The sequence below is a fragment of the Triticum aestivum genome, chromosome 5B (genome assembly GCF_018294505.1).
Source record: "Triticum aestivum cultivar Chinese Spring chromosome 5B, IWGSC CS RefSeq v2.1, whole genome shotgun sequence".
NCBI classification, from domain to species: domain Eukaryota; kingdom Viridiplantae; phylum Streptophyta; class Magnoliopsida; order Poales; family Poaceae; genus Triticum; species Triticum aestivum.
In genome coordinates, this window is record NC_057807.1 from 21,231,242 (window position 1) to 21,303,330 (window position 72,089).

General features: G+C 44.0%; 1 protein-coding gene across 1 annotated transcript; it reads right to left on the bottom strand.

Moving 5' to 3' along the window:
• Positions 1-36,107: 36,107 nt before the first annotated feature.
• Positions 36,108-37,371, bottom strand: LOC123115492 (uncharacterized). Its single transcript, XM_044536640.1, has 4 exons — positions 37,027-37,371; positions 36,705-36,798; positions 36,539-36,564; positions 36,108-36,396 (listed from the first exon to the last, which is right to left on the bottom strand). Exons 1-4 carry the CDS (start codon positions 37,364-37,366, stop codon positions 36,245-36,247), a joined length of 612 nt encoding a protein of 203 aa, XP_044392575.1. The 5' UTR covers positions 37,367-37,371; the 3' UTR covers positions 36,108-36,244.
• Positions 37,372-72,089: the final 34,718 nt, after the last annotated feature.

Sequence of the window (72,089 nt, forward strand, 5' to 3'; positions counted from 1 at the left end):
ATGGACCGTTTGGACTCACTTGATTTTGAATCACTTGAGACATGCAAATCATACCACATGGGCAAGATGACTGAAAGCCTCGTTTTTAGTAAAATGGAACAAGAAAGCAACTTGTTGGAAGTAATACATTTTGATGTGTGCATTCCAATGAGTGCTGAGGCACGCAGTGGATATAGTTATGTTCTTACTTCACGGATGATTTGAGTAGATATAGAGTACATTTACTTGATGAAACACAAGTCTGAATTATTGAATGGTTCAAGTAATTTCAGAGTGAAGTTGAAGGTCATCGTGACAAGAGGATAAAATGTCTATGATATGATCATATAGATGAGTATCTGAGTTACAAGCTTTGGCACGGAATTAAGACATTGTGGAAATTGTTTCACAATTAATACCGCCTGGAACACCACAGTGTGATGGTGTGTCCGAACATCATAGTTGCACCCTATTGGATATATATGGTGCGTACCATGATGTATCTTATCAAATTAAAACTATCGTTCATGGGTTAGGCATTAGAGACAACCGCACTCACTTTAATAGGGCACCACGTTATTCCATTGAGACGATACCGTTTGAACTATGGTTTGGAGAAACCTAAGTTGTCGTTTATTAAAAGTTTGGGGCTGCGACGCTTATGTGAAAAAGTTTCAGGTTGATAAGCTCGAACCCAAAGCGGATAAAATGCATCTTCATAGGACACCCAAAACAGTTGGGTATACCTCCTAATTCAGATCCGGAAGCAATAGGGATTGTTTCTAGAAACGGGTCCTTTCTCGAGGAAAAGTTTCTCTCGAAAGAATTGAGTGGGAGGATGGTGGAGACTTGATGAGGTTATTGAACCATCACTTCAACCAATGTGTAGCAGGGCACAGGAAGTTGTTCCTGTGGCACCTACACCAATTGAAATGGAAGCCTATGATAGTGATCATGAAGCTTCGGATCATGTCACTACTGTACCTCGTAGGGTGACAAGGATGCGTACTACTTCAGAGTGGTATAGTAATCCTGTCTTGAAGGTCATGTTGCTAGACAACAATGAACCTACGAGCTATGGAGAAGCAATGGTGGGCCCATATTCCAACAAATGGTTAGAAGCCAATAAAATCCGTGAAAGGATCCATGACTTTGGAAGAAATACTTGATGGTCGTAAGGCCGTTGGGTACAGATGGATTTTAAAAGGAAGACAGACAATGATGGTAAGAATCACCATTAAGAAAGCTCGACTTGTCGTTAAGATGTTTTCCGACAAGTTCAAGGAGTTGACTACGGTGAGGCTTTCTCACTCGTAGCGATGCTAAGAGTCTATTGGAAATGGATTAGCAGTTACTGCATTATTTATGAAATCTTGCAGATAGAATGTCAAAACATTGTTTCCTTGACAGTTTTCTTGAGGAAAGGTTGTATGTGATACAACCAGAAGGTTTTGACAATCCTGAAGAATGCTAACAAATATGCAAAACTCTAGCAATCCTTCTAAGGACTAGAGTAAGCATCTTGGAGTTGGAATGTACGCTTTGATGAGATGATCAAAGATTTTGGGTTTATACAAAAGTTTATGAGAAACTTGTATTTCCAAAGAAGCGAGTGGGGGTGCTATAGAATTTCTGATGAGTATATGTTGTTGACATATTGTTGATCAGAAATGATGTAGAATTTCTAGAAAGCATATGGGGTTATTTGAAAAGTGTTTTTCAATGGAGAACTTGAATTAAGCTACTTGAACATTGAGCATCAAGATCTATGAGGATAGATCAAAAACGCGAAATGGTACTTTCAAATGAGAACATACCTTGACATGATCTTGAAGGTGTTCAAGATGGATCAGTCAAAGAAGGAGTTCTTGCCTGAGATGTAAGGTATGAAGTTAAGATTTAAAGCTCGACCACGGCAGAATAGAGAAAGGATGAAGGTCGTCCCCTACGCTTCAGACGTAGGCTCTATAGTATGCTATGCTGTGTACCGCACCGGAAGTGTGCCTAGCCATGGGTCAGTCAAGGGGTACAAGAATGATCCAGGAATGGATCATTGGACAGCGGTCAAAATTGTCCTTGGAGTAAATAAGGACATATTTCTTGATAATGGAGGTGATAAAGAGCTCGGCGTAAAGGGTTACGTCGATGCAAGCTTTAACACCTATCCGAGTGACTCTGAGTAGCAAACCGGATACGTATAGTGGAGCAACCATTTGGAATAGCTCCAAGTGGAGTGTGGAAGCAGCATTTACAATATGACCTATAGATTTGCGAAGTACATACGGATCTGAATGTTCCAGACCCGATGACTAAAACCTCTCTTACAAGCAAAACATGATCAAACCCCAGAACTCATTGAGTCTTAATCACATGATGATGTCAACTGGTTTAGTGACACTAGTAAACTCTTTGGATGTTGGTCACATGGCGATGTGACCTGTGAGTGTTAATCAGATGGCGATGTGAACTAGATTATTGACTCTAGTGCAAGTGGGAGACTGTTGGAAATATGCCCTAGAGGCAATAGTAAATTAGTTATTATTATATTTCCTTGTTCATGATAATCGTTTATTATCCATGCTATAATTGTATTGATAGGAAACTCAGATACATGTGTGGGTACATAGACAACACCATGTCCCTAGTAAGCCTCTAGTTGACTAGCTCGTTGATCAATAGATGGTTACGGTTTCCTGACCATGGACATTGGATGTCGTTGATAACGGGATCACATCATTAGCAGAATGATGTGATGGACAAGACCCAATCCTAAGCCTAGCACAAAGATCGTGTAGTTCGTATGCTAAAGCTTTTCTAATGTCAAGTATCATTTCCTTAGACCATGAGATTGTGCAACTCCTGGATACCGTAGGAATGCTTTGGGTGTACCAAACGACACAACATAACTGGGTGGCTATAAAGGTGCACTACAGGTATCTCTGAAAGTGTCTGTTGGGTTGGCATGAATCGAGACTGGGATTTGTCACTCCGTGTAAACGAAGAGGTATCTCTGGGCCCACTCGGTAGGACATCATCATAATGTGCACAATGTGACCAAGGGGTTGATCACGGGATGATGTGTTACGGAACGAGTAAAGAGACTTGCCGGTAACGAGATTGAACAAGGTATCGGGATACCGACGATCGAATCTCGGGCAAGTACAATACCGTGAGACAAAGGGAATTGTATACGGGATCAATGGAGTCCTTGACATCGTGGTTCATCCGATGATATCATCGTGGAACATGTGGGAGCCAACAAGGGTATCCAGATCTCGCTATTGGTTATTGACAGGAGAGCGTCTCGGTCATGTCTGCATGGTTCCCGAACCCGTAGGGTCTACACACTTAAGGTTCGATGATGCTAGGGTTATAAAGGAAGTTTGTATGTGGTTACCGAATGTTGTTCGGAGTCCCGGATGAGATCCCGGACAACACGAGGAGTTACAGAATGGTCCGGAGGTAAAGATTTATATATGGGAAGTCCTGTTTTGGTCACCGGAAAAGTATCTATTTAATAAGAGAAACATCAAAAGTTTTCCAAGATTCAACCACTAGCTAGGAATGGTCAAGCCCGCTGTTTTGGCCGCATTTTGAAACAGGCATACAAAATAAAAAAAATAATTGGAAAACCTTCGCATTGTGTCATTATATGTGACCAAGTTTCCAGGAAAAATAATAAACTTGTAATATGGAAATTATTTTAAAAAAGTGTTCTAAAAAATGAGCTATCATGCGTGAAGATTCATGGCTTTCAAGCCAAATGATCAATCTTATGGCCACATTCACGGCATAGTTTGTTCAAATGATCTCATATTGTGCACAAGGGTGCATCTTGGAATGCCAAACAATGTTGATTTGGGGAGTTTTCACTTTCATTGCAGAAAAGAGCCATTTTCCATTTTTCGAGTGCCCCAAGTGAGGTTTTTTTGTGAAGGACCTACCAAATAATTCTTGAAAAATTGGACCAAATCATTTTTCTAAAATACTAGGACATATTTAATGCACAATTGACCAAATGGTTGGGTGTAAAAAGTTTTGGTCCACCTCTGGTGAAAAAGACAAATTCCCGCCGATTCAGTTAGAAGCGGGTCAAACTTGAACTGCAGCTGCCTCATAGTTTGCTCTTTATTTTTTCCAAAAATCATTTCTAGGTACATAAGTATCTATTTAATAAGAGAAACATCAAAACTTTTCCAAGATTGAACCACTAGGTAGGAACGGTCAAGCCCGCCGTTTTGACCCCATTTTGAAACGGGCATAAAAAAATCAAAAAAAATCAAAAAAATGGAAAACCTTCGCATTGTCTCATTATATGTGACCAAGTTTCCAGGAAAAATAATAAACTTGTAATACGGAAATTATTTTAAAAAAGTGTTCTAAAAAATGAGCTATCATGCGTGAAGATTCATGGCTTTCAAGCCAAATGATCAATCTTATGGCCACATTCATGGCATAGTTTGTTCAAATAATATCATATTGTGCACAAGGGTGCATCTTGGAATGGAAAACAATGTTTCCTAAGGAAGTTTTCATTTCCTTTGCATGGAAAATTCATTTTCCATTTTCTGAGTGCCTGAAATGAGTTTCTTTGTGAAGGACCTACCATATATTTGTTGCAAAATTGGACCTAATCAATTTTATAAAATACTAGGCCATATATAATGCACAATTGACAAAATTTTTGGGTGTCAAAAGTTTTGATCCACCTCTGATGAAAAAGACAAATTCCCGCCGATTCAGCAGGAAGCGGGTCAAATTTGAAGTGCAGCTGCCTCATAGTTTGCTATTTATTTTTTCCAAAAATCATTTCTAGTTACATAACTACCTATTTAATCATAAATACATGGTTTGGTGGTGATACGTCGAGGTTTGGACGGTGGCCGAGGGCTCCAACTCTAAAGCGCGTAAACTAGCATGCCCGCCGCGTGGTCACCGCGTGACCGTGGCGTTGCTATGTGTTCTGGGTGGCCTAGGCATGTCTAGTGGGTTGGGCACTCCCCAGGTAGGTGCTAGGAAGAAAATCACAACATAAGATTTTCACGAGGAGATCGATCGATGCTCAAACATGAATAAGCAGCCAATTGTTTGATTAGCGGTACGGGTAATGCATGTGGCTAATGTGCGTGAGCTTTGGCTGAGGATGATCAGTTCCTAAGAAGACCATCTTCACATATTTTCAGCTCAAAAGGAGGACCCTAGGTGGTACTTGCTTTGCAAAGTACCACACTGGACATAAATATGAATGTTGAAGCTGGGCACAAAATATTGAATGGATTGAGTTGGCATTTGCTGGAGGATGGTTATTTGGGCAGAGGAAATCACTGTAGAAAATGGATACCATTTGGACATGCCAAAGTGGTACTTCCTTCACAAAGTGCTGCTCTTGAACAGAATAGGAAAATGAATATTGTTGAGTTATTTTTGAACCAGGCAAGGAATATTTTTGACATATTTGATGAAGATATGATCGAAAGAATTTATGAGAATTTTTTGGGAATTTTTGGAATAACAGAAATATAGGTTGCTTCATAACCTAGGGCAAAAATTGACACATGGACATGACACATAGGCAAAACTGATGAGATGGCGCCTAGTCATCACAACCCAACACAATCTACAAGGCTATGACCATCTATATTGGTCGTTAACAACTACAAATAAGGCAGCGGACCTGCACTATTTGCTTTGTGACCATTTCGTGTAAGGAAATTACGACCTTTCTGACCAAAATGGTCGCAATGGTTTAGGGTTTGGAGCCCCCCGAACAGCTTTTGACCAATTGGTCTCAAATGGTCATAGATCTATGACCAATTCTTCCAGGGTCACTGACAGAAGGTCACTAGTTGACATATTTCTTGTAGTGGGTAAAGTGAAGAAGAAGGGGAACTTCAAGAAGAACGACAAACAAGTTGCTGCTCAAGAGAAGAAACCCAAATCTGGACCTAAGCCTGAGACTGAGTGCTTCTACTGCAAGTAGACTGGTCACTGGAAGCGGAACTACCCCAAGTATTTGGCGGATAAGAAGGATGGCAAGGTGAACAAAGGTATATGTGATATACTTGTTATTGATGTGTACCTTACTAATGCTCGCAGTAGCACCTGGGTATTTGATACTGGTTCTGTTGCTAATATTTGCAACTCGAAACAGGGACTACGGATTAAGCGAAGATTGGCTAAGGACGAGGTGACGATGCGCGTGGGAAATGGTTCCAAAGTCGATGTGATCGCGGTCAGCACGCTACCTCTACATCTACCTTCGGGATTAGTTTTAGACCTGAATAATTGTTATTTGGTGCCAGCGTTGAGCATGAACATTATATTTGGATCTTGTTTGATGCGAGACGGTTATTCATTTAAATCAGAGAATAATGGTTGTTCTATTTATATGAGTAATATCTTTTATGGTCATGCACCCTCGAAGAGTGGTCTATTTTTATTAAATCTCGATAGTAGTGATACACATATTCGTAATGTTGAAGCCAAAAGATGGAGAGTTGGTAATCATAGTGCAACTTATTTGTGGCACTGCCGTTTGGGTCATATTGGTGTAAAACGCATGAAGAAACTCCATACTGATGGACTTCTGGAATCACTTGATTATGAATCACTTGGTACTTGCGAACCGTGCCTCATGGGCAAGATGACTAAAACGCCGTTCTCCAGAACTATTGAGCGAGCAACAGATTTGTTGGAAATCATACATACTGATGTATGTGGACCAATGAACATTGAGGCTCGCGGCGGGTATCGTTATTTTCTCACCTTCATAGATGATTTAAGCAGATATGGGTATATCTACTTAATGAAACACAAGTCTGAAACATTTGAAAATTTCAAAGAATTTCATAGTAAAGTGGAAAATCATCGTAACAAGAAAATAAAGTTTCTACGATTATGAGTTTGGTTTACATTTGAAACAATGCGGAATAGTTTCGCAACTCATGCCACCCGGAACACCACAACGTAATGGTGTGTCCGAATGTTGTAATCGTACTTTACTAGATATGGTGCGATCTATGATGTCTCTTACTGATTTACTGCTATCGTTTTGGGGTTATGCTTTAGAGAGGACCGCATTCACGTTAAATAGGGCACCATCAAAATCCGTTGAGACGACGACTTATGAACTATGGTTTGGCAAGAAACCAAAGTTGTCGTTTCTTAAAGTTTGGGGCTGCAATGCTTATGTGAAGAAACTTCAACCAGATAAGCTCGAACCCAAATCGGAGAAATGTGTCTTCATAGGATACCCAAAAGAGACTACTGGGTACACCTTCTATCATAGATCTGAAGGCAAGACTTCTGTTGCTAAATTCGGATCCTTTCTAGAGATGGAGTTTCTTTTGAAAGAAGTGAGTGGGAGGAAAGTAGAACTTGATGAGGTAATTGTACCTGCTCCCTTATTGGAAAATAGTTCATCACAGAAACCGGTTCCTGTGATGACTACACCAATTAGTGAGGAAGCTAATGATATTGATCATGAAACTTTGGATCAAGTTACTACCAAACCTCGTATACGTAGGTCAACCAGAGTAAGATCCGCTTCAGAGTGATACGGTAATCCTATTCTGGAAGTCATGTTACTTGACCATGGCGAACCTACGAACTATGAGGAAGCGATGATGAGCCCAGATTCCGCAAAATGGCTTGAGGCCATGAAATCTGAGATGGGATCCATGTATGAGAACAAAGTATGAACTTTGGTTGACTTGCCCGATGATCGGCAAGCCATCGAGAATAAATAGATCTTCAAGAAGAAGACTGACGCTGATGGTAATATAACTGTCTACAAAGCTTGACTTGTTGTGAAAGGTTTTTGACAAGTTCAAGGAGTTGACTATGATGAGAGTTTCTCACCCGTAGCGATGCTTAAGTCTGTCTCAATCATGTTAGCAATTGCCGCATTTTATGATTATGAAATATGGAAAATGGATGTCAAAACTGCATTCCTGAATGGATTTCTGGAAGAAGAATTGTATATGATGCAACCAAAATGTTTTGTCAATCCAAAAGGTGCTAACAAAGTGTGCAAGCTCCAGCGATCCATTTATGGACTGGTGCAAGCCTCTCAGAGTTGGAATAAACGCTTTGATAGTGTGATCAAAGCATATGGTTTTATACAGACTTTTGGAGAAGCCTGTATTTACAAGAAAGTGAGTGGGAGCTCTGTAGCATTTCTGATATTATATGTAGACGACATATTGTTAATTGGAAATGATATAGAATTTCTGGATAGCATAAAAGGATACTTGAATAAAAGTTTTTCAATGAAAGACCTCGATGAAGCTGCTTACATATTAGGCATCAAGATCTATAGATATAGATCAAGACGCTTAATTGGACTTTCACAAAGCACATGCCTTGATAAAGTTTTGAAAAATTTCAAAATGGATCAAGCAAAGAAAGGGTTCTTGCCTGTATTACAAGGTGTGAAGTTGAGTCAGACTCAATGTCCGATCACAACAGATGATAGAGAGAAAATGAAAGGTGTTCCATATGCTTCAGCCATAGGCTCTATCATGTATGCAATGCTGTGTACCAGACTTGATGTATGCATAGCAATAAGTTTAGCAGGGAGGTACCAAAGTAATACAGGAGTGGATCACTAGACAGCGGTCAAGAATATCCTGAAATACCTACGAGATACCGCTAACATCAACACCACAAAAATACAGAACAATGAACATTTGAAGAAGCTGCTCCTAACTAGGTTGCACGCAAGATTCCTGTTCCCCGGTCGGAATGACGATATCGATCCATGGGATGATGATGCCATGAAAAATATCAACAACAAAGCCCTAGGGAAGTTCAGCAACGCATTGAGCGCTTGGAAAAGTAGGGTGAAAAAGGCGATTCAAGTAGACCATTAAACCTACGCCGAGATTGTTGCAGACAATCCGAAAATTATGATAGAGGACTTTGAAAAGTTCAAGGAGACTTGCAATGAAGAAGCTGCCAAGGCCAGGTCGGAGAGAGGCAAGCAGCTGCGGGCAAAGAACATGGGGAATCGCCGTCTTGGAAGTCGTGGTTACACGGGAAAGAGGCCCGTGTGGGCTAAGGAGGACGCAGAACATGAACGTCAGGGGATCCCAGACCCATTGGCTGAGTTCACCGACCAACAGGAGCACGACTTCATCAGGGCCCGATTCTCGTGGGACCCCAAGAAAAAGATTTTTTTTCACCGACAGGCCGACTAGGAAATTCATGAGAATACTGGTAATTATCCTTTTACCATATTACATATTAGGTTCTGATTAATGAAGTCTACTAGATTCTAGTCACATTCGTAAATGATTCATGATCCATTTTGCAGAGAGAGCAACACAAGCTTGCGGTCGAGAGCGACTCGTCGACTCAGTCATCGGCGAAGTACAAGTGGGACACTCCTTCCAACCGTGCCATGAACATAATGATGGGACACCCTCCCGGCCAGCGGCCGCAATATGGACGTGTGCATGATGCCGGGGATGGCGCCACGTGAAAGTACTATTATAGCGAGGACCCCGAGGCCAAAAGACAGACAAAGAAGTTCAGTCAAGTGACTATCGACGAGAAGGTGGCGCTGGTGATGGAGAAAGCAAAAGCTGAGACCAAAGCTAAGATAATGGCTGCCTGTAGACATGCTATGGCGGCTGCCTTTACAAGCTTGATTCCAACTGTGTTCACATGAGCGCAACAAAACCCAAACGCGCCACCAAGTGATTTTCCCATGCCCAGCTTTACCGGGAGCAACTCAATGAACACCGGACCCATACCCGTACCTAGTATGGCACCCGCACCCGCACCTCCTCCAGCACCCGCTCCTGCACCCAGCTATCACAGCAGCCCTAGCTCCGTCTCTGGCTTGAACGTCGGGCCGTAGACATTGGTTGAGCTCGAAGCCCTCACAGTAAATATGTGCCGTGTGTGTGTGTGTGTGTGTGTGTGTGCATCTCTGACAGGTATACAGATCAACGATGGCGAGGAAGTGGTATCCCGTGTATGTAGGGCATGTTCCGGGTGTGTATGATGAGTGGCCAGAGTGTCAGGCCTAGGTCTTTGGCTTCTCCGGTGGAAGTCAGAAAGGGTTTGGTAGCAGAGCGGAGGCCGAAGCTAGTTACTTGAGATGCATGGCACAACAGGGGATTCAGAACCAGCGCCGTTGCAAAAACTACTACATAATACCGCTTTTGATCATCGTGATCGCTCTTATCTCGTATGTCATAGTTTAGGTAGATGATGAAACATGTGTCTACGGTGACAATGTAAGAGACATGTGATTGTTGGGGAACGTAGTAATAATTCAAAACTTTCCTACGTGTCACCAAGATCAATCTAGGAGATACTAGCAATGAGAGAGAGAGAGGGAGTGCATCTTCATACCCTTGAAGATTGCTAAGTGGAAGCGTTACTAGAACGTCGTTGATGGAGTCGTACTCGCGGCGATTCAAATCGCGGAAGAACCGATCTAGCACCAAACGGACGGCGCCTCCGCGTTCAACACACGTACAGCCGAGGACGTCTCCTCCTTCTTGATCCAGCAAGGGGAGTGGAGAAGTTGAGGGAGAGCTCCGGCAGCACGACGGCATGGTGGTGGAGCTTGTGGTATTCCTGCAGGGCTTCGCCAAGCACTACGGAGGAGGAGGAAGAGTTGGAGGAGGAATGGGCTGCGCCAGGGAAGGGGGTGCGGCTGGCCTGTCTCTCCTTCACTATATATAGGGGGAAGGGGGGAGGAGGAGGCGCCCTAGGGTTTCCCTAGGGGAGGGGCGCTGGCCATATGGTGAACCCTAGATGGGTTTGGGCGCCCCCACCCCTAGGAAACTTGCCTCCCAAGCCGGGAGGGGTGGATGCCCTAGGGGAGGTGCCCCAACCCCTAGGAAACTTGCCTCCCAAGCCGGGAGGGGTGGATGCCCTAGGGGAGGTGCCCCAACCTCTCCAGGTTACACGAGATGGGGTGGGAGGGGCGCTCAGCCCCCTCCCCTTGGCCCATAAGGCCCCCCAATGCTTGTCGGGGCCTCCAAAACACCTTTCGGACACGCTGGTCGTCACCCGGTACCCCCAGAACAATTCCGGACTCCAATACCCTTCATCCAATATATCGATCTTTACCTCTGGACCATTCCAAAGTTTCATGTCACGTCCGGGATCTCATCCGGGACTCCGAACAATCTTTGGTAACCACATACTATTTCCCATAATAACTCTAGCGTCACCGAACCTTAAGTGTGTAGACCCTACGGGTTCAGGAACCATGCAGACATGACCGAGACACCTCTTGGCCAATAACCAATAGCGGGATCTAGATACCCATATTAGCTCCCACATGTTCCACGATGATCTCATCGGATGAACCATGACGTCGGGGATTCAATCAAACCCGTGTACAATTCCCTTTTGTCTATCAGTATGTTACTTGCCCGAGATTCGGTCGTCGGTATCCCCATACCTCGTTCAATCTCGTTACCGGCAAGTCTCATTACTCGTTCCGTAATGCATGATCCTGTGACTAACTCCTTAGTCACACTGAGCTCATTATGATGATGCATTACCGAGTGGGCCCAGAGATACCTCTCCGTCATACGGAGTAACAAATCCTAGTCTCGATTCGTGCCAACTCAACAGACACTTTCAGAGCTACCTGTAGTGCACCTTTATAGCCACCCAGTTACGTTGTGATGTTTGGTACACCCAAAGCATTCCTGCGGTATCCGGGAGTTGCACAATCTCATGGTCTAAGGAAATGATACTTGACATTAGAAAATCTCTTAGCAAACGAACTACACGATCTTGTGCTATGCTTAGGATTGGGTCTTGTCCATCACATCATTCTCCTAGTGATGTGATCCCATTATGAATGACATCCAATGTCCATGGTCAGGAAACCATAACCATCTGTTGATCAATAAGCTAGTCAACTAGAGGCTCACTAGGGACATGTTGTGGTCTATGTATTCACACATGTATTACGGTTTCCAGTTAATACAATTATAGCATGAACAATAGACAATTGTCATGAACAAGGAAATACAATAATAACCATTTTATCATTGCCTCTAGGGCATATTTCCAATAGTCTCCCACTTGCACTAGAGTCAATAATCTAGTTCACATCACTATGTGATTGTAATGAATCCAACACCCATGGTGTTTGATCATATCTCGCTTGTGAGAGAGGTTATTAGTAAACGGGTCTGAACCTTTCAGATCTGTGTGTGCTTTACAAATCTCTAGGTCATCTTGCAAATGCAGCTACCACGCGCTATTTGAAGCTATTCCAAATAACTGCTCTACTATATGAATCCGGTTTACTACTCAGAGTCATCCAGATTAGTGTCAAAGTTTGCATCGACGTAACCCTTTACGACAAACTCTTTTACCACCTCCATAATAGAGAAAATTCCTTAGTCGACTAGTTACTAAGGATATATTTGACCGCTGTCCTGTGATCCATTTTTGGATCACTCTTGTACCCCTTGACTGACTCATGGCAAGGCACACTTCAGGTGCGGTACACAACATAGCATACTGTAGAGCCTACGTCTAAAGCATAGGGGACGACCTTCGTCCTTTCTCTCTCTTCTGCCGTGGTCAGGTCTTGAGTCTTACTCAATACTCACACCTTATAACACAACCAAGCACTCCTTCTTTGACGATCTATTTTGAGCTCCTTCAAAATCTTGTCACGGTATGTGTTCATTTGAAAGTACTATTAAGCGTTTTTGATCTATCGTTATAGATCTTGATGCTCAATGTTCAAGTAGCTTAATCCAGGTTTTCTATTGAAAAACAATTTTCAAATAACCCTATATGCTTTCCAGAAATTCTACATCATTTCTGATCAACAATATGTTAACAACATATACTCATCAGAAATTCTATAGTGCTCCCACTCACTTCTTTGGAAATACAAGTTTCTCATAAACTTTGTATAAACCCAAAATCTTTGATCATCTCATCAAGGCGTATATTCCAACTCCGAGATGCTTACTCCTGTCCTTAGAAGGATTGCTGGAGCTTTGCATACTTGTTAGCATCTTATAGGATAGACAAAACCTTCTGGTTGTATCATATACAACCTTTCCTCAAGAAAATTCTCGAGGAAACAATGTTTTGACATCCTATCTGCAAGATTTCATAAATAATGCGGTAACTGCTAATATAATTCCAACAGACTCTTAGCATCGCTACGAGTGAGAAAGTCTCATCGCAGTCAACTAATTGAACTTGTCAAAAAACATCTTAACGACAAGTCGAGCTTTCTTAATGGTGATACATACCATCATTGTCCGTCTTCTTTTTAAAATCCATCTGTACCCAACAGCCGTACGACCATCAAGTAGTTCTTCCAAAGTCTATACTTTGTTTTCATACATGGATCCTCTCTCGGATTTTATGGCCTCGAGCCATTCATCGGAATCCAGGCCCACCATCGCTTCTCCATAGCTCGTAGGTTCATTGTTGTCTAGCAACATGACCTCCAAGACAGGATTACGTACGACTCTGAAGTAGTACGTATCCTTGTCAACCTACGACTTTTGGTAGTGACTTGATCCGAAGTTTCATGATCAATATCATCAGCTTCCACTTCAATTGGTGTAGGCGCAATAGGAACAACTTCCTGTGCCCTGCTACACACTAGTTGAATTGACGGTTCAATAACCTCATCAAGTCTCCACCATCCTCCCACTCAATTCTTTTGAGAGAAACTTTTCCTCGAGAAAGGACCCGATTCTAGAAACAATCCCTTTTGCTTCGGATCTGAGACAGGAGGTATACCCAACTGTTTTTGGGTGTCCTATGAAGATGCATTTATCTGCTTTGGGTTCGAGCTTATCAGCCTGAAACTTTTTCACATAAGCATCGCAGCCCCAAACTTTTAAGAAACAACAGCTTAGGTTTCTCTAAACCATAGTTCATACGGTGTCATCTCAACGGAATTGTGTGGTGCCCTATTTAAAGTGAATGCGGTTGTCTCTAATTCCTAACCCATAAACGATAGTGATAATTCGATAAGAGACATCATGGTATGCACCATAACCAATAGGGTGCAGTTATGATGTTTGGACACACCATCACACTATGGTGTTCCAGGCGGTATTAGTCGTGAAACAATTTCCACAATGTCTTAATTGTGTACCAAACTCGTGACTCAGATATTTATCTCTATGATCATATCATAGACATTTTATCCTCTTGTCACGATGATCTTCAACTTCACTCTAAAATTACTTGAACCTTTCAATATTTCAGACTTGTGTTTCATCAAGTAAATATACTTAGAATCTACTCAAATCGTCTGTGAAGTAAGAGCATAACGATATTCATTGCATGCGATAGCACTCATTGGATTGCACACATCAAATGTATTACTTCCAACAAGTTGCTCTTTTGTTCCATCTCACTAAAAACGAGGCCTTTCGGTCATCTTGCCCATGTGGTATGATTTGCATGTCTCAAGTGACTCAAAATCAAGTGAGTCCAAACGATCCATCTGCATGGGGTTTCTTCATGCATATATACCAATAGACATGGTTCGCATTTCTCAATCTTTTCAAAAATGAGTGAGTCTAAAGATCCATCAACATGGAGCTTCTTCATGCGTTTTATACCAATATGACTCAAATGGCAGTGCCACAATTATGTGGTATTATCATTACTATCTTATATCTTTTGGCATGAACATGTGTATCACTACGACCGAGATTCAATAAACCATTCATTTTAGGTGCAAGACCATTGAAGGTATTATTCAAATAAACAGAGTAACCATTATTCTCCTTAAATGAATAACCGTATTGCGATAAACATAATCCAATCATGTATATGCTCAACGCAAACACCAAATAACAATTATTTAGGTTTAACACCAATCCCGATGGTAGAGGGAGCGTGCGATGTCCCTGCCCGATCTTCCTCTTCCTGCCCAACTCATTTTGAAAACACTAGAAGTTGCTGATTTTGATCACATCAACCTTGGAAACACTTCCAACACATATCGTCATCTCACCTTTAGCTAGTCTCCGTAGCCTTTTATTTCGAGTTACTAACACTTAGCAACTGAACCGGTATTTATTATACCCTGGTGCTACTAGGAGTACTAGTAAAGTACACATTAATATAACGTATATCCAAAATACTTCTGTCAGCCTTGCCAGCCTTCTCATCTACCAAGTATCTAGGGTAGTTCTGCTTCAGTGACCGTTCCCCTCATTACAGAAGCACTTAGTCTCGGGTTTGGGTTCAACCTTGGGTTTCTTCACTAGAGCAGCAACTGATTTGCCGCTTCATGAAGTATCCCTTCTTTCCCTTGCCCTTCTTGAAACTAGTGGTTTTACTAACCATCAACAATTGATGCTCCTACTTGATTTCTACTTTCGCGGTGTCAAACATCGCGAATTGCTCAAGGATCATCATGTCTATCCCTGATATGTTATAGTTCATCATGAAGCTCTAATAGCTTGGTGGTAGTGACTATGGAGAACCATCACTATCTCATCTGGAAGATTAACTCCCACTCGACTCAAGCGATTGTAGTACTCAAACAATCTGAGCACATGCTCAACGATTGAGCTTTTCTCCCTTAGTTTGCAGGCCTAAGAAACTTGTCAGCGGTCTCATACCTCTTGACGTGGGCACTAGTCTGAAATCCCAATTTTAGTCTTTGGAGCATCTCATATGTTCTGCGACGTTTCAAAAATGTCTTTGGCGCCTCAATTCTAAACCGTTAGCATTACGCACTGTATTATCACGTAGTCATCAAAACGTGTATGTCAAATGTTCGCAACATCCACAGACGACGCTCGGGGTTCAGCACACCGAGCGGTGCATTAAGGACATAAGCCTTCTATGCAGCAATGAGGATAATCCTCAGTTTATGGACCCAGTATGCATAATTGCTACTATCAACTTTCAACTAAAATTTGAACATATCTTAAACACTAGAACTAAAGCGTAAGCTACGACATAATTTGCAAAGAGCTTTTGACTATGTTCATGATAATTAAGTTCATTTGATTATTTAATGAACTCCCACTTAGATAGATATCCCTCTAGTCATCTAAGTGATACATGATCCGAGTCAACTAGGTCGTGTGCGATCATCACGTGAGACGGACTAGTCATCATCGGTGAACATCTTCTTGTTGATCGTATCTACTATACGACTCATGTTCGACCTTTAGGTCTCTTGTGTTCTGAGGCCATGTATGTACATGCTAGGCTCATCAAGTCAACCTAAGTGTTCCGCGTGTGTAAATCTGTCTTACACCCGTTGTATGCGAACATTAGAATCTATCACACCCGATCATCACGTGGTGCTTCGAAACATCGAACTTTCGCAACGGTGCACAGTTAGGGGGAACACTTTCTTGAAATTTTAGTGAGGGATCATATTATTTATGCTACTGTCATTCTAAGCAAATAAGATGTAAACATGACAAACATCACATGCAAACCATAAAGTGACATGATATGGCCAATATCATTTTGCGCCTTTGACCTTAATCTTTGAGGCGCGGCATGATCACCTTCGTCACCGGCATGACACCATGATCTCCATCATCATGATCCACATCATAGTGTCTTCATGAAGTTGTCTCGCCAACTATTACTTCTACTACTATGGCTAACGGTTAGCAATAAAGTAAAGTAATTACATGGCGTTTTCAATGACACGCAGGTCACACAATAAATTAAGACAACTCCTATGGCTCCTGCCGGTTGTCATACTCATCGAAATGCAAGTCATGATTCCTATTACAAGAACATGATCAATCCCATACATCACATATATCATTCATCACATTCTTTTGGCCATATCACATCACATAGCATACCCTGCAAAAACAAGTTAGACGTCCTCTAATTGTTGTTGCATGTTTTACATGGCTGCTATGGGTTTCTAGCAAGAACGTTTCTTACCTACGCAAAAGCCACAATGATGATATGCCAATTGCTATTTACCCTTCATAAGGACCCTTTTCATCGAATCCGATCCGACTAAAGTGGGAGAGACTCTCACCCGCTAGCTGTGACACTCCAAAAAAATTTGTTTTTGTTTTCAACAAAAGCCTTGCTTGGTTTGAAAAAGGCCTTATAAAATCCTTTCTAAAATATCTCTCTCTCAAAAACATTCCTTGGAAATTTACTTTCTTTTAAAAAGAAACTCAAAAGTTTTTGAGCTACTCTTGTATGTAGAACCATCCTTGGATTTACCACACCTTTTGTGGTAAAATCTCCCAAAACCCCTACCTCCACTTTGGGGCAATCCAAACATTATGTCCCAACAAATTAAATCCATTTTTGGATTTTATTCCATTTATTTCTCTCCCCAAAACAATTCTGCCATTTATTTTAAGCCTAGGTGATTGCAAAGCAAGTGCCAAATTCTCTTTGAGTTTTGATCTCAAACCAACCCCTCTGGATAGTCCTTGGCACCCACAACCTAGAATCATCAATATCCACTCTTCCTCTTTTCAAAATTTTCAAGTTTCTCTCTCTGCAAGTTTGGACCAGATTTGTCAAATTTGGTGGAATTCATATCTCCCCTTCCCCAAAAATTCTACCAAAATTCAGGCAGCCCCCAGATGCAATGAGAGGCCACCACACCAAAGATCAGCCCAAGATAAAATCCCCACATGCCAAAATCATTTCGTCGAACACCTGGCTGGCACTGTTCATGTGCACTTTCAGTAAGTTCAGTAAATTCAGATTTTTGCAGTGTCATTTTTCGTCAGGGATTGGTCACTGATCACCCGTGCACCTTGGCGCTTTGCGCACAACCTCTTCCCCCCTGGCCAGAGCACCGCACGGCCGCATGGACGGACGCAGGCGTCGGTGGCGGCGAGCATCTTCAACGCCGGCAGCCTCTGCGGTGGCAGGGCCACCCGTGGCGGCCAAACGGAGCCAGCACCGGCCCGTTACGCCGTTCTGCACCGCCCTTTGCTCCCTAGCCCTCCGCGTGGCTCATGCATGCCAGCGCACCCCCGCAGCACCGTCGCCATGGCCCGGCAAGCACATGGTGCACCCTCTGCCGCCAACGGGCCCGCGCTGCCCCGTTCTGTCGAATCCCTCCAAGGACTCCTAATCCAAACTAGTTTAGCGTCAAAACAGAACCAGTGGAACTCCACGTTGACGCCCAACTCCCTAAACCTCCCCGACCAAGCTCTGCACCACCGTAACCATCGCCGGAGAACTCCGTTCACGGCCACCGCCTCGGATCACCTATAAAAAGGAGCCCCGAGCTCGCTCTCGTGCACGCACCACCACTGCACCTCACCAGCACTCCACCAAGCCACTAGGAGGACCTCAAGGAGGTCTCCTCCCCCAACTCCGGCCACCCTGATCCGCCTTGGCCACCAGCTCGATTCACTCCGGTGAGGCTATCCCCGTCGCCCAAACCACGTCAGTAGCCACCTCGAGCAACCAGTGAGCTAACCCAAGCTTCGATTTGACCTTCGCAGCCCTCCCCGACGAGATCCATCTCCACCCGAGCCGCCGTCCGCCGGAGCAAGGGCCGTCGTCAACGTGGTGCTCGCCGGCGACCAACACCACCAACCCCCGACGCGGAAGGACACGCTGATCACTCTGGTACCGCCCGATCCCCCTGCCTCACCGTGGATCGCCGCCGGCGACCACCGCAGCTCTCGGGCGCCAGCAGACTCTGTTCTTCCCTGTTCAAAAATTTAAACCTGACGGGTGGGACCCCCTCGTCAGTGTTTTCTTTTTTTCCAAATCGTTTTCTGTTTTATTCAGTTGACCCCCTGGAAACTTTCTGTTTCATTACACATGGGTCCCTGGTCTTAAGACCTTTATAACTTTTAAACAAAAAATGGTTTTTGATTGATCCTTTTTCTGTCATCTTTATTTTTCTGTCTAGTTTTTTTTCATATTTATTTGAAAAATATTTGGAACACTTTTCTGTGCACTCGCGGTATTTACGTTACGTACGTATTTTTCTTATTCCGTAGATACCGGAGGAGGTGACGGAGCTGCGAACTTCACCCAGTTAGACTCCGACTGCTCCGAACCAGGCAAGCATGTTTGAACTCTTGATATGATGAGTGGTTGTTACATGTGTGCATTTAGTAGTATCATGGCATGTTTATGAACATTTTGTTGAATGTTATATTTCATGCAAAGATAAGGCAAGTGAGTTTCGGAAATCCATATGTTGTTGGATATAAGTTTGCATGGCCATGTGATGGCATGAGAATGGGTAAGATGGCAGTGTTGTGGCATGCCAGTCTTACGCCAGACTATTTGACTTCAGTGTCAACGTGAATCAAGTCACATTCCCATTCATTTCCTTTCCGGTACTACCACATGTTTTCCGCAAGGAATATGGCTTAGTAAGTTGCAAACCACTTTCCTGGTACACACCAAATAGAGAGGCCGGGATGAGGGTTCCATGTCCCTGGATTAAAGCCCGTCATCCGGTCAGGGGGCATGGGTGTTTCCGGTTGGGACCGAGAGGGGGGCACCCCTTAGAGCGCGCGTATAGAAATTTGATCCCATGCTATTCGAGGTTGTGACCTCCCCGTCTCAAAGTTTTTCTTGGACATTGTCTAGGGTGATTCCTGGCAACGTGAGGTGGAATGGGTGTGTACTGGTTAGATGTGTTTCTATCAAAATACCGTAAACGGAACTAGTCATTCATGACTAAGGAAATCCGTTGGCTGTGGGCAGTTAGTACAAACTCTGCAGAGTCAAAAATCCCTTGAACCATCTTGTACATGTCCAAGTACTGTGTTCATCTTATCTGGTCAAACGTCAGTCTCATTGACAAAACTCCGGTGAACTACATGAGTGTTAAGTCCGGTTAAAAGTTTATTCTTATGGATGGACTAACCGGTTATTCATTTTTGATATAAGCCCTTTCTGTGATGTCGCTCAGACGTTCGACTGTGGCATACTTGTTATTTACTTTTGATATAAGCCCTTTCTGTGATGTCGCTCAGACATCCGACTGTGGCACCCTTGTTATTTACTATTGATATAAGCCCTTTCTGTGATGTCGCTCAGACGTCCGACTGTGGCACCTTTGTTATTTACTATTGATATAAGCCCTTTTTGTGATGTCGCTCAGACGTCCGACTGTGGCACGCTTGCTATTTATCTTTGATATAAGCCCTTTCTGTGATGTCGCTTAGACGTCCGACTGTGGCACGCCTGTTATTTTTTTCAATAAAAGCCCTTTCTGTGATGTCGCCCAAACGTCCGACTGTGGCACGCTTGTATTTTACTCTTCAATATAAGCCCTTTATGTGGTGTCGCTTAGACGCCCGACTGTGTCATGATTTTCATTTGTTTACCTTTCGAGGCGTCGCTCCAGACACCCGATCGGTTTTCAGTTATTTGTTTTACTTATCATGTCATACAAATTTTTATTAATGGAATGCACACTATTATTTTGTTCACGACGCATTCATGCATGCATTTGTTATATCTTTTGTCTGTACTGTCTTGCGAGTACTTTCAAAGTACTCACCTGGCTTGTTGATTTGGCCAGATGTTGATGAAGGCGATCTCATGGATGAAGAATTCGATAGCGAGTCTGGCGCCTAGAGGAATCCCAGTCATTCTCGTGCGACCCAGGATTTGGTCACTGTATTATATCCGACTCCGCTACCCCACAAATAAATTCATCGAGCCTCACCTCGACGCTCGATGAGCTGCCAGTTTAGGAGTCAAGTTATCCAACACCACTTTTATCTCGAGCTAGTAGTATGTTACCACACTCACTGTGTCATAACCTCCCTTATGTATAATATTGGCGTGTTTGTAATAAATTGCTGAGCATCCTCAGCTCAACCCTGTAATATATTTGATGCTACTGGTCTTCTGTATTCAAGTATTTGTCTACCAGTAAGGATAACTCTTCCTATACTAGAATCAAGAGATCGATTTCTCAATAAGTATTTTATGGAAAAACTGGTCGTGAAAAACTTGGTACCAGAGCCAGGCTGACCGTAGGAAGCCACTAGGTGCGGTCGCTAATTGGTTATTAGCATGATAGAGTTTATCCATGTTTTTGCAAATGTAGTCATTTTTCTGACAGTCAGCATAAAATTTATGATCTGATCGTTCAGAATTTTTGCCTACTTTTGTAGATGGCTGGCAATGACTGTGAGTCACAGATGTTCGCCAACGTGCCTGAGGGGTTCGCCAAGCTCCTCTCCTTCATCGTTCAGGTCGCGATGGGGCCGTCAGTGCGCCCAGTCTTCACACTCTACCAACACAAGATCAATGATAGTCTGACCATGCACCAGGCCGCGGTGCAATTCAAGGGAGGGCGTGCTAAAATACGCCGCTTCTGGTTCTTAGGGAGAGCCATGCCTACAGAGAGGCATGCTATGCAGATGGCTGCCCGTGAGGCGATAGCTCGTCTCCGGGATGTTCTTCCTGCAATGAAGACCCGTCGCTGCAGCTACCTTCCATGCCACGTACCATACACCTGTCACTACTCACTCGCTTGCCCCAGAGGAGAGCGAGACGAGGCCTTTGAGATGCTTGTCGAGTACCTTCGAGCTCTGGAGGCAGCCTTCGACAGCATGGTGGACGACCTTGTAGCTGCTCGCATGGACTTAGTCCATGGCTGTGCCGCCAACAGGAGGGAACTCCTGCACACCGCTCCACCGTTGACTTTCATCTCGTCCTCAGCATCTCATTCACCTATAATTCTCGCCACTGCTCGTCGTCTGCCTACCACCGAGGAGTTCGACCAAGTTATTGCACCCACTTCCGTTTGCTCTGCACCACTTATTGCGCCCACTCCTATTCGTGCTACTCCACCTATTGCGCCCACTCATATTCGTGTTACTCCGCCTATGGCACCCTCTCCAGCAGCTCAGCACAGCGCTTCTCGTATGGAACCTATTAGCGAGGAGGAGGTTGAGTCCCCAGCCTCACTCCTCACCCTCGGCAGGCCAAGGGAGATCCTCACCATCTCCGACTGAGTACGCTTAGCCGCCATGCGATGCATCGACTTGTGTGATATGTTTATATGTACATAGGTTGTGAGAAGTAGCTTGTTTGCGCATCATGTAGGGTCTGGAGAAGTGCACTAGTCTCAATAACATGTCAGGATTATGTACGCATATCCTGAGTGATGTATTGTATAATTATTGCCCGCATGTAAGATATGTAATAGTCCTTCTCCGCGCGCAATCGTGTATTTTCCTGGAGCTTTTAAAATTTCCCGTATGTGTGATTTTATTGACTTTTGCGACTCTCTTTCTTGTCTTACGAGTTCCACAAAATATATCCCCAGAGTGAAAGATGTCTCGTCCTTGGACACGCTCCATGCCAATCCCGCCAGAGGAAAATTATAGCACGCCACCAAACAACAATTTCACACAGGGACAGTCTAGTCAACAGGACAGTGAAACAGCATTCACCCAAGTATGCCGCCTTTATGAACAGAGTCAGCAACAACATCAGGAAATGATGAACCAATTCATCAATATGGGAAATCACCATGGACAGTATCAGCAGAAATCCAAGTTGTCTGAGTTGCTGAGGACGCGTCCTCCAACATTTTCTCATACTGACAAACCTCTTGAGGCCGATGACTGGCTTTGAGACATGGAAAGAAAATTAATTATTGCACAGTGTTCAGACCGTGAGAAAGTACTATATGCACCACATTATCTAACTGGAGCAGATGCATCGTGGTGGGAAAACTTCCTGCACATGCACCCCAACGAAAATGAAATAACCTGGGAGGATTTCAAAGAAGGTTTTCGTGGGGCACACATTCCTAAAAGTGTTATGAAGATCAAGAAGAGAGAATTTGATGACCTCAAACAGAGGACCATGACAGTGTCAGAATACAACAGCCAGTTTACTCTGCTGTCTCGCTACGCCAACGAAGAACGTATGACTGAAAGCAAGAAGATGGAAAAATTCTTGGAAGGCCTAGCACCCGCGCTTAAATGCCAGCTGGTCGTGCACACCTTCCCATATTTTAAAACGCTGGTGGATAAGGCTATTACCTTGGAAAATGAGAGACGCAGCTTGGAAGATTTCCGCAAACGCAAAAGGGACCAGTCTACTTTTGCTCGCAACCACCGAAGCAAGACAGAATTTCAGAAAGGTGGGACACATAAACCCACGATGAATAATTCACGCCCAATCAAGAATTTCCATGCAAGGGACAAGGAGTTCACATATCGCCCAGGCGTTACTTGCTACGCTTGTGGAGAAGAAGGGCACTATGCCAAGCAGTGCCCCAAGCCAAGGAACTCAACCCCAAAGCCTAACAATGGTGGCAATAATTCAGCGCCCAAGCGAAACAATTTCAACCCCAATAACAACCACAGGAAGGGTCATCTGAACCACGTGACCAAAGAGGAAGCACAAAATGACCCGGATATCGTACTCGGTACGTTCCCTGTCAACACAATACCTGCCATGGTTTTGTTTGATTCTGGAGCTTCTCACTCATTCATTTCGAAGAGTTTTGCTTTGCAAAATAATTTTTTGATGCTTCCCCTGGAAAAGTCCATGATCATCAAGTCCCCTGGGATTAAGCAAGTGACCCAGAGTTACTGTCAAGGTGTGGTTATTGAATTTGAAGGATTGAAGTTTTACGCCAACCTTATTGTATTGGAAAGTAAAGGACTGGATGTCATCCTAGGGATGGATTGGTTAACCACCAACAAAGGTTTTATTGACTGCTTCAACCGAACCGTAATTCTCACACACCATCACGGCAACCGAACCGAACCAAAGACAATAAAAATTTCAGCCAAATAGAGACAAATACCTCGGCAACCGAGATTAAACAAGGTGGACGTTTCTGAGTTGAACAAGGTTCCAGTAGTGTGTGAATTTCCAGACGTATTTCCAGAAGAACTACCAGGCATGCCACCAGACCGAGAGATTTAATTCAGCATTGAGCTAGCACCCGGAACCACTCCCATTTACCAGAAACCATACAGAATGGCACCATCCGAGTTGGTAGAATTGAAGAAGCAAATAAAAGAATTATTGGAGAAAGGATACATACGAGCCAGTTCCTCACCTTGGGGTGCTTCAATTTTATTTGCCAAGAAAAAGGATGGGACACTGAGATTGTGTATAGACTATCGAGCTCTTAACATGGTCACAATCAAGAACAAATACCCAATGCCCCGAATAAATGATTTTTTTGATCAGCTCGCTCAGGCCAAAGTCTTCTCAAAAATTGACTTGAGATCGGGATACCACCAATTAAAAGTGCGAACAGAAGATATTCCCAAGACAGCCTTCACCTCCAGATATGGACTGTATGAATTCACAGTAATGCCATTTGGGCTAACAAACGCTCCCCCATATTTTGTTCACCTCATGAACAAGGTATTTATGAAGTATATGGACAAGTTTGTTGTGGTATTCATCGATGACATTCTGATATACTCCAAGACACCAGAAGAGCACGCCGAACATCTCAGAATTGTACTGGGAGAACTCAGGAAACATCAACTGTATGCCAAGTTCAGCAAATGTGAATTTTGGCTAAGACAGGTGGGTTTTCTGGGCCACGTACTAACCCAAGAAGGTATTGCCGTAGACCCGGAAAAGGTCAAGGCCGTACTTGGCTGGAAACCACCAGCTAACGTAACGGATGTGCGAAGTTTCTTGGGAATGGCAGGCTATTACCGGAGATTTATTGAAGGATTCTCCACCATAGCAAAACCAGTGACGCAGTTACACAAGAAAGACAAGAAGTTTGAATGGAGGGAAGCCTGTGAGAAAAGCTTCCAAGAGCTAAAAAGGAAATTAACAACGGCACCAGTATTAATTGTGCCAGACATACACAAGAATTTTGAGGTATATTGTGACGCATCCCGGAAGGGCCTCGGATGCGTATTGATGCAAGAAGGCAAGGTAGTTGCGTATGTCTCTAGACAACTTCGCAAGCAAGAGGAAAATTATCCTACTCATGACTTGGAGTTGGCAGCAGTCATCCATGCACTCAAAGAATGGAGACACTTTCTACTTGGAAATCATTGTGAAATATACACAGACCATAAGAGCCTTAAGTATATTTTCACACAGCCGGAACTCAATTTACGGCAACGACGCTAGTTGGAGTTAGTGAACGATTATGATGTTGGAATCCACTATCATCCCGGAAAAGCAAATGTAGTGGCAGATGCCCTTAGTCGGAACCCCAGCTCCGACAACGACAGTATGCCAAATTTGAGGCCATAATTTCAACAGGAATTTGCCAAACTCAATTTAATAATGGTCACCGAAGGCAGTGTGTCGAATTTGGAAATACAGCCTACCCTGATAGAAAAGATTAAGGAGGCTCAGCATGGACACCCCAGCATTGATGGCATAAAAAGGAAAGTGAGTTTGGGCAGGACCTCAGAATTCAACGTAGATGAGCAAGGAATATTGTGGTACGGAGAGAGACTTTGCGTACCAAATATCCAGGACCTCAAACAACAGATTCTAGCTGAAAGCCACACGGCTCCATATTCAATCCATCCTGGAGGAACAAAAATGTACAAGGACCTTCAGGAAAAAATTTGGTGGCACGGTATGAAAAGGGACATAGCCACATTCATTGCATGTTGTGATTCTTGTCAACGTATCAAGGCCGAGCACCAGAAACCAGCCGGACTATTACAGCCAAACAAGATACCCGAGTGGAAATGGGACGAGATTGGAATGGACTTTATTGTTGGGCTACCTCGGTCACGACATGGAAATAATGCCATATGGGTCATCACCGACAGATTAACTAAGTTAGCACATTTTATTCCGGTGAAGTCAACTCATACCACACAGAAGCTTGCCTGGCTTTATCTTGCCCGCATCGTCTGCCTGCATGGAGTCCCAAAGACTATAATATCCAACAGAAGCACACAATTCGTCTCTAGGTTTTGGGATCACCTACAACAGGCACTGGGAACTCAACTAGCATTCAGTACCGCATACCACCCCCAGACTGATGGACAGACTGAACGCGTAAACCAAATTCTAGAAGACATGCTGAGAGCATGTGTCCTCACCTATGGAACAAGTTGGGAAGAAAGCTTGCCATACGCAGAGTTCGCATACAACAACAGCTACTAGGCCAGCCTGCAAATGGCACCATTTGAAGCTCTATACGGACGAAGATGTCTACACAGCTAAATTGGTCAGAGACCGGAGACAGTCATATCTTCGGCCCAGATATGCTCAAGGAGGCCGAGGAAAAAGTTAAGATGATTAGGGATCGACTCAAGACCGCTCAAAGTCGACAAAAGAGTTACTACGAGTATCCCCTATGAGGGGCATGCAATGATTTAAGGTTAAGGGAAAGCTAGCACCAAGATTCATCGGACCATTCTGTATAGTGGCTCGAAGAGGCATGGTAGCCTACCAGCTAGACTTACCTGAAGAATTATCCGATGTCCACGACGTGTTCTACGTCTCACAATTGAGAAAGTTTGTAAGCAATCCAGAGAAACAAGTATCCCATGAAAACATTGACGTGCAACCAGACCTCACCTACTGGGAGCATCCAATAAAAATATTAGAGGAATCTGAAAGGAGGACCCGACAGAAAACCATCAAGTTTTTCAGGGTCCAGTGGAGCAATCACACAGAAAGTGAAGCCACTTGGGAAAGAGAGGATTTTCTTCGGACAGAGCACCCACACCTGTTTAAGGATCAGCTGAAATCTCGGGGACGAGATTTTTCCTAAGGGGGTAGGTGCTGTGACACTCCAAAAAAATTTGTTTTTGTTTTCAACAAAAGCCTTGCTTGGTTTGAAAAATGCCTTATAAAATCCTTTCTAAAATATCTCTCTCTCAAAAACATTCCTTGGAAATTTACTTTCTTTTAAAAAGAAACTCAAAAGTTTTTGAGCTACTCTTTTGTGTAGAACCATCCTTGGATTTACCACACCTTTTGTGGTAAAATCTCCCAAAACCCCTCCCTCCACTTTGGGGCAATCCAAACATTCTGTCCCAACAAATTAAATCCATTTTTGGATTTTATTCCATTTATTTCTCTCCCCAAAACAATTCTGCCATTTATTTTAAGCCTAGGTGATTTGCAAAGCAAGTGCCAAATTCTCTTTGATTTTTGATCTCAAACCAACCCCTCTGGATAGTACTTGGCATCCACAACCTAGAATCATCAAGATCCACTCTTCCTCTTTTCAAAATTTTCAAGTTTCTCTCTCTGCAAGTTTGGACCAAATTTGTCAAATTTGGTGGAATTCATATCTCCCCTTCCCCAAAAATTCTACCAAAATTCAGGCAGCCCCCAGATGCAATGAGAGGCCACCACACCAAAGATCAGCCCCAGATAAAATCCCCACATGCCAAAATCATTTCGTTGAACACCTGGCCAGCACTGTTCATGTGCACTTTTACTAAGTTCAGTAAATTCAGATTTTTGCAGTGTCGTTTTTCGTCAGGGATTGGTCACTGATCACCCGTGCACCTTGGCGCTTTGCGCACAACCTCTTCCCCCTAGCCAGAGCACCACACGGCCGCTTGGACGGATGCAGGCGTCGGTGGCAGCGAGCATCTTCAACGCCGGCAGCCTCTGCGGTGGCAGGGCCACCCGTGGCGGCCAAACGGAGCCAGCACCGGCCCGTTACGCCGTTCTGCGCCGCCCTTTGCTCCCTAGCCCTCCGCATGGCTCATGCATGCCAGCGCACCCCCGCAGCACCGTCGCCGTGGCCCGGCAAGCACAGGGCGCGCCCTCTGCCGCCGACGGGCCCGTGCCGCCCTGTTCCGTCGAATCCCCCCCAGGACTCCTAATCCAAACTAGTTTAGCGTCAAAACGGAACCAGTGGAACTCCACGTTGACGCCCAACTCCCTAAACCTCCCCGACCAAGCTCTGCGCCGCCGTAACCATCGCCGGAGAACTCCATTCACGGCCACCGCCTCCGATCGCCTATAAAAAGGAGCCCCGAGCTCGCTCTCGTGCACGCACCACCACTGCACCTCACCAGCACTCCACCAAGCCACTAGGAGGACCTCGAGGAGGTCTCCTCCCCCAACTCCGGCCGCCCCGATCCGCCTCGGCCACCAGCTCGATTCACTCCGGTGAGGCTATCCCCGTCGCCCAAACCACGTCAGTAGCCACCTCGAGCAACCAGTGAGCTAACCCAAGCTTTGATTTGACCTTCGCAGCCCTCCCCGGCGAGATCCATCTCCACCGAAGCCGCCGTCCGCCGGAGCAAGGGCCGTCGTCGACGTGGTGCTCGCCGGCGACCAACACCACCACCCCCCGACGCGGAAGGACACGCTGATTACTCTAGTACCGCCCGATCCCCCTGCCTCACCGTGAATCGCCGCAGGCGACCACCGCAGCTCTCGGGCGCCGGCAGACTCTGTTCTTCCCTGTTCAAAAATTTATACCTGACGGGTGGGACCCCCTCGTCAGTGTTTTCTTTTTTTTCCGAATCGTTTTCTGTTTTATTCAGTTGACCCCCTGGAAACTTTCTGTTTCATTACAAATGGGTCCCTGGTCTTAAAACCTTTATAACTTTTAAACAGAAAATGGTTTTTGATTGATCCTTTTTATGTCATCTTTATTTTCTGTCTAGTTTTTTGTCATATTTATTTGAAAAATATTTGGAACACTTTTCTGTGCACTCGCGGTATTTACGTTACGTACGTATTTTTCTTATACCGTAGATACCGGAGGAGGTGACGGAGCCGCGAACTTCACCCAGTTAGACTCCGACTACTCCGAACCAGGCAAGCATGTTTGAACTCTTGATATGATGAGTGGTTGTAACATGTGTGCATTTAGTAGTATCATGGCATGTTTATGAACATTTCGTTGAATGTTATATTTCATGCAAAGATAAGGCAAGTGAGTTTCGGAAATCCATATGTTGTTGGATATAAGTTTGCATGGCCATGTGATGGCATGAGAATGGGTAAGATGGCAGTGTTGCGGCATGCCAGTCTTACGCCAGACTATTTGACTTGAGTGTCAACGTGAATCAAGTCACATTCCCATTCATTTCCTTTCCGGTACTACCACATGTTTTCCGCAAGGAATATGGCTTAGTAAGTTGCAAACCACTTTCCTGGTACACACCAAATAGAGAGGCCGGGATGAGGGTTCCATGGCCCTGGATTAAAGCCCGTCATCCGGTCAGGGGGCATGGGTGTTTCCGGTTGGGACCGAGAGGGGGGCACCCCTTAGAGCGCGCGTATAGAAATTTGATCCCATGCTATTCGAGGTTGTGACCTCCCCGTCTCAAAGTTTTTCTTGGACGTTGTCTAGGTTGATTCCTGGCAACATGAGGTGGAATGGGTGTGTACTGGTTAGATGTGTTTCTACCGAAATACCGTAAACAGAACTAGTCATTCGTGACTACGGAAATCCGTTGGCTGTGGGCAGTTAGTACAAACTCTGCAGAGTCAAAAATCCCTTGAACCATCTTGTACATGTCCAAGTACTATGTTCATCTTATCTGGTCAAATGTCAGTCTCAGTGACAAAACTCCGGTGAACTACATGAGTGTTAAGTCCGGTTAAAAGTTTATTCTTATGGATGGACTAACTTGTTATTCATTTTTGATATAAGCCCTTTCTGTGATGTCGCTCAGACGTCCGACTGTGGCATACTTGTTATTTACTTTTGATATAAGCCCTTTCTGTGATGTCGCTCAGACGTCCGACTGTGGCACCCTTGTTATTTACTATTGATATAAGCCCTTTCTGTGATGTCGCTCAGACGTCCGACTGTGGCACCCTTGTTATTTACTATTAATATAAGCCCTTTTTGTGATGTCGCTCAGACGTCCGACTGTGGCACGCTTGCTATTTATCTTTGATATAAGCCCTTTCTGTGATGTCGCTTAGACGTCCGACTGTGGCACGCCTGTTATTTTTTTCAATAAAAGCCCTTTCTGTGATGTCGCCCAGACGTCCGACTGTGGCACGCTTGTCTTTTACTCTTCAATATAAGCCCTTTATGTGGTGTCGCTTAGACGCCCGACTGCGGCATGATTTTCATTTGTTTACCTTTTAAGGCGTCGCTCCAGACACCCGATCGGTTTTCAGTTATTTGTTTTACTTATCATGTCGTACAAATTTTTATTAATGGAATGCACACTATTATTTTGTTCACGACGCATTCATGCATGCATTTGTTCTATCTTTTGTCCGAACTGTCTTGCGAGTACTTTCAAAGTACTCACCTGGCTTGTTGATTTGGCCAGATGTTGATGAAGGCGATCTCATGGATGAAGAATTCAATAGCGAGTCCGACGCCTAGAGGAATCCCAGTCAGTCTTGTGCGACCCTGGATTTGGTCACTGTATTATATCCGCTTCCGCTACCCCACAAATAAATTCATCGAGGCTCACCTCGACGCTCGATGAGCTGCCAGTTTAGGAGTCAAGTTATCCACCACCACTTTTATCTCGAGCTAGTAGTATGTTACCACACTCACTGTGTCATAACCGCCCTTATGTATAATATTGGCGTGTTTGTAATAAATTGTTGAGCATCCTCAGCTCAACCCTGTAATATATTTGATGCTACTGGTCTTCTGTATTCAAGTATTTGTCTACCAGTAAGGATAACTCTTCCTATACTGGAATCAAGAGATCGATTTCTCAATAAGTATTTTATTGAAAAACCGGTCATGACACTAGCCATCTTATGCAACAAGTGCATGTCAGTCGGTGGAACCTGTCTCACGTAAGCGTACGTGTAAGGTCAGTCCGGGCCGCTTCATTACACAATGCCGCCGAACCCATATAGGACTAGTAACGGTAAGCAAATTGGACAAACCATCACCCATAACTACTTGTGTTATACTCGTGCATAGAATCTACGCATAGACCTAGCTCATGATGCCACTGTTGGGGAACGTAGTAATAATTCAAAATTTTCCTACGTGTCACCAAGATCAATCTAGGAGATACTAGCAACGAGAGAGAGAGGGAGTGCATCTTCATACCCTTGAAGATCGCTAAGCGGAAGTGTTACTAGAACGCGGTTGATGGAGTCGTACTCGCGGCGATTCAAATCGGGAAGATCCGATCTAGCGCCGAACGGACGGCGCCTCCGCGTTCAACACACGTACAGCCCGGGGACGTCTCGTCCTTCTTGATCCAGCAAGGGGAGAGGAGAAGTTGAGGGATAGCTCCGGCAGCACGACGGCGTGGTGGTGGAGCTTGTGGTATTCCTGTAGGGCTTCGCCAAGCACTACGGAGGAGGAGGAAGAGTTGGAGGAGGAAGGGGCTGCGCCAGGGAAGGGGGTGCGGCTGCCCTCTCTCTCCCTCACTATATATAGGCAGAAAGGGGGAGGAGGAGGGGCCCTAGGGTTTCCTTAGGGGAGGGGCGGCGGCCATAGGGCAAACCCTAGATGGGTTTGGGCGCACCCACCCCTAGGAAACTTGCCCCCCAAGCCGGGAGGGGTTGCCCTCGGGGACGCACCCCAACCTCTCCAGGTTATGTGAGATGGGGTGGGAGGGGCGCTCATACCCTTAGTGGTCTGTTGTGCCCCTCCCCTTGGCCCATAAGGCCCCCCAACGCTTGCCGGGCCTTCGAAACCCCTTTCGGACACGCTAGTCGTCACCCGGTACCCCCAGAACAATTCCGGACTCCAATACCCTTCATCCAATATATCGATCTTCACCTCCGGACCATTCCGGAGTTCCTCGTCACATCCGGGATGTCATCCGGGACTCCAAACAACCTTCGGTAACCACATACTATTTCCCATAACAACTCTATAGCGTCACCGAACCTTAAGTGTGTAGACCCTACGGGTTCGGGAACCATGCAGACATGACTGAGACACCTCTCGGACAATAACCAATAGCGGGATCTGTTTACCCATATTGGCTCCCACATGTTCCACGATGATCTCATCGGATGAACCACGATGTCGGGGATTCAATCAATCCCGTATACAATTCCCTTTGTCTATCGGTGTGTTACTTGCCTGAGATTCGATCGTCGGTATCCCCATACCTCGTTCAATCTCGTTACCGGCAAGTCTCTTTACTCGTTCCACAATGCATGATCCCGTGAATAACTCCGTAGTCACACTAAGCTCATTATGATGATGCATTACCGAGTGGGCCAAAGATACCTCTCCGTCGTACGGAGTGACAAATCCCAGTCTCGATTCGTGCCAACTCAACAGACACTTTCAGAGCTACCTGTAGTGCACCTTTATAGCCACCCAGTTACGTTGTGACATTTGGTACACCCAAAGCATTCCTACGGTATCCGGGAGTTGCACATTCTCATGGTCTAAGGAAATGATACTTGACATTAGAAAAGCTCTTAGCAAACGATCTACACGATCTTATGCTATGCTTAGGATTGGGTCTTATCCATCACATCATTCTCCTAATGTTGTGATCCCGTTATCAATGACATCCAATGTCCACGGTCAGGAAACCATAACCATCTATTGATCAACGAGCTAGTCAACTAGAGGCTCACTAGGGACATGTTGTGGTCTATGTATTCACACATGTATTACGGTTTCCAGTTAATACAATTATAGCATGAACAATAGACAATTATCATGAACAAGGAAATACAATAATAACCATTTTATCATTGCCTCTAGGGCATATTTCAGGAAACCATAACCATCTATTTTAACCATTTTATTATTGCAATAATAAAGTTATTATTTATTTCCTTATTTCATGATAAATGTTTATTATTCATGCTAGAATTGTATTAACCGGAAACATAATACATGTGTGAATACATAGACAAACATAGTGTCACTAGTATGCCTCTACTTGACTAGCTCGTTGAATCAAAGATGGTTAAGTTTCCTAGCCATAGACATGAGTTGTCATTTGATTAACGGGATCACATCATTAGGAGAATGATGTGATTGACTTGACCCATTCCATTTAGCTTAGCACTTGATCGTTAAGTATGTTGCTATTGCTTTCTTCATGACTTATACATGTTCCTGTAACTATGAGATTATGCAACTCCCGTTTACCAGAGGAACACTTTGGGTGCTACCAAACGTCACAACATAACTGGGTGATTATAAAGGAGTACTACAGGTGTCTCCAAAGGTACATGTTGGGTTGGCGTATTTCGAGATTAGGTTTTGTCACTCCGATTGTCGGAGAGGTATCTCTGGGCCCTCTCGGTAATGCACATCACTATAAGCCTTGCAAGCAATGTGACTAATGAGTTAGTTGCGGGATGATGCATTACGTAACGAGTAAAGCGACTTGCCGGTAACGAGATTGAACTAGGTATTGGATACCGACGATCGAATCTCGGGCAAGTAACATACCGATGACAAAGGGAACAACGTATGTTGTTATGCGGTTTGACCGATAAAGATCTTCGTAGAATATGTGGGAGTCAATATGAGCATCTAGGTTTCGCTATTGGTTATTGACCGAGAATAGTTCTAGGTCATGTCTACATTGTTCTCGAACCCGTAGGGTCCGCACGCTTAAGGTTTCGATGACAGTTATATTATGAGTTCATGAGTTTTGATGTACCGAAGGAGTTCGGAGTTCCGGATGAGATCGGGGACATGACGAGGAGTCTAGAAATGGTCGAGACGTAAAGATCGATATATTGGACGACTATATTCGGAGTTCGGAAAGGTTCCGAGTGATTCGGGTATTTTTCGGAGTACCGGAGAGTTACGGGAATTCGCCGAGGAGTATATGGGCCTTATTGGGCCATACGGGAATAGAGGAGAGAGGCCGAAAGGAAGGAGGCGCGCAGCCCCCCTCTGGTCCGAATTGGACAAGGGGTGCGGCCCCCTTTTCCTTCCTCCTCTCCCCCTCTTTCCCCCTTCTCCTACTCCAACAAGGAAGGAGGGAGTCCTACTCCCGGTGGGAGTAGGACTCCCCTTGGCGCGCCCCTACTAGGCCGGCCGCCCCCTCCCCCCTTGCTCCTTTATATACGGGGGCAGAGGGGCACCTCTAGACACAACAACAATTGATCCCTTGGATCTCTTAGCCGTGTGCGGTGCCCCCTCCAACATAATCCACCTCGATAATATCGTAGCGGTACTTAGGCGAAGCCCTGCGTCGGTAGTACATCAAGATCGTCACCACGCCGTCGTGCTGACGGAACTCTCCCTCACCACTCGGCTGGATCGGAGTTCGAGGGACATCATCGAGCTGAACGTGTGCTGAACTCGGAGGTGCCGTACGTTCGGTACTTGGATCGGTCGGATCGTGAAAACGTACGACTACATCAACCGCGTTGTTATAACGCTTCCGCTTTCGGTCTACGAGGGTACGTGGACACACTCTCCCCTCTCGTTGCTATGCCATCACCATGATCTTGCGTGTGCATAGGGAAATTTTTGAAATTACTACATTCCCCAACAATTTCCAACAGTGATCATTAACTTGTATCGCTATTTCGAGATGATGATGAGATCGACATCATTTGTGTTGAGACTATGTTGTACCACTTCGATGATGATGATGAGACATTCCTTTTTCATATAGTTTCAGTGTATGTGTATGTTGTAATTGTATAAAACATGTAAAAATACGAATACAACAACATAAAAAAAGAAAATACTAGCAGTAGCATGGGGTATTGGAGTAGTAGCAGCACTGCCTTACCAGTAGCGTTGGTTGCAGGGGCATGCTACTAGTATTAGCAGTAGCGATGGACAGAGGCGCGCTACTACTAGATATAGATAGCAGTAGCGCTGGTTCAAACAAGCGCTACTGCTAAAAAATAGTTGTAGCGTCGTAGTAGTAGCGCGCCACCCCACGCTACTAATAGCCAAAAAACCAGCGCTACTGGAAGGGTTTTCCTAGTAGTGTCTCGAAAGACAGAATAATCCATGATAGCTTGTCCATCAGTCCAAAAGATATTCATTATTGTACCATCATCATCATTTAATTGCATGGCATAGAAAAATGAAGGGTCCTCAGCTTGCTTATTCTTTAGATACTCTGCTAATGTTTGTGCATCTTTGGTCTCTAAATACTTCGAGCACTCACTTCGTAAGTAATTGTTGCAATCCATTTGCAAAAATGGCATAACATCTTTACCATACCAAAGCTCACACAAATCATATATTTCAGCTTGTTTAATTCCGGATGTCCTCATTTGCTTAATCATGTGGCGGTCAGCATCTAAGAGTTGACGCTGCGATCTAAGCATGTGCCTCTTGTCTGGACTTACAAGCTGATGATTGTGCTCGAGCATGACTTTTTGAACAATCCAAATACCCTCCCGATTGATGCTGAATTGAACACGTGCCATGCAATCAGTCCTCGAAATAGCTTGTTCTTTCTTGGGTACATATGTTGGACGAGTGGCCTTCACACCTGCCTTGCTACAAACTAAATATCTGGCACTTAAAGTGTTATCTGCTCTAAGCTTTCAGGTGGCACTTTCTAATGCTAAATCCTTTTATTTTAGCATAAGAATTGTAGAACTGGCATGCCTCTTCCTCAAATTGAAAGCTCATCCCAACACTTGGAACATTATTTTCATCTTGCAAATCCTGATTGTCCCTTGGTGTGCTGCTCGTCCTCGCCGGAATTGTGTTCCTTGGTGGTTGCTGCAAGGGTAATGAGATCAATCAAGATGGTTTAGAAAGAAAGAATTTCCTAGGAAGGATGCACTAGTATACTGAACTCACCATGGGTGGAGGAGCTGTGGGCAGAGGAGGTTCCGGTCCAGGGGCTGTTGTATATGTTCCACAATCTGGTGCCTCGATGCCGTCATCGGGCTGCGCCATCACCGGCGAGATGGAAGAATGAGATCAATCAAGAATCTTCAGAAAGAAGGAATTTCCTAGGAAGATGGCACTAGTATACCGAACTCACCATGATTGGAGCTGTATGCAGAGGATGTTCAGATGGAGGGGTTGCCGTATATGTTCCACGATCCGGTGCCTCGCTGCTATCATCGGGCGGCGCCATCTTGCCATGCCGTCGCTGGCGAGATGAAAGAGATGGAGATGGGTTTTCTATTTTGGAAGATGAATCAGTTTAGAAGCTGAAAGGACGGGCGTGGGACATGGGAAACGAGGTGGGCTGGAGGTCGGGCGAGGAAGGATGCGTTGAGATTCGGATGTCCAGTTGGCGCACGAGGGAGTAGGTCTCACGATCGGGTCGGTACGATCGGGTCGGTACGACCCGGTCGTATAGGATTTTTTCCCCGAAACAAATATACCATGGTGCTACCAGAACGCCGAACCACTAGACTAGACAAGGAGCAACACAGTAAAAGCATTTCTTTAAGTGAAGAAACGCGGGGTGGATGCAGGTGACTCAAATAAGCCATGTGTATCAGATTAGCACACTTATAAATCACCTCCATCGTCTATGTCATCTCAGTCTTCATCTCCGTCCTCTTCGACATCTTCCTCATTGATCTCGGAGTCATCTTCAAGATCCCCGCTCGTCTCAGAGTCATCACCATCCCCTTCAAGATCCTCACTCATCTTAGAGGCATCATCATCTCCATCTTCAAGTTCCTCCAGACCTGCACAAAGAAACGATGATCCATGATTGGGATAGCAAACATTTGTGTTAAGAAATTCCCTTAGCCAGCAGACCCAATAAATGAAAAAACATTCCCCACTGAAAGCATTGGAATAAACCAGTTTAGTAGATCTCCTACATACCCATCTCATGCAATTCGGGACACCACCTGAATAAATTGAAACAAGGTAGCATTCATTAGGTTCTGAAACAAAAAAGACTTCTATAATGCAACAAGCGGATGTTTCTAGAGTAAAGCAACATATACTGTAACAACAATCTATACACATGAGTGAAGAACAAGTTCACCTGTCTGTGGCAGCAATCATTTCCTCATGGAAATCCTCCACTGAGTCATATTGATTCAGGAAATAAACCCCCGTGGCACCCAACACATCGGTTCCTTCAGATTAATCAAAGATATAATTAGTGTTGGTGAAATTTAAAATCCCAACAATATAATGATAAATTAACTAATGAAATGCAGTTGAAGTATCATATTTTCAGCAAGCAAGTTGGGCATCACAGAATCCTGATATGTGCTAGGTTTTTTTTCCAAAGGACCGCATAATAACATCATCTACAAGACATATCAACGCAAATCTGCAAATCACTTAAACAAGATGGGTACCAGGCAAGGGATGATATTCGGTGAGCTCCGGTGGAAGCTGCCAAGCATGGAGCAGGCGGGAGGAGAGGTCCGGCATCCCCAAATCTTCAAACTTGTCATACTGCACCACACTAGTGTTGTGCAGGTTGACAGAGAAGATGTGCTTGTCGAGGAAGAAGTAGACCTCGTGTGCCTTGATCGGGTTGACGAGCGCCACAATGGGGATCACGTCCCGGCGCAGCGGCGTCCTTTTGTAGGTCTCATGGTTCCAGATCTCAGCCAGCCGCACTCGGTGCGTCGGATTCCATTGCGCCTCTGAGGGATTGTTGTTGTTGGAGGACAGCGTACCGCAGGATTCCATCAGCTGACCACGGGCTCGCCTCTGGGGCCATGGATCTGCACGTACCGCAGGCTGCCCTGGCTCACCTTTAAGCAGCGGTGTATGTCGCCGTTGATTGTGGACGGCGCAAAGGGCAGCTCGTGTTGTACATGGGGGAACTTGATTTGGTGAAGCACGGGTTTGTCGTCGAAGGGGTCGCAGGCGAGTATACAGTAGGAGAAGTCGAACCACCAGAGCAGACCTTGATGAGTGAGAACGCCATCACCGCGCCACGGTCGTTTGTCCAAGATTTTGGAGCAGTCGGGCTCCTTCTCGACCCACGAGTACAAGTCGACCGTGCAGAAGAGCGTGAAGAAGACGACTTGTTCGAAAAAGCACGGGTTGAGATCGGCCACCATGAGAAGCCTGCGGTCGTGATTGCGGATGAGGCCGACGCAGTGGCGGCAGTTGAAGCCGCCGTCGTGGGGGAAGATGCCCGTCGTCCTGCCTGTGTTTTGAATTTCGGCCGAATTTCGGCCATCTCGGCCAGGGGCGAAAAATACCTTCCGGCGAAAAAATGGATTTTGGTCAAAATTTGGTCAAATTTAAACCAAATTTGCGTCAAAATTTGATCAAATTTTGGCCAGAATTTTTAAAAATGGCCGAAATTCGGCCATCTCGGCCTGAGGCGAATTTTTTTTACAAACCGAAAGTCAAAACCCTGGGAAAAACGGGTCGCAGATGTACAAGGTGAGCCCGAACGAGGTGTAACCGCATAGCAGAAGGTGGCCGCTGCGGTCGGCGGCCGCGATGTAGGGGTACTCTCCGGTGGGGCTGGCGACGCTACTCTCCACGAATAGGCGGGAAGGGAGCGGAACCTTGTTGAAGGAGAACGTCGCGTTGGGGAATTTCTGGGTCTTCATCAAATCTTCCGACACATCCGGAACAGCGTACAAGATGTACCACTGCTCCTGCGCCGCCATGAAGGTCTATTGCTGGTTGGGGGTGGGCGTGGGGATGGGGATGGGAGGGAGCAATTGGATCGATTAGGGTTCCCTGAGATGTGTGCGGGGACGTGCAATGTGGTCGATGGGACCTTCTTTCTATTCTCTCTTCTCTAGTACTAGTAGTACTTCCTCCGTCTAGGTGAGTAAGTCATCTTAGGTTGTGCACCGTGACTAAGGAGGAGGGCAAAATGAGAGACTTTAAGTTTATTTGCTAATTAATAGCATTGCATGTAATGAACTAACCACTGCATGTCGTGTTTAGTAGTCTCAAGTCATTAAAAGCATGCACACCCCTCATATCTCTTATTGGTTGATTTGTCAAGAAACAAGAAACGAAGTAGAAATTAATGCACCATGCCTAAGTGTTTTGGGATTGTTTGATTTTCGTAAGATGACTTACACACTTAGACGGAGGGAGTATATAATAAGCTGCACGTCTCCATTATAAACACAAAAATCATAAGATATTTTTATTCAAATTAAAATTATATTATTTGGTAATACTGTCTATATGTACAACTAATCGACATGGAAAATAACATCAGAAAGGAACATCTTTTCAGCATGGAAACCACTATCAACAAGCTAAAGAAAGTCAGGTTCAGTGCAGACATTGTTAAAAAAACTATTGCAAATAGTACCAGGTAAAACTTTAGAAAATCTTTCAACTGTAAGTGTGCACGTAAGTGCTTCCTTTTTTCTAGAGCAAGTGCTTCTGATGTCAAGGAAAGTATACACAACCAAGTTAGGCCTGATGTATTTATAGTTTCATAGAGATATGGCCATACACTTGTTTTTGTCATTAAACACATCGCAACTACACAAAGGTAGCAATGGAAATTACAGCAAGAAGTTGATCAATTTCTTCATTTGATGTATAACAAAAAGATCAAACATTCTTAAGCCAACCAGCTATGAACAAAAAAGGTTTTCGAGACAAATTAACAAATCTCTCCATAGAAAACAGAAGTGTAAATTATGGCGCGAAATGAGATGGTGCAACCAACAAATTGGTACTTACAGGTGACTGCTATGTACAAAGGCAGGGATCACAATTCACATCTCCATAATAGCATTTTGGCACGTCGTTGTCTTTTTTATTTACTACCAATTCTCATGTACAATATTTGCCTTCTCAAATACGAACTTCCATTCCTTGTACTTCTGTGATTCCTCGTAGTCCATCTTGCACTTCCACACAAGCGCCTCACGACAATCAAGGTATTGGATATCCACGACCATGTGAAGCCCCCTCATGAGTTGGATGTTCTCCTTCACCCCAGTAGCAACATTCGTGGCCTCAGAGACAGCCAAAAGATTAAAGGAGATAGTATTAGTATTTATCCTCCAGACACAATGAAAATTGAGAGGTAAGTAAAAATTTCTTCATCAGAAGGACAACTCATAGCATATCGAGTTATCAACAGCTCGTGTGACAGCGTCAAACATGCTGGCATATACCACAATAACTCCGCTATGCCAGTACCTTCAAATTCATTGAAACAAATGCTAAAATCAAACTACAGAAACAAAAATGCATTTGTTCGCACACGAACACGTCGCCGTGTACCTCCAACACCGAGGGTGATGCACCACAGCTCACGTCGAAGAAGACCTATCCAGAAACGCGGTACGCAAGCAATCCGGCGGGTGCTTTTGAAGACCCAAAACCCCACACGCCCGGGAGGGACCCCGTCAGGGCGCGCGGCGGCTATGGGCTGCCCTAGGTTGACCTGACCGCCCCTAGGGCCTCGAGGTTCACCGCCCTGTAACAAGAAGAACGAAGGAAGAACAAGGAAGAAGAAGAATTAGGGTTAAGGAGAAAAGATAAAAGATAAAAAGTGGTAGATCAATTGATCGATTGTGTGTTGTTCAATCGGCCGTCACCCCTTAGGTATATAAGAGGTGGCTGGACTTCCCGTGCAAGGAAAAGGCTTGGATTCACATCCAAAATCCTAGTCAAATTCAGATTGGTTTTGTCCGAACTTTCCAAAACTGTTCGGTTTAAACTGGCTGCACCTTGTGGGTCTTTTTTGTGGAGGTAAACGACCTCGGATGGAAACGAGTCCAAAAGCAATCTTGACCATTTCGATGAGACGAACAACTTTCATGTTGAACAGTTTTTGATCAAAGGTCATCTTGAGGGTCAAATCGCTCGTTCAAAACAGGCTATTATTCACACTACCTCGCACAAAACCGAAAGTACCATTCTACACCCAGGAGCAAATGCTCCTGGTGTGAACAGTAAAATCAAAAAAATAGAAAAAATTTCAAAAAATTCTGAAATTTTTTTGTGACATACTTTCACAAGTGTTTCTTGTGCATGAAAATTTTCATCACGAAATCACATTCGTGGAAGTCGTGCCGGAAAAAAACAAAATCAGAGCTCCAAAATGCTTTTGTAAGTAACATTCTCAGAGCATCGATTTTGTTTTTTTTACCACACCTTCCACCAATGTGATTTCGCGATGAAATTTTACGTACACAACAAACATTTGTATAAGTATGCCACAAGAAAAATTCAGAATTTTTTGACATTTTTTTGAATTTTTTTTATTTTACTGTTCACACCAGGAGCATTTGCTCCTGGGTATAGAAACTCCACGTCCGCACAAAACAGGTTATACTCGCGCTACCCATAAGACAGGGCGTCTTGTGGGGTGCGCCATTTTCTGCCTCTTGACAGAGCTGCATTCCGATGGCTCTAACTTTTGCATATGAACTCGGATTGGAACAATTTTTATATCAAAATCGATCGTTTCGACGAGACAAAAACAATCCGCGTAGGTCACTTTTCCATACGAGGCGGTCTTGGGGGCGTAATGAGCCGAATAGTGTTCTAAATACAAAATCTCAGTATTTCGAACACAACTTCGGCGTTCGAGATGAGATCGCATGGCGATGGCCCAAACTTCAAAGATGTTCATATCGAAAATATGAAATTTTTTTATGTAGACCACTTCTCCATTTGAGGCCATATTAATTAAGTTCTTGACCGTGCCAAAATCTAGTGTCAACACATGCCTCCTTGTTTTTCGGCAAAACTTGCGTGCTGGAAAATAATTTGCAATGTATTTGTTCTAAGGATGATGGCAACACTCCATCGGCCATTTATATTTCTCAGGGTGATAATTATGTATCGGCCATGTTTATGCTAAGGGCGATAGTTATTTATCGGCCATGTCTTTGCTTAGGACGATAGTCATATATCGGTCGTTGCTTATTTGAACCTCTTGATGCAACTTGGGTGAAAACTTCTCAATTTATATAACAATTCGATGATAAGGTTCCATAGATATGTATCTCAAAGCCATCCTCCGAACCATATTATTCACCCTTTCGCTAGGATTTTGCAGATAATCAAGAATGAACTTCCTCCAATCCTTGCTTTGCCTGCATAAAAGTTTCATTAGTGGCCGAGGTGGTGAGCTTCAATTCGCCCTTACCTATGTTGGCAAGAATAAGCATCGGCTATTGATAGATGTGCAATACACCATGACGGCCATGGTAGACGGATGCTTGCTATGCCAACTCTCTCCAATTGTCATGTCTAAATATATAAACAATTTTAATGCAACCCAAGGTAAATTTTGCATCTAGACATACCCCAAGATAAACTACAAGTGATTCGTCAAAACATTGATAACCCTTGGATATTTGTTGCACTACTCATAAGAATCACCGGAAGCCTCAATATGTATAGCACCTATAGCAAGTAAAAGAGTCAATCTGAATAACAATGCATATTCGGCCTTGTTTAATCATGCATAAAAATATTCTAAGCGGTATGAGGCTTCAAAAATAGTACCATAAAGAGATATATAAACAACACCAACACTTTGTCCATTGCTATGTGAACCATCAAAACATAATCTCCATAGTACTAGAGAGACAAGGCGATTTTGCTGTCTTTTATAAGAGCAGTTTTTTCATTGACCAAAGGGGTTTCCGTAAATGGAAAGAGCTGGGGAACTGGGGAGGCGGCCAACCGGGAGCTAACCCCACCTAGCTGAGACGCCGAAATAGATATAGTACTGTCGCATTGTACATAAAACTACATACAACCACATAACATACCATGGTGCTACAGAATGCCGAACCACTAGACTAGACAAGGAGCAACACAGTAAAAGCATTTCTTTAAGTGAAGAAACGCGGGGTGGATGCGGGTGACTCAAATCAGCCTCCATCGTCTACGTCATCTCAGTCTTCATCTCCGTCCTCTTCGACATCGTCCTCATTGATCTTGGAGTCATCTTCAAGATCCCCACTCGTCTCAAAGTCATCTTCACCCCCTTCAAGATCCTCACTCATCTCAGAGGCATCATTGTCTCCATCTTCAAGTTTCTCCAGACCTGCACCCAGAAATAATGTTCTGTCTTCTTCAAGTTCCTCCAGACCTGCACAAAGAAACGATGATCCATGATTGAGATAGCAAACATTTGTGTTATGAAATTCCTTTAGCCAGCAAAGAGCAGACCCATTAAATGAAAAAACATTCCCCACTGAAAGCATTGGAATAAACCAGTTTAATAGATCTCCTACATACCCATCTCATGCAATTCGGGACACCACCTGAATAAATTGAAACATGATAGCATTCATTAGGTTCGGAAACAAAAAAGACTTCTATAATGCAACAAGCGGATGTTTCTAGAGTAAAGCAACATATACTGCAACAACAATCTATACACATGAGTGAAGAACAAGTTCACCTGCCTGGCAGCAATCACTTCATCATGGAAATCCTCCACTTAGTCATATTGATTTGGGAAATAAACGCCCATGGCACCCAACACATCGGTTCCTTCAGATTAATCAAAGATATAATTAGTGTTGGTGAAATTTAAAATCCTAGCAATATAATGATAAATTAACTAATGAAATGTAGTTGAAGTATCATATTTTTAGCAAGCAAGTTGGGCATCACAAAAACCTGATATGTGCTAGTTTTTTTCCCAAAGGACCGCATAATAACATCATCTACAAGACATATCAATGTAAAAAGACAAAGATCTAATCAAGCTGGACAATGATATCATAAATAAGATGTCATATGAAGCTGGACAACAATCTTAGAAATAAGCATTGTATGGGTATAGGTATGGCGTGCAGGCCAGCCTCCCTTGGATTTTAGGTGATTAACTACCGAAGTAAAGAAAGGGCTGGATCAAGAAAAGGGGGGTACTACGATCCCTTTGCCCCATGCATCTAACCAGCTCGCATGGTTCACCGGTTCCACTGACGCCACCCTTAGATAGAGTTATTCAGTCGATACAGAGATGTGCTTAATGTGGGGGGGTGTGCTGTCCCTATTGGGCTGGGCCCTTCCCCATAAGGCCCCACTGTCGGGGCATAAGAGCCCTCTTGCTACCCATATGCAAGGCGTCGTCTTAGCCTTGCCTTCCCAGGATCGCTCCCACACCTGTCACGTTCATGATCAACCTCCTCAAATGTGTATCGGTCGAAAGGCAGGGCGGCAAAGCCCCCGACTGACGGGACTAGTTACGTCCAGTATGACCCCCTCGATTCCCGACATGCTATGATACCCCAGGGTGGGTAGGAGCGGGTCGGGTCTGTATCACCGCAGAACAACTGCAGTGTCCGGATCTGATCTATCTACTCGGCAATTCATCCGGTGACTTCACGGTCGCCAAAGAAGCCCCAAGAAGCATCAAACATTTCCGATGAGATTCATGGAGCTATTCTGAGATAGCAAGCACTAGCTCCCAGTGCGACTTCATAAAAAGCAATCACAGATAAGATCGAAGAAAATGAAATGCATGTGGTGGTCATTATAGCGGTTCCTTCAGATCCTAGAAAACGTCCGAAAAACCCGGCTACGGAACTACCGAGCAAAGGCAAAAAGACAATAAGTAGATAGATAAGATCGAGTCTCTTAAAAAATCAGACAATGTTCAAGCGGCCTGTCATTGAGACAAAAACGTGTTAAGCACATAAGCACTTTCGACTTGATTTACAGTGGCCAGTTACGCAAGACGGGAAGAGAGTTTCCTTCTTCAAAGTCCTTTTATCCCAATATTAAGGATAATGTGTGGGCCTTTACTGAAAGAAGATGGTTGATCCCCTTGCCGACTCATTCCATCCTCCCCCCCCCCCGGTGGGTCGTCCTCTTATTCACTCTCGCGAGCAAAGAAGAAGGGAGACATCATTCAAGCCAGCAATGGACTGAGGTATGAGACGATAAAGGTAAAGAGAATGGGCCATCGTTGGTGCATAACGGATCTTTCCTATCTACGATCTTTCTCGGTGCATAAACGAGGCTTCGCGGTCGAAGTACCATATAAGCAGTAAAGGCAATAGACCTTGAATAGCATGTACAAAATAACTTGTGAAGAGGATTTACTAGAGTCTAAAAATCTTGTACGCAAGTTGGCACAGCGCTTTCAATCAATCTCGCTCATCTGGTCTGTCCGGTCAAATCAGCGATCATTCCCCCCTTATTCTAGCGGAGGAACAGCTTCGTCAGATTTATTCCCTTGCTAATCTGCCTTCAAGCCTTGTTCCTTCTTCCGCTTCATCGTAAAATTCTATATGCCACAAATAGAAGTAGAAAGAAATCGTAGCAGTTATTGAGATTGAATCCAAAGGAAATCACAATCCAATTACCGTGAGAGCAAATTAACAGAGTCGGTTCAACTAAATGGTCAAAATCATAATAAAGGAAGGTAACGAAATACTTCATTAACAAGGCCCGTTTAATTAGCAATTTGAGCTTTCTTTGCTCACCAGCTTTTTTCCGTGCCCCTTCACTCACTTCTGAATGACTCCTTTAGCACCCTCTTTTGTTTGGTTACTTCATTGAAATAGAAAGTACATCTCTAACTCCTGGCTAACGTGAATCATTCAAAAACTACTACTTATTGGGTTGGGCAAACGACACATAAAATCGATGCCGGGCTACACTTCCTTCAATTAATTGTGTAGGTTTACTTTGGCGGAGCATTCAATCCAGGTGTGGGAATCATTCTGACTTCATGTATTTGGCCTTCCCTAGCCTTTTGGGAATGTAGGTGTCCGTGAATGGAAGCTCGGCAATAGAGCAGACCGGAAGAAGTATGTACCTCATGAAGCAAGGACTAGCCAGAGCTCTTAGTATGGCCACTTTTGCAGGATGAATCCGTTCACTACCTTCTTCTCTATCACATTGGACCTAGAAAGAGTGCAAACAGGAAGCATAGACCCTTGAGAAATAGAGGAGCTATGAGTGTTGTCCACAACCTTTAATGTTCCAAAGGATATAATCCATCACTCGCTCCAGAGACCTCAGTACCGTGCTAACTCCAAGAATTTCCTTCTTTACTACATAAAGCATCAGCTGCAGGATAGAAAGCAAAAGCATTTATTTATAGCTGACAGTTAGCTTTCGTTTGATTTCTTTATTATAAAATTACATTTTGTTGATTGTAGATTGGGTCGGCGTAAATAAAGGGTGAGCTCCAAACTATAGTGGGAAAGGCCGAGTATACACCAACCATACTTTGGAGTGAGAAGGAGATCCTAACTAACAAAATAAGGCATCTGGTACTATGCTGAAAAGTCCCGTTTGGTCACTTTTCAAAAGAAGGATGCGCCGCTATTTTATCATCGTCTGGCACTGCTTGACTTGCTTTCACAACTTTTAGCTTGAACGTGGCACTAAAGCCTCCATGTCAACTAAATAAAATAGTTCAAGACAATAGAGCACAGAGGGAATTACCAACATGGGTTCAACATTTCGTTTAGTGAATGCGGAGATAAAAGCAGCTGCTATTGATGTGCAATTGGACCGCTCGCATCGCTCCTTGACACGAAGGCTATAAGAATCAAAGCAAATACTGGGCATAAATGACTTTTGAGTTCAAACCTGGAAAAGTTCTTACTTACTCGGCTCCAGGCCAAAGCGATGAAAAGACCCTTTATTTAATATGGTCATGCCCATGAGAGAAAATCTAGCCCTATCAACACCTTCTGATCCTAGTTGGCTCGAGTAAGGCATGCTACTTCTAAGTAATCTAGAGAACATTGAACCTCATTGAAAAGAAATAACTTCTAGACAACATAAAGATCCAGCAACCTTTTGTCTGACCTCGGCTCTGACGCATTCCTCCTAGCCTAGATTTTCACTACATTCTTTGGGATCAATGCCTACTTCTTGAACTAGAAATACATGTATCCCTTCTTTGACAAGTGGAATGTTTCACTTGAGCGTCTACTTTGGCGAAACCCTTGTTATCTATGCTATGTATTTGTGGCCTATCCCTCTATAAGGCACACGTTTTTCATACATGAGGCTATAGAAGGAAAGCAACAATCCCGGAGGAGGAAATAGTTCACTTGTTGGGCACCTGGGCTCCCTATTCGTAAATTCACTTACGTGGCGAGCCATTAACAAGGCGCGCTACGTTTGAATGACATGTTATTTGAATAATATTGTTGTTGTGTCGCAAGTCTCAGTCTTCCAAAATAGGAGACGACTATGGACAGAGATACCAGGTAAATGGAGTGCTAGTGATTGCCTTGGTTGATAGTGGCAGCACACACTATTTTGTAGACCCCAAAGATTGTGAGGCGGGCTGGTTATGACTCAACTCCGTATAAACCTATGGAAATCACAGTAGAAAATGGCGCTAAGAGGTATTGTGAGCACAAATGTGATGGCATGTTATGGGTAATGCAACGGAAGGAGTTTCAGTTTGACATGAAAGTCATGGAGGTAGGTTCGTATGAGGGGGAGATTGGATTTTGTTGCTATAAGAAGGAAGGGCCAATTATTTTATCAACCAGTGCACCATCCGTAACATTGGTCAAGGAAGGCAAGAAAGTAGTTTGAAAGGGAATTCAGGATCAGACAAGGAGGTCAGTAGAAAGAGGAAGGGTGCAGTTACAACAAGGAGAGATTTGTATGCTCGTGCAAGCTTTTCCAGTGAATGCCACTAGCAAAGAAACCAGAATACCTAACAGTATGAATAAGTTACTTACCCGAGACTCTGACATTTTCAATGAGCCAAAAGAGTTACCACCAGACCCATGATCATGTAATACCTCTTTCTAGAGGGAGCTAAGCCGATTAATCTCAGGTCGTATAGATACTCGCATGATCAAAAGGCAGCCATTGAAAAGTTGGTCGGTGAAATGCTAGCAGCTGCTGTGATTAGGCCAAGCTCAAGCCCTTTGCCCTTTTCAAGTCATGTACCTATAGGTAGGATGGGTGGGAGTTGGCGATTGTGTATAGACTACAGGAAACTAAATAGCCTTACCATTAATAAAAATATCCCATTCCTTTCGTGGATGAACTCTTGGAAGAGGGCAGTCCCAAATGAAAAAAGCCATTTATCGATCCCAAGAAGCAAGTGAATTAGTTTTATTGTTTTTCTTCCTTTAGCTTCTGTTTATTGCAAGCACGTATTTTATAGTATTCTTTGAGATGCTGGAGTAAAAGGGAGTCAGAGGTAAGCCCTAGCTAGCCGCCCCCTCTTCCCTATCAGCTGAGAGTTTGCATTCGCCAGTGTGCCAACATTCCTTATTCATACTGTACTTCACTTCTCTATGCTTTAGGCATTCCGCTTTCATCTTGTGATACCTCAGACCTGTTTCTTTGGATCCTTAACTACAGAAGTAAGCACCTCCCCTAACTAATTAGTTAGTATCGAGAGATTAAAAAATCATTAAAGTTGAGAAATAAAGGTACTCTTGCCAATGGAAGAAATTCCATAAATGTCCCATAGAGTAAAAAGCTGTTTTGAGGAACCAGTATCAAAACTTGACCCATTAGCTGCTGCCCTACTTCATCCAAAGGCTAGGTGTGGGTGTGTCCCCTCCTTCCTTACTTAATAGTTATTTTAGTCTCCTTGGGCAGTCGACCCCTTCAATTGGTCATGCTTTTCTTGTTTCTCTGGATTCGTTAGGCATGCAACGGGCGAGCAATCTCTTGATACTATGCCTAGCCATGGGCTTGCTCTTCTTTTTGACCTTGCTTGATCACTCACTAATAGGGATTGAGTTGATCCAGGCATGCAAGCACTCAGGTACCCTTTTCATCCACTCCTTCATCCGTTGATTGTCGCTGTCGATGCCCAGCTATTTAGTTTGGAAAGTGTCGTGGAATTGTCACGTCAGATGTCCTAGCGTAAGGACTTAGTCGTGGATCCATTGCAACTAGGAAGCTTAAACGGGTTAAACGGGACAAAGGGCACGAGGTTTATACTGGTTCGGCCCCTTGCGGTGAAGGTAAAAGCCTACGATCCAGTTTTGGGTGGGATTTCTTATGTCTCGATAACCAGGGAGCGAATCCGCTTGACCTAGCTCTCGACTTGATGTTACTTTTTTCTGAACCGCCGCCGGGTCGTCCCTTTATATAAAGAGTTTGACCCCCAGCGGCTCACAGAGTCCTGGCCAGTTCATAAATGTGACAGCCTGAATTTTTGGCCCTTTCTTTTGCTTTTGTTTTTCCGAGGTTTTTGCCTGAGTTTTCTTTTTCCGTGGCTTTGTGGTCTGGAAACTAAAGAAGATGCCCTCTCCTTTGCTTCCAGAGTGGCTTGTCATTCCCAAATCTTTCCCTAGACCCTGTCATTTTCCATCCTAGCCCAAATCCCAATATTCCTTTTATTGGGAATATTCCTTTTCTATTAAAGGAATAAGTCCAATTGCCTAGGTTGTGAAGCAACCTATATTTCCCTCACCCCAAAAATTCCCAAATAATTCTCATAAATTGTTTGGGTCATAAATATGGCAAAACTTTTCATTGCCATGATCCAAAATAATTCCCCAATAATTATTCTTCATTTCTGTCCAGCGTGGTTTTCTGTGAAGGAAGTACCACCTATCTTTTCTTGATTGCTCCCCAACTCCTTGGGCATGTTTATATGTCCAAATAATTGCCTCATGCACAAGTTCAACTTTATTTGCCTAGCCAATATTCCTCAGCAATTTTTCAAAGTTTCTGTCAAACAGAAGCCATTGTGAATGAAGTACTAGCTAGAGATATCCAAATAAGTTGTACTTTTGCACACTCCTTAATGTGATCATATTAACCCCCTTAACCCATTTTCAGCCCCATTCAATCATCTATGTGAGCACAGGAGCAAATCTTTGATCCTGGCATTATTTTCAGGTTGTGAAGCAAGTATATTTTATATTGCTTCAAAAATCCTGATAAATTACCAGATCATTCTTATGCCCATAAAACATCTCTCCACCCAATTTGGCATCATTTCATTCAGCCATTTGACCTCCACAATTATTTCAAGTTTCTGTCTAGAGGAGATGTTTGTGAAGCAAGTGCTATTTTCGTTTGTCCATTTGGCATGAGCTTTTTACAGCATCTTAATATGACCAAATGACTAAGCCTTGCCCAATTTGAGCTCAAGTGGACACTCCTTGTGAGTGCACCATCATGATCTTCATTTCTGGACCAAGTATGCAGTTGTGAAGCAACTGCAGTAAATCTTGATCCTTTAACCCTTAAAACCTCCAGGATGATTGTCCTTCGATAGTTAAACCTCCCAGACAAGATAGTTACTGAGTTACCTAGCTGGTGTCACCACAACAAGTTACAAACATCTTCTTACTGATTTACTTTGGAGCTTAGTGCAAATATCTTCTTTGCCCCTGGAATGATTTATTCCCTCATCTATACTTAGGTCACTAAGGTCATTCCACTAGACATGGTTTGGCATCACTTGTAGCACTGTGTGCACCAGTGCACATGGTGACCACTGTTTTGGCATGCAATGGCCGCGCCCAGAGCGTCTCCTTGCTCGGGCCCCTCCCCCTCTTGCTGTTTTCGCGCTCGTGAGCGTGTCTACTAGCTGGCCCACGTCGTCGACATTCTCCTGGACCCCTCTCCCCCTCCGTCCTCTTCCTCACCGACGCTCGCCGACGCTTGATACGTCTCCAACATATCTATAATTTTTTATTGTTCCATGCTATTATATTACCCCTTTTGGATGTTTATGGGATTTATTTTACACACTTATATCATTTTTGGGACTAACCTACTAACCGGAGGCCCAGCCCATATTGCTGTTTTTTTGCCTATTTCAGTATTTCGAAGAAAGGGAATATCAAACGGAGTCCAAACGGAATGAAACCTTCGGGAGCGTGATTTTTGGAACGAACGTGATCCGGAGAGCTTGGAGTGCAAGCCAAGAAGCTGCCGAGGAAGCCACGAGATAGGAGGCCACGCCCCCGTGTAGGGCGCACCCCCATGTCTCGTGGGCCCCTCGGGCGGCCACCGATGTACTTCTTCCTCCTATATATACCTACGTACCCCAAAAACATCCAGGAGCACCACGAAACACAATTTCCACCGCCGTAATCTTCTGTATCCGCGAGATCTCATCTTGGAGCCTTCGCCGGCACTCTGCTGGAGGGGGAATCGACCACGGAGGGCTTCTACATCAACATCCTTTCCCCTCTGATGAGTTGTGAGTAGTTTACCACAGACCTACGGGTCCATAGTTATTGGCTAGATGGCTTCTTATCTCTTTTTAGATCTCAATACAATGTTCTCCCCCTCTCTTGTGGAGATCTATTCGATGTAATCTATTTTTGCGGTGTGTTTGTCGAGATTCGATGAATTGTGGGTTTATGATCTGATTTCTCTATGGATAATAATTGAATCTTCTCTGAATTCTTTTATGTATGATTGAGTTATCTTTGCAAGTCTCTTCGAATTATCAGTTTGGTTTGGCCTACTAGATTGATCTTTCTTGCCATGGGAGAAGTGCTTAGCTTTGGGTTCAATCTTGCGGTGTTCTTACCCAGTGACAGAAAGGGTTGCAAGACACGTATTGTATTGTTGCCTTCGAGGATAACAAGATGGGGTTTATATCATATTGCATGAGTTTATCCCTCTACATCATGTCATCTTGCTTAATGCGTTACTCTATTTTTATGAACTTAATACTCTAGATGCAGGCAGGAGTCGGTCGATGTGTCGAGTGTAATAGTAGTAGATGCAGGCAGGAGTCGGTCTACTTGTTATGGACGTGATGCCTATATACATGATCATGCCTAGATAATCTCATAACTATGCGCTTTTCTATCAATTGCTCGACAGTAATTTGTTCACCCACCGTAATACTTATGCTATCTCGAGAGAAGCCTCTAGTGAAACCTATGGCCCCCGGGTCTATCTCTTATCATATTTGCTTTCAATCTACTTTTATTTGCATCTTTCCTTTTTGCATCTATATTATAAAATACCAAAAATATATTTATCTTATCTTACTATCTCTATCAGATCTCACTTTTGCAAGTGGCCGTGAAGGGATTGACAACCCCTTTATTGCGTTGGTTGCGAGTTCTCAGTTTGTTTGTGTAGGTGCATGGGACTTTTGAGGAGCCTCCTACTGGATTGATACCTTGGTTCTGAAAACTGAGGGAAATACTTACGCTACACTTGTTGTATCACCCTCTCCTCTTCGGGGAAAACCAACGCTAGCTCAAGATGTAGCAAGAAGGATTTCTGGCGCCGTTGCCGGGGAGGTCTTCGCTCAAGTCAAGACATACCAAGTACCCATCACAAACCCATCTCCCTCACATTTACATTATTTTCCATTTGCCTCTCGTTTTCCTCTCCCCCACTTCACCCTTGCCGTTTTATTCTCTCTCTCTTTCCCAATCTCATCCTCTTTTTTTTGCTTCTCGTTTTTTTCTGCTTGCTTGTGTGTCGGATTACTTGTTGCCATGGCGCAAGATAATACCAAATTGTGTGATTTCTCGAATACCAATAATAATGATTTCCTTAGTACTCCGATTGGTCTTCTTAATGATGTTGAGTCTTGTGAAATCAATGCTGCTTTGCTGAATCTTGTTATGAAAGATCAATTCACCAGCCTTCCTAGTGAAGATGCCGCTACTCATCTAAACAATTTTGTTGATTTGTGTGATATGCAAAAGAAGAAAGATACGGATAACAATATTGTCAAATTGAAGTAATTTCCGTTTTCACTTAGAGATCGTGCTAAAGTTTGGTTTTCTTCTTTGCCTAAAAATAGTATTGATTCTTGGAACAAGTGCAAAGATGCTTTTATCTCTAAGTATTTTCCTCCCGCTAAGATTATCACTCTTAGGAACGATATTATGAATTTTAAACAACTTGATCATGAGCATGTTGCCCAATCTTGGGAAAGAACGAAATTGATGCTTCGCAATTGCCCTACTCATGGTTTGAATTTATGGATGATCAGACAAAATTTTTATGCCGTTTTGAACTTTGCTTCTAGAAATCTCTTAGATTCGGCCGCGGGAGGCACCTTTATGGAAATCACGTTAGGAGATGCTACAAAACTTCTTGATAATATTATGGCTAATTATTCTCAATGGCACACCTAAAGATCTTCTAGTAAAAAAGTGCATGCTATAGAAGAAATCAATTTTTTGAGTGGAAAGATGGATGAACTTATGAAGATGTTTGCTACTAAAAATACTCCTCTTGATCCTAATGATATGCCTTTGTGTTCCTTGATTGAGAATAATAATGAATCTATGGATGTGAATTTTGTTGGTAGGAACAGTTTTGGAAACAATGCTTATAGAGGAAATTTTAATGCTAGACCGTTCCCTAGTAATTCCTCTAATAATTATGGAAATTCCTACAATGATTCTTATGGTAATTTTAATAAGATGCCCGCTGATTTTGAGAATAGTGTGAAAGAATTTATGATTTCTCAAAAGAATTTTAATGCTTTGCTTGAAGAAAAATTGCTCAAAGTTGATGATTTGGCTAGGAACGTTGATAGAATTTTGCTTGATGTTGATTCTCTTAAACTTAGACCTTCTCCTCCTAAGCATGATATCAATGAGTCTCTCAAAGTAATGAGAATTTCCATTGACGAGTGCAAGGAAAGAACCACTAGATTGCGTGCTAAGAAAGATAGCTTTATAAAAGCGTGTTCTTCTAGTTTCCGTGAAAATAATGATGAGGATCTTAAAGTTATTAATGCGTCTCCTATTAGATCTATGTTTTGTAATATGAATTTTGATGATTTTGGGACTGATGATGAATCAACTTTGCCTAGAAGGTGTCCCAAGAATTCGGAGTCTTTAGATCTTAATGCTAAATTTGGTAAAAGTGAGATTCGAGAATCCTCAACTTCTAATAATATTGAACCTACTATTTCAGATTTCAAGGAATTTGATTATGATAATTGCTCTTTAAAAGGTTGTATTTCCTTGTTGCAATCTGTTGTTAATTCTCCTCATGCTTATAGTCAAAACAAAGCTTTTACCAAACATAGTGTTGATGCCTTGATGCAATCTTATGATGAAAAACTTAATTTGGAAGTTTCTATACCTAGAAAACTTAATGATGAGTGGGAACCTACTATAAAAATTAGAATTAAAAATTATGAGTGTTTTGCTTTGTGTGATTTGGGTGCTAGTGTTTCCACGATTCCGAAAACTTTATGTGATATTCTAGGTTTCCATGATCTTGAAGATTGCTCTTTAAATTTGCACCTTGCGGATTCCACCGTTAAAAAGCATATGGGGAGGATCAATGATGTCCTTATTGTTGCAAATAGAAATTTGGTACCCGTAGATTTTATCGTTCTTGATATAGATTGCAATCTTTCTTGTCCTATTATTCTTGGTAGAGCTTTCCTTAGAACGATTGGTGCGATTATTGATATGAAGGAAGGGAACATTAGATTCCAATTTCCCTTAAAGAAAGGCATGGAGCACTTTCCAAGAAATAAAGTCAAATTACCTTATGAATCTATCATGCGTTCTACTTATGAATTTAGTGCCAAAGATGGCACTCTTTAGATCTATCTTCGCTTTTATGCCTAGCTAGGGGCGTTAAATGACAGCGCTAGTTGGGAGGCAACCCAATTTTTCTCTATGTTCTTTGTTTTTGCTCCTGTTTAGGAATAAATCTTGCATCTACTCTCTGTTTAGATGTGTTTTCTTGTTTTATTTAGTGTTTGTGCCAAGTAGAACCTATAGGACAACCTACGATGATAGTTGATTTGATTCTGCTGAAAAACAGAAACTTTGCGCTCACGAGAAAAAATTCAATAAATCACAGAAACGAGATTTTGCATTGATTCGTTTTACAAATTTTCCAGTACGTCCTATTTTGGTAAGATTTTTAGAGTTCCAGAAGTTTGCGTTAGTTACAGATTGCTACAGACTACTCTGTTTTTGACAGATTCTGTTTTCCGTGTGTTGTTTGCTTATTTCAATGCATCTATGGCTAGTAAATTAGTTTATAAACCATAAGGAAGTTGGAATACAGTAGGTTTAACACCAAAATAAATAAAGAATGAGTCCATTGCAGTACCTTATGTGGTGATTTTGTTTTCTTTCACTAACGGAGCTTATAAGATTTCCTGTTGAGTTTTGTGTTGTGAAGTTTTCAAGTTTTGGGTAAAGCTTTTATGGACTATGGAATAAAGGGTGGCAAGAGCCTAAGCTTGGGGATGCCCAAGGCACCCCAAGATATTAAAGAATATCCAAAAGCCTAAGCTTGAGGATGCCCCGGGAAGACATCCCCTCTTTCGTCTTCGTTCATTGGTAACTTTACTTGGAGCTATATTTTTATTCGCCACATGATATGTGTTTTGCTTGGAGCGTCGTGTATTATATTAGTCTTTGCTTTTTAGTTTGCCACAATCATCCTTGCTGTACACACCTTTTTAGAGAAGCCTATTTGTGTAGAATTTTCTAGAATACTCTATGTGCTTCACTTATATCTTTTGAGCTTGATAGTTTTTGCTCTAGTGCTTCACTTATATCTTTTAGAGCACGGTGTATCTTAATTTTGAAGAAATTGCTAGTCTCTCATGCTTCACTTATATTATTTTGAGAGTCTTTTAGAATAGCATGATTTTTGCTATTATCATAAAGTTGGTCCTAGAATGATGAGCATCCAAGTTGGGTATAATAAAAACTATCATAGAAAGTGAATTGGATGCTATGATCAACTTGATGCTTGATAATTGTTTTGAGATATGGAGGTAGTGATATTAAAGTCATGCTAGTTGGGTGATTATGAATTTGAAGAATGCTTGTGTTGAAGTTAGGAAGTCCCGTAGCATGCACGTATGGTTAAAGTTATGTAACAAATTTGAAACATGAAGCGTACCTAGCTTGTGCATCCTTATGAGTGGCGGTCGGGGACGAGCGATGGTCTTTTCCTACCAATCTATCCCCCTAGGAGCATGCGCGTAGTACTTGATTTTTGATGACTTCTAAATTTTTTGCAATAAGTATATGAGTTCTTTTGACTAATGTTGAGTCCATGGATTATACGCACTTTTACCTTTCCACCATTGCTAGCCTCTTCGGTACCATGCATTGCCCTTTCTCACCTTGAGAGTTGGTGCAAACTTCGCCGGTGCATCACCCCGTGATACGATATGCTCTATCACACATAAACATCCTTATATATTCCTCAAAACAGCCACCATACCTACCTATTATGGCATTTCCATAGCCATTCCGAGATATATTGCCATGCAACTTTCCACTGTTCCGTCTATCATCATCATGACATACATTACTTTTGTCATATTGCCATTGCATGATCATGTAGTTGACATCGTATTTGTGGCAAAGCCACCATGCATTATTTTTCATACATGTCACTCTTGATTCATTGCACCATCCCGGTACACTGCCGGAGGCATTCATAAAGAGTCATATCTTGTTCTAGTTTCGAGTTGTAATTCATATGTTGTAATCAATAGAAGTGTGATGATCATCATTTTTAGAGCATTGCCCAAAGGAAAAAAAAGAAGAAAGGCCAAAAGAAAAAAAAGGCCCAAGAAAAAGAGAAAGAAAAATAAAAAAAATAAATAATAAATAAATAAATAAATAAAAAGGGCAATGCTACCATCTCTTTTTCCACACTTGTGCTTCAAAGTAGCACCTTGTTCTTCATGTAGTGAGTCTCATATATTGTGCTTCAAAGTAGCACCATGTTTTTTATATAGTGAGTCTCATAAGTTGTCTTTTTCATACTAGTGGGAATTTTTCATTATAGAACTTGGCTTGTATATTCCTACGATGGGCTTCCTCAAATGCCCTAGGTATTCGTGAGCAAGCAAGTTGGATGCACACCCACTAGTTTTCTTTTGTTGAGCATTTATTTATAGCTCTAGTGCATCCGTTACATGGCAATCCCTACTCCTCATGTTGACATCAATTGATGGGCATCTCCATAGCCCGTTGATTATCCTCGTCAATGTGAGACTTTCTCCTTTTTTGTCTTCTCCACACAATCCCCATCATCATATTCTATTCCACCCATAGTGCTATATCCATGGCTCACGCTCATGTATTGCGTGAAGGTTGAAAAAGTTTGAGATTATTTAAGTATGAAACAATTTCTTGGCTTGTCATCGGGGGTATAGAAGTTGGGAACATCTTTGTGTGACGAAAATGAAGCATAGCCTAACTATATGATTTTGTAGGGATGAACTTTCTTTTGCCATGTTGTTTTGAGAAGACATGATTACTTTGATTAGTATGCTTGAAGTGTTAGTATTTCTTTTATCAATATGAACTTTTATTTCGTATTCATTTGGATCTGAACATTCATGCCACATTAAAGAAAATTACATTATGAATTATGCTAGGTAGCATTCCACATCAAAAATTCTCTTTTTATCATTTACCTACTCGAGGACGAGCAGGAATTAAGATTGGGGATGCTTAATACGTCTCCAACGTATCTATAATTTTTGATTGTTCCATGCTATTATATTACCCCTTTTGGATGTTTATGGGCTTTATTTTACACATTTATATCATTTTTGGGACTAACCTACTAACCGGAGGCCCAGCCCATATTGCTGTTTTTTTTGCCTATTTCAGTATTTCGAAGAAAAGGAATATCAAATAGAGTCCAAACGGAATGAAACCTTCGGGAGCGTGATTATTGTAACGAACGTGATCCGGAGAGCTTGGAGTGCAAGCCAAGAAGCCGCCGAGGAAGCCACGAGATAGGAGGCCGCCCCCCCCCTGTAGGGCGCGCCCCCTGTCTCATGGGCCCCTCGGGCGGCCACCAACGTACTTCTTCCTCCTATATATACCTACGTACCCTGAAAACATCCAGGAGCACCACGAGACACAATTTCCACCGTCGTAATCTTCTGTATCCGCGAGATCTCATCTTGGAGCCTTCGCCGGCACTCTGCCGGAGGGGGAATCGACCATGGAGGGATTCTACATCAACATCCTTGCCCCTCCAATGAGTTGTGAGTAGTTTACCACAGACCTACGGGTCCATAGTTATTGGCTAGATGGCTTCTTCTCTCTTTTTGGATCTCAATACAATGTTCTCCCCCTCTCTTGTGGAGATCTATTCGATGTAATCTCTTTTTGCGGTGTGTTTGTTGAGATCCGATGAATTGTGGGTTTATGATCTGATTTCTCTATGGATAATAATTGAATCTTCTCTGAATTCTTTTATGTATGATTGAGTTATCTTTGCAAGTCTCTTCGAATTATCAGTTTGGTTTGGCCTACTAGATTGATCTTTCTTGCCATGGGAGAAGTGCTTAGCTTTGGGTTCAATCTTGCGGTGTTCTTACCCAGTGACAGAAAGGGTTGCAAGACACGTATTGTATTTTTGTCATCGAGGATAACAAGATGGGGTTTATATCATATTGCATGAGTTTATCCCTCTACATCATGTCATCTTGCTTAATGCGTTACTCTGTTCTTATGAACTTAATACTCTAGATGCAGGTAGGAGTCGGTCGATGTGTGGAGTAATAGTAGTAGATGCAGGCAGTTGTCGGTCTACTTGTTATGGACGTGATGCCTGTATACATGATCATGCCTAGATAATCTCATAACTATGCGCTTTTCTGTCAATTGCTCGACAGTAATTTGTTCACCCACCGTAATACTTATGCTATCTCGAGAGAAGCCTCTAGTGAAACCTATGGCCCCCGGGTCTATGTCTTATCATATTTGCTTTCAATCTACTTTTATTTGCATCTTTACTTTTTGCATCTATATTATAAAATACCAATAATATATTTATCTTATCTTACTATCTCTATTAGATCTCACTTTCGCAAGTGGCCGTGAAGGGATTGACAACCCCTTTATTGTGTTGGTTGCGAGTTCTCAGTTTGTTTGTGTAGGTGCGTGGGACTTTTGAGGAGCCTCCTACTGGATTGATACCTTGGTTCTCAAAACTGAGGGAAATACTTACGCTACATTGCTGCATTATCCTCTCCTCTTCGGGGAAAACCAATGCTAGCTCAAGACGTAGCAACGCTCGCCCATGGGAGCACTGTGGCCGACAGCGCTTTAATGGCGCTCGGCTTCTTCCTCTGCTTCCCCTTGCCCCACCTTTCCTGTGCACCCCTGTTGCTCGTCCGCACCTCCCTCGTCGGGATCCCGCGCCCTCCCGTGCTCGCTGGCCGTCGCTAGAGCTTCAGCTGGACGTGCCCGGCCGTACCCGAGGCCATGCCCCTCGCCCCGCCTATATATAGTCCTTCCCTGAGCCCTTCGAGCACAGCATCAGCCTCCCCTCACTCCCAGCTCCCTGCCTAATTAGTCAGCCGAGCCGGAGGACCTCTCCCCGCTGCCCATCGCCGCCATGGCCGCCGTCGGGCTCCGCTCAAATCCGAGCAGCCCCGAGCTCCTCCCCTCCTTCTAACACCACCAGTAGAACACTACCACTCTGGCGACCATCCCCATGCCCTTTTCCCCTCGCCGGAGCCGCTATGGCCCCGAGTCCCATCTCCACCCAAAGCCCCCTCCGCCGGAGTGCTTGCTGCTCTCAACCCCGCCCTCCTCGAGGTCCATTTTTTCCTGGAGCGGGTCGGCCTCGTCGCCCTAAGCACGTGGGTAGGTCGAGCGCCGCCTACGGTGGCCGGAGTCGCCGGCGATCGTCGTCGGGGTGGCCGGCCTCGCCTCTGCCTCAGCGCGCGTCGGGAGGAGGAAGGAGGAGCCAGGAGGAGAGAGGTGGATAAGGCGGACCCCACCTGTCAGCCACACGAGCCGGCCCTGCTCTGCCCCTTTTGACCAGTCCACGCCACATCAGCGTAAGTGGAGACGTAATCCCCAAAATACGCTTTCCATTTTTCTGTTTTGGCCCAGTCTGTAAAATAAATGTTTACAGATAGGTCTCGGACAGTAAAACCCTTATATCTTTTTAACCGTAACTCCAAATGAGGTGAATCTAATGCTCACTTCTTTGTTTCGTTGAGCCCGTTCTGTTGGCCATGTTTTCTCTATGGTTTGACACTGTGAAAATGACCTTTATGCCCTTGCCCTTATTCAGCCCCCTCCGAGAGAGAACGTTTTCCGACGATTCGTTCCGCGAGCTTCTCGCACATCTTTCCGGTGCTTTCTTCATCCACAGGCAAGCCACAATACCCACTTGCATGATAATCATGCAGCAGTCATGGTTTTCAACTTGAATATTTAATAAATGTTTGCTTGTTGAAAAGATGGTTATCGTTGTTCCGGTAATGTTTAGAGTTGCATGTTCATTGTTATGCTATGTTGTTCTGTACTCTGTGATCATGTTATACCTGCTAGTATCTCCTTTCATACGATTATGATTGCTAGTGGTACATGTTGATGTTGGTGATGGTCGTGCTAGTCAGTATGCCATGTTCAGTGGATATGAGTTATTGTTGGTATGATGGATGGTTATGTGATACCCTCATGGTGATGTTGCTATCATGTTCATGTATTATAGTTGGCATCATGTTATTTTATCATAGCTCAGCATATTTGCATTCAAGTTTAACCGGATTAAATTGAACTTGAACAACTATTGGCTAAGTCATGGTGCCGCTGAATCGATGCTAACCAGTGCAACCACGCTTACCGGTATGGGACAGTCTTAACTAGGTCTATTGTTGTGCCTCTCGCCAGTGCCTCCAACGAAGGAAGGTTATGGGCGCGCGCTACCCCGATCAGGTAGGCGGACATGAGCCTTGTGTGCCCGGTTTTGATTTGATTTTGCTCAAGGATCCCAGAGTGGATCGGGCCACGATGGTGGTCGTTGTGTCTGGAGGTAGACACAGGGCCACCCAGGACTAGCCCAGTGGGGAGTGAGTCAGAGTGGCCGGGAGAGTGTCATGACAGTAGATCAGTTTTGTCGGAACGTCGTTGGTCCACTCGAATGGGAGTGCGAGGCCATGGGTTCCGTAGTGTGGGTACAGTGTACTAACCTCTGCAGAGTGTATATTAAATCTATCAATAGCGTGCCCGCGGATAAGGGCCCATGTCGAAAGTAGGTCACACCATGAGTCAACAGTAATAAGAATAACTTGATTAATGAGATAAGTTGGTGGTGATCGCCGTAAGGATCACGTGCCATTTAGTGGTCGGGTTGTGATCGCCGGAAGGATCACGGGCCAAGTGTTGGTCGGGTTGTGATCGTTGTAAGGATCACGATGGTATCGAGGATACCGAGTTGTTGTATGTTCGTGATGTTGTGCGAGAGTCGTGGGTAAAGATCAAGCTCCTTGTGGTCATTTAATGATTGCTACGATATTGTTTATACCAAGCTTGATTTGATCCTGAGATGATCGTGTGATGTCCGAGGTTGGTAAGTGATGCACGTGATTGGTTACGAGGTAACCCGAGCGGTATAAGTGGTGCATGTAGTGACATCATGTTGCATGATAGTATTGTCGGATTAATATGTTCATGCCATGTTCATGTTGTGTTAACTGTATCATGTTCAAGTTGTTCGTGCTATATGGTTCTGATGATATCATGTTAATTCTTGTTTAACCTGTAATTGCCATGTCTTGTCTGTCTTGAATGCTTCTGGTTATTGTGAGCTTGCAAGTACATTCAATGTACTGACCTGGCGTGTCATGCCAGTTTGCAGGTCATGCCGGATTTGATTGCCTGCTTGTCGTGGTTTTCGTTCGTGCGAGCTAGGATAAGCGTTCCAGCCTGAGTCCCTGCGGAGTGGAGTTCACCACCATCGTCCCTGTTCCGCTGCTAGAGTTCTTCCGCTACATCGTGTTGTTCTGCTGCTTGCATAGAGCAACTGAGCATGGCGTAGTGTCGCCATACCAATGTTATTCATTGTAATATCGGAGACCTTGTAATCATATTCGTGTAATTATAGAAAGCTGGTTTGTTCTATGCTAAGCAGTGCCGTATTCCAGAAGACTTCTCCTCGATCTCTGGGCTGGAATACGGGGCATTCCGGTTTTCTCTGAGCCGGGGTGCCACAATAAATAGTGACCGGCTTTGTCTCTCTCTATTCCTGTCTTACAATACAAGTTATACATACATGGCGGTTTATCCCTACAGGCCTTAAGTCGCCTCTGGGCCTTGGGCCTTTAAGTGAGCCGCCATCTTCAAGTGTCTCAAGTGGGCTTCGTCATAGGTGTGACCCGGCCCCTCCTGGGCGGGTCATGCCTAATAGTTATATCCCCAACAGAAAGTGTTAATCCGAGTAGTGAGCCATGTGGCATACCTCTGAAGGTACCAACACTTGTCGTTGTGTTAATGGATCAAATACGTAGTAGATGTTATCAGATCAAAGTACCCGCCTTGGAGGACTTGGTATCGAAGAAAGACAACTCTCAAATGGATTTGCTGGTCTATGATGACCAAGTAGAAGCATCCATTCCACATAGGTGATTTGTATAGAAGCATAAGCGCAAGCTCTTCTCAAAATAATTTCATTTATAGGATTCAGTCGTCCGTTTGTTTTGTTTTGAATTGACAAAGAGAAAGATTTCTCACGTTTCCTTAATTCAGGAATAGATGGCGAAGACAATAAGAGTTGATTCCCTTGTTTGTAGTTTTGGATCGATTCCGTGTATTTCACATATTTAAGAGTGGTTAGGAGAGCGAATCAATATTTATGGGAAGAGGGAAAGAAAGATCAAAGGAAGAAGCGGGGTAGAGAATTGGTCAACTCATAAGGCTCATGACCTGAAGACTGCAGGTTCGAATCCTATCCCCGCCTAATCATAGTCAAAATCTGAGTTTGATCCTGGCTCAGAAGGAACGCTAGCTATATGATTAACACATGCAAGTCGAACGTTGTTTTTGGGGAGCTGGGCAGAAGGAAAAGAGGCTCCTAGCTAAAGTTGTCTCACCCTGCTTCAAAACTATAGGGCGCACGCTATGGCTTTGACCTAACGGCCTCCGTTTGCTGGAATCAGAATAGTTGAGAACAAAGTGGTGAATGGGTGCGTAACGCATGGGAATCTGCCGAACAGTTCGGGCCAAATCCCGAAGAAAGCTCAAAAGCGCTATTTGATGAGCATGCGTAGTATTAGGTAGTTGGTCAGGTAAAGGCTGACCAAGCCAATGATGCTTAGCTGGTCTTTTCGGAGGATCAGCCACACTGGCACTGAAACACAGCCCGGACTCCCATGGGGGGCAATAGTGGGGAATCTTGGACAATGGGCGAAAGCCCGATCCAGCAACATCGCGTGAGTGAAGAAGGGCAATGCCGCTTGTAAAGCTCTTTCGTCGAGTGCGCGATCATGACAGGGCTCGAGGAAGAAGCCCCGGCTAACTCCATGCCAGGAGCCGCGGTAAGACAGGGAGGGGGGGCAAGTGTTCTTCGGAATGACTGGGCGTAAGGGGCACGTAGGCGGTGAATCGGGTTGAAAGTGAAAGTTGCCAAAAAGTGGCGGAATGCTCTCGAAACCAATTCACTTGATGAGACAGAGGAGAGTGGAACTTCATGTGTAGGGGTGAAATCCGTAGATCTACAAAGGAACGCCAAAAGCAAAGGAAGCTCTCTGGGTCCCTACCGACGCTGGGGTGCGAAAGCATGGGGAGCAAACATGATTAGATACCCTGGTAGTCCATGCCATAAACGATGACTGTTCGCCCTTGGTCTACGCGGATCAGGGGCCCAGCCAACGCGTGAAACACTCCGCCTGGGGAGTACGGTCGCAAGACCGAAACTCAAAGGAATTGACAGGGGCCTGCACAAGCGGCGGAGCATGTGGTTTAATTCAATACAACACACAAAACCTTACCAGCCCTTGACATATCAACAACAAAACTTGTCCTTAACAGCATGGTACTGACTTTCATACAGGTGCTGCATGGCTGTCGTCAGCTCGTGTCGTGAGTTGTTTGGTCAAGTCCTATAATGAGCGAAACCCTTGTTTTGTGTTGCTGAGACATGCGCCTAAGGAGAAATTTCCACGACGTGCCAGCGCTACTACTTGATTGAGTGCCAGCACGTAGCTGTGCTTTCAGCAATAATTTCACCATTGGGAGCCGGTGCCTTTCAAAGCACTTTCATGTGTGAACCGAAGTCGTCTTGCCCAAGACCCACGGAGACCTACCTATAGTGATGTCAAAGTACCAGTGAGCATAGAGGTTTGGTTGAAATTGGTTACGACGATGTCGAGTTGGCGGCAGAGGAAGACTCGGCATGAAAGCCAGAAAATGGTGTGGAACGTAGTGGTAATAGTATGCGCCCCGCTCCGAAACAAAGAAAAAGGTGCGTGCCGCAGTCACGAGGGACTGCCAGTGAGATACTGGAGGAAGGTGGGGATGACATCAAGTCCGCATGGACCTTATGGGCTGGGCCACACACGTGCTACAATGGCAATGACAATGGGAAGCAAGGCTGTATGGCGGAGCGAATCCGGAAAGATTGCCTCAGTTCGGATTGTTCTCTGCAACTCGGGAACATGAAATTGAAATCGCTAGTAATCGCGGATCAGCATGCCACGGTGAATATGTACCCGGGCCCTGTACACACCACCCGTCACACCCTGGGAACTGGTTTCGCCTGAAGCATTGGACCAATGATCACCCATGACTTTTGTGTACCACTAGTGCCATAAAGGCCTTTGATGGTCTTATTGGCGCATACCACGATGGGGTCTTCGACTGGGGTGAAGTCATACCAAGGTAGCCGTAGGGGAACCTCTGGCTGGATTGAATCCTTCACGATGGAAATGCCCTCGCCTACTTGACTAAACTAAGGACCTCAACGTTATAAACATGTAGATTTTCTACTTTTCCATTTTCCTTCTTGTTTATCAATCACCAATCAAGACAAACCGGGCACTACGGTGAGACATGAAAACACCCGATCCCATTCCGACCTCCATATATATGTGGAATCGTCTTGCGCCATATGTACTGAAATTGTTCGGGGACATGGTCAAAGCCCGGAGAAAGAGCAAGAAAACTAAAGAAAGCATTAGCGCATTGGACTCGAAATCCAAATTGTGCTAACCAACAAAGAAAAAACAGAATATAACAAAGAAATATTGGTTCTGACTGGTTGGTAAAAGTACTCTAAATCCTTTGAGTGGTTCAATTCCACAACAGAACAAAGAATGAAATGAATGAATGAAAGCCATGACCATGCCTCCAGTAGGAAGATCGAGGAACTGGTGCTGGCGCTCCTGGTTCATGGGATCCTAACCGCGATGGGGAGATTAGATATTATTCTTTCGTAAGTCCATCCAGTGGAGATAGGTTGAGGAGAAAGAAAGGAGAAAACTAAAGAGAAAGATGGACAGTAGATTGACAGTATCCGAATCAAATAAGAAAAAAACGTAGCTATTTCATTAAATCCCGATTGTGTGGGTGTGAAGTTGAAAAATCCTGTTCTGGCTGGCAGCGGGCATAGGACTGAAAATCCTCTTTCGCCGGGCCTTTTGGACTTGAAATACAAACGAGGAGAGTGGTTCAAATCCACCTTAGAATGAACAATGAAAAAGGAGTCGAGCGGGTGCAAGCTCGAGGAGCTAGGAAGGATGGAAGAAAGCTTGACCATTTTTTCACTGAACTACTCGAACTTTTGTTCGAAAAAGCGGAAATAGCTCAGTTCGAGAGAGGGTTGAGCTTCATCGGTTAGTGTGCACCAAAGGATGAGGTTTCTTTCCCGTCCTACAAATTGAAACCGTTCTAGCTTGATACTGCGATATCGTCAAATCATCCAACGGAGCATGGAAACCATTTCGGTGGCGGTAATGGCCTCCAGTAGTTTTTTATGGAAACATACCACTATGGTCATCTATATGATTAGACCGTGCCGCTTCACTAGACTTTCCTCAACCATCCATTTGATCCCCATGGTCGTGACACCACTTTCTAAACAAAAGTTCCCAAAATCCAATGCGGAACCAAGCAGTAAGAGAAATTCATCATGGTAATTATTAGTCAAAAACCAAAGTGCAACGGAGAGAACGGAGAGTCAGTTACAATGACAAAATTGTTGAGGAATCATGTTGAAAGAACAACATTCTGTGTCATAAATATCATATATAGAGATTTTTCATGTATCGACACTTTTGATTCAATTATGAAAGTACGTTGTACTGGACTTGCACCCCTAGTTACGCAGAACTGCAAGCACAGAAGCGGATGACCGGACCTTACCAACATACTCAAAAACGTATTCTATACTAGGGTCTGTGCTCTTGACAAGCAGTGTTTCTAGTCTAGCAGTGTCAAATCGGGTGTGAAGTGTCCTTCTAGGTTCTGGCTGGTAGAGCAGAGGACTGAAAATCCTCTTTAGTTTCACGCATGGGACTCTAAATCCCAATTGCGCTAGCTCTGTGGTTCGATTCCACAACAGAATGAACAATGAATGAATGTGGGCAGTCAACCAGGTAAGCCTGTGCCCAGGAAAGAAAGGAATAGGAAGGGATTGAGAGAAGCTTTCACAGTGGAAAATGAAAAAAAAGCATATCGTTCTTAGAAATCGTGGAATTTTACTCAGTTAGAGCTATGTTTTAGCATCAAGAGGGAAGTTTTGTAAAAGCAACAGGACGAATTGCTCAGATACCCATGAGCGTATATAACTTGGGTCGTGTTATAAATGCTCTGGCTAAACCTATTGACGGGAGAGGCGAAATTGTAGCTTCCGAATCTCGCTTAATTGAATCTCCTGCTCCAAGTAGAATTTCCAGGCGTTTCGTATACGAACCTCTTTAAATAGGGCTTATTGCTATCGATCCGATGATCCCTATAGGGCGCGGTCAGCGAGAGTTCATTCACTAGTAGAAAACAGGGCTATCTTTCGGGCCTAGCTAGCCCATTAGTCCCGATTCATCAAGAACCGGGACCCATGGGGGGTATTAGTCCCTGTTCATGAGCCCAGGGGGCCGGCCGGGGCCTCGTGGGCATTGGTCCCGGTTCGTCTAGACCCATTTGTCCCAGTTCTAGCCACGAACCGGGACCAATGGACCTTGCTCCTGGCCCACATCCATTGGTACCGGTTCATGCCTTGAACCGGTATAGAAGGGGCGGCTTTAGTCCCGATTCATGCCACGAACCGGGACAAATAATTTGCCTATATATACCCATCACCGCGGTAGAGCACTCCACAGTGCTCTATTTTTTCAATCCGGCGAGGAGAGGTCATTTGGGTGCTCTAGTTCACCTCCTATGCACATGAGGTGTTCGATGAAATGCCCAAGCCACACTAGTTAAGATTTCTCCTCTCGAAGCTCGACCTCGGAGCTCCATTTTTTTCGAGATTTGTCTAGATTTACCGGTCCGTCACGCCCCGTCCCTGTTTTCACCGACGTTGATTGCCCGCGCCGATCTTGTCGCCGGCACCACCATGGTGAGCCTCTTGTTCTTATCTTCTTTCTGATACTTGTCTGATTTTCTTACTTTAGATAGATATTTGTCTGATTTTCTTACTTTTGACACACACAATTATATATAATGCACACAGATGAACCAACAATGGATGTATGGTGAGAGACACACCTCCGAGTACATTAAGGGCGTGCATAATTTTCTCGAAGTGGCTGAGGCAAACAAGCAGAATGGTTTTATGTGTTGTCCATGCACTAGATGTGGGAATACGAAGTCTTACTCTGACCGGAAAAATCCTTCACACCCACCTGGCTTACAAGGTTTTCATGCCACACTATAATGTTTGCACGAGGCACGGAGAAATAGGGGTTATGATGGAAGACTGCGAAGAAGAATAGGATGATGACAACTATGTGCCCCCTAAATACGGTGATGCTGCAACGGGGGGAGCTGCTAAAGATCAAGAGGAACCAGACAATGTGCCTGATGATGCTGCAACGGGGGAAGCTACTGAAGATCAAGAGGAACCAGACGATGTGCCCGATGATGATCTCCGACGGGTCATTGTCGATGCAAGGACGCAATGCGAAAGTCAAAAGGAGAAGCTGAAGTTTGATCACATGTTAGAGGATTACAAAAAAAGGTTGTACCCTAATTGCGAAGATGGCAACACAAAGCTGGGTACCGTACTGGAATTGCTGCAGTGGAAGGCAGAGAATGTTGTGCCTGACAAAGGATTTGAGAAGCGATTGAAAATATTAAAGAAGAAGCTTCCAAAGGATAATGAATTGCTCGACAGTACATATGCACCAAAGAAGGTCATATTCCCTCTAGGATTGGAGGTGCGGAAGATACATGCATGCCCTAATGACTGCATCCTCTACCGCGGTGCGTACGAGGATTTGAACGCATGCCCGGTATGCGGTGCATTGCGGTATAAGATCAGACGAGATGACCCTGGCGATGTTGACGGCGAGCCCCGCAGGAAGAGAATTCCTGCGAAGGTGATGAGGTATGCTCCTATAATACCACGGTTGAAACGACTGTTCAGAAACAAAGAGCATGCCAAGTTGATGCGATGGCATAGTGAGGACCGTAAGAAAGACGGGAAGTTGAGAGCACCCGCTGACGGGTCATAGTGGAGAAAAATCAAGAGAGAGTACTGGGTTGAGTTTGCATGTGACCCAAGGAACGTATGGTTTGGTTTAAGCGCGGATGACATTAATCCTTTCGGGGAGCAGAGCAACAATCACAACACCTGGCCCGTGACTCTATGTATGTATAACCTTCCTCCTTGGATGTGCATGAAGCTGAAGTTCATTATGATGCCAGTTCTCATCCAAGGCCCTAAGCAACCCGGCAACGACATTGATGTGTACCTAAGGCCATTAGTTGAAGAACTTTTACAGCTGTGGAATGGAAATGGTGTACGTGCGTGAGATGAGCACAGATAGGAGGAATTTAACCTGCACGCGTTGCTGTTTGTAACCATCAACGATTGGCCCGCTCTCAGTAACCTTTCAGGACAGACAAACAAGGATACCACACATGCACACACTGTTTAGCTGACACTGAAAGTATATACCTGGGAAGCTGCAGGGAGAATGTGTACCTGGGCCATCATCGATTTCTTCCAACCAACCATCAATGTCGAAAGAAAGGCAAGCATTTCAAAGGCGAGGCAGATCACCGGAAGAAGCCCGCCATGCGTACCGGTGATCACATACTTGCTATGGTCAATGATTTACACGTAATCTTTGGAAAGAGTCCCGACAGACTAGCTGTTCCGAGTGACGCTGAGGGACACACACCCATGTGGAAGAAGAAATCAATATTTTGGGACCTACCCTACTGGAAAGACCTAGAGGTCCGCTCTTTGATTGACATGATGCACGTGACGAAGAACCTTTGCGTCAACCTGCTAGGCTTCTTGGGCGTGTATGGGAAGACAAAAGATACAGCTAAGGCACGGGAGGACCTGCAATGTTTGCACGAAAAAGACGGCATGCCTCCAAAGCAGTATGAAGGTCCTGCCAGCTACGCTCTTACCAAAGAAGAGAAGGAAATCTTCTTTGAATGCCTGCTTAGTATGAAGGTCCCGACTGGTCTTGTCGAATATAAAGGAAATAATAAATATGGCAGAGAAAAAGTTTCAGAACCTAAAGTCTCATGACTGCCACGTGATTATGACGCAACTGCTTCCGGTTGCATTGAGGGGGCTTCTACCGGAAAACATCCGATTAGCCATTGTGAAGCTATGTGCATTCCTCAATGCAATCTCTTAGAAGGTGATCGATCCAGAAATCATACCAAGGCTAAGGAGTGATGTGGTGCAATGTCTTTTCAGTTTCAAGCTGGTGTTCCCACCATCCTTCTTCAATATCATGACGCACGTCCTAGTTCATCTAGTTGACGAGATTGTCATTCTGGGCCCCATATTTCTACACAATATGTACCCCTTTGAGAGGTTCATGGGAGTCCTAAAGAAATATGTCTGTAACCGCGCTAGGCCAGAAGGAAGCATCTCCATGGGCCATCAAACAGAGGATGTCATTGGGTTTTGTGTTGACTTCATTCCTAGCCTTAAGAAGATAGGTCTCCCTAAATCGCGGTATGATGGGAGACTGACTAGAAAAGGCACGCTTGGAGGGGAGACAATAATATGCAGGGACGGATATTCTTGGTCTCAAGCACACTCCACAGTTCTACAGAACTCTACCATGGTGACCCCTTATGTCGATGAACAAAAGAACAGTCTGCGCTCCAAACACCCGGAGTAGTGCGACGACTGGATTACATGTGAACACATCAGGACTTTCAGTAGTTGGTTCAAAACATGTCTCAGAGGTGAAAACACTTTTTGTGAGGAGCTGTACTCGTTGTCTAGGGGACCATCTTTGACTGTAATGATTTGGAAAGGATACGAGATAAATGGGAATACATTTTACACGATCGCCCAAGATCAAAAGAGCACCAACCAAAATAGCGGTGTCCGCTTTGATGCAGCCACCGAGAGGGGAAAGGACACATATTATGGTTACATAGTGGACATATGGGAACTTGACTACGGAGTAGATTTTAAGGTCCCTTTGTTTAAATGCAAATGGGTCAATCTGTCAGGAGGCGGGGTATAGGTAGACCCACAGAACGGAATGACAACCGTGGATCTGAACAATCTTGGGTACACTAACGAACCGTTTGTCCTAGCCAATGATGTGGCACAGGTTATCTATGTGAAGAACATGTCTACCAAACTGAGAAAAGGAAAAAAAAGGAAGCGAATACATCATACGACGAGCCAAAGCGCCACATAGTTCTTTCAGGAAAAAGGGACATCGTGGGAGTGGAGGGCAAGACAGACATGTCCGAAGATTATGAAAAGTTTCATGAAATTCCTCCCTTCAAAGTCAAGGCTGACCCAAGCATCTTGATAAATGATGAAGATTATCCATGGTTACGGCGCAATAAGGAAAGGACACAAGCAAAGAAAAAGTGAAGACTTTGTCCACAACTATTATGATGATACCATGCCAACTTTCAACCTTTTCGTAGTTCATTTGAAATGCCTATTGTAACAGACAAGTTTCCGTATGAAATCCTGATACTTCGAAAAAGATTGTCCGTTTTGTACATGAAGTGCATCCAGATTTTGCCGCAACCCACTCAACTTTCTTGCACATGCTATGTGGATGAAATGATGATACCATGCCAACTTCCAACCTTTTCAGAGTTCATTTGAAATGCTTTTCAATTTCAGGGTCTTATCGCTCAAAATAATCAGTAAATGCATGAAAAATAACCCTCTCAACTTTTTAGCACATGCTATGTGGGTGAAATGATGATACCATGCCAACTTTCAACCTTTTCACAGTTCATTTGAAATGCTTTTCAATTTCAGAGTCTTATAGCTCAAAATAATGAGTAAATGCATGAAAAATAACAAATGAAGTCAGAAAGGGTTGAAAATTGATGATGTAAGTAGAAACCAAATAGAATAAAATAAACACTAATAAAATATATAAGTAGAAACATAATAAAATTTTATAAATAAGTAGAAAGAATTACCAAAGTATTTTATGTGAAAAACATTAAAAGCAAAAGGAATTTTCATAAAATAAATACAAAAAGCAAAATAGAAAATAAAATAAACTTTTATAAATAAGTAGAAACAAAATAAAATAAAATAAAATAAATAAGTAGAAACAAAATAAAATAAACTTTTATAAAATAAATATGTAGAAACAAAATAAAACAAAATAAAATAAACTATAACAAAATTAAAAAATAAAGCAACAAAGAAAACAAAAAAACTGGAAAAAAATTAAAAAAATGCCACCTACTAGGCCACCACGGCCTGAATATGACTAGAAACCCAGCTAGTTCGGCCAGGATTCAGGCCCGCAGAAGGCCCAGCAGGCCCACAGGCAAATACAGTTTGTTTAGGCCCGAAAGCCTGCATTTGAGAGGAGCTCGAGAGGGCAGCGGGAGTGGGGCTTATAAACCACTCTCGAGCTCCCTCAACTAGCGAGGTGGGACTAAACTTTCGTGCCGCGACGCGGGCAGCACAAGGCCTTTAGTCCCGGTTGGTGGCACCAACTAGGACTAAAGGGGTGCATTGGTACCGGTTCATGCCACCAACCGGTACCAATGCCCCCCTTTAGTCCCGGTTGGTGCCACCAACTGGGACAAAAGACCTCTGCTTCCCGCCCTTTGGGCTGCTGAAAAGAGGCCTTTGGCCCCGGTTGGTGCCACCAACCGGGACTAAAGGTCGCAGTCGTCCCGGGTTGTCTCACAAACCGGGACCAATGCGTTGTCTATATAACTGGCACTCATCAAAATTTCATTCAGTTCTTCCCTACCCCGCCGCCGCCAGGCTGCCCTCTCCGCCTCGCCGTCGCCGTCGTCGCCCCAAGCCGTCTCGCACCGCCCCGACACTGTCGCTTCCCCGCGCCCCATGCCCCGCGACGCCGTCGGCCCCTGCCTTGCTTGTCGCCCGTCACCGCGCCGCCCCTCACCGTCGCCCGTCGCCGCGCCTCCCCTCACGCACAGTCGTCATCGCCGTCCCCGGCCCATCGCCCTCGCCGCGCCCCTCACACCGTCGCCATCTGGTGAGCTAGATTTTGTTCATAGATTTTAATTTGTTCATAGATTTTGTTCATAGATTTTTTTTCATAGGTTTAATTAGATGTGTAGTTAATTTAGATGTGTAGTTGATTGAGTTAGATTTTGTTCATAGACTTTTTTGTTAGATTTTTTCATAGGTT

Excerpts from the sequence above, each read along its gene's own strand:
- LOC123115492 (XM_044536640.1), bottom strand. The coding sequence starts at position 37,366 with ATGGAATCCTGCGGTACGCTGTCCTCCAACAACAACAATCCCTCAGAG. Across the intron at positions 36,799-37,026 it reads CGAATATCATCCCTTGCCTG|GAACCGATGTGTTGGGTGCC; the intron begins GTACCCATCTTG and ends ATTAATCTGAAG. Across the intron at positions 36,565-36,704 it reads ATGATTGCTGCCACAGACAG|GTGGTGTCCCGAATTGCATG; the intron begins GTGAACTTGTTC and ends CAATTTATTCAG.